General features: G+C 34.9%; 6 protein-coding genes across 11 annotated transcripts; 2 read left to right on the forward strand and 4 right to left on the reverse strand.

Annotated features, from left to right (window-relative positions):
* Nucleotides 1-1004: 1004 nt before the first annotated feature.
* Nucleotides 1005-10909, reverse strand: LOC112792305 (probable helicase MAGATAMA 3). Of its 5 annotated transcripts, none has more exons than XM_025835488.3 (20): nucleotides 10359-10909; nucleotides 10036-10204; nucleotides 9641-9774; nucleotides 9032-9241; nucleotides 8238-8429; nucleotides 7533-7568; nucleotides 6750-6835; nucleotides 6493-6543; nucleotides 5892-6003; nucleotides 5718-5823; nucleotides 4889-4986; nucleotides 4442-4555; nucleotides 4264-4356; nucleotides 3603-3656; nucleotides 3130-3188; nucleotides 2942-3026; nucleotides 2223-2591; nucleotides 1921-2043; nucleotides 1742-1828; nucleotides 1005-1501 (listed from the first exon to the last, which is right to left on the reverse strand). In XM_025835488.3, exons 1-20 carry the CDS (start codon nucleotides 10458-10460, stop codon nucleotides 1295-1297), a joined length of 2487 nt encoding a protein of 828 aa, XP_025691273.1. In that variant the 5' UTR covers nucleotides 10461-10909; the 3' UTR covers nucleotides 1005-1294. The 5 variants fall into 5 exon arrangements, with proteins under 5 accessions (XP_025691273.1, XP_072068967.1, XP_072068968.1 ...); XM_072212866.1 differs by having other exon boundaries at nucleotides 9032-9149; nucleotides 10359-10661; XM_072212867.1 differs by having other exon boundaries at nucleotides 9032-9149; nucleotides 10036-10250; nucleotides 10359-10659.
* A 31315-nt stretch (nucleotides 10910-42224) lies between these two features.
* LOC112792306 (large ribosomal subunit protein uL3) lies at nucleotides 42225-46388 on the forward strand. Of its 2 annotated transcripts, XM_025835491.3 has the most exons (5): nucleotides 42225-42470; nucleotides 42663-42753; nucleotides 44216-44326; nucleotides 44854-45158; nucleotides 45517-46388. In XM_025835491.3, exons 2-5 carry the CDS (start codon nucleotides 42669-42671, stop codon nucleotides 46183-46185), a joined length of 1170 nt encoding a protein of 389 aa, XP_025691276.1. In that variant the 5' UTR covers nucleotides 42225-42470; nucleotides 42663-42668; the 3' UTR covers nucleotides 46186-46388. The 2 variants fall into 2 exon arrangements, with proteins under 2 accessions (XP_025691276.1, XP_025691277.1); XM_025835492.3 differs by lacking the exon at nucleotides 42663-42753 and having other exon boundaries at nucleotides 42250-42470.
* A 5387-nt stretch (nucleotides 46389-51775) lies between these two features.
* On the forward strand, nucleotides 51776-54954 carry LOC112792307 (pentatricopeptide repeat-containing protein At1g62260, mitochondrial-like). The gene is made up of 4 exons (XM_025835494.3): nucleotides 51776-54214; nucleotides 54321-54366; nucleotides 54483-54644; nucleotides 54727-54954. The coding sequence occupies exon 1, from the start codon at nucleotides 52080-52082 to the stop codon at nucleotides 54042-54044; it is 1965 nt and encodes a 654-aa protein (XP_025691279.1). The 5' UTR covers nucleotides 51776-52079; the 3' UTR covers nucleotides 54045-54214; nucleotides 54321-54366; nucleotides 54483-54644; nucleotides 54727-54954.
* A 583-nt stretch (nucleotides 54955-55537) lies between these two features.
* On the reverse strand, nucleotides 55538-58103 carry LOC112792308 (SEC1 family transport protein SLY1). Its single transcript, XM_025835495.2, has 2 exons — nucleotides 57850-58103; nucleotides 55538-57752 (listed from the first exon to the last, which is right to left on the reverse strand). The coding sequence occupies exons 1-2, from the start codon at nucleotides 57878-57880 to the stop codon at nucleotides 55918-55920; spliced, it is 1866 nt and encodes a 621-aa protein (XP_025691280.1). The 5' UTR covers nucleotides 57881-58103; the 3' UTR covers nucleotides 55538-55917.
* A 3590-nt stretch (nucleotides 58104-61693) lies between these two features.
* LOC112792312 (uncharacterized) lies at nucleotides 61694-63565 on the reverse strand. Its single transcript, XM_025835498.3, has 2 exons — nucleotides 61963-63565; nucleotides 61694-61870 (listed from the first exon to the last, which is right to left on the reverse strand). Exons 1-2 carry the CDS (start codon nucleotides 62623-62625, stop codon nucleotides 61784-61786), a joined length of 750 nt encoding a protein of 249 aa, XP_025691283.1. The 5' UTR covers nucleotides 62626-63565; the 3' UTR covers nucleotides 61694-61783.
* A 538-nt stretch (nucleotides 63566-64103) lies between these two features.
* Nucleotides 64104-67794, reverse strand: LOC112792311 (uncharacterized). Its single transcript, XM_025835497.3, has 10 exons — nucleotides 67493-67794; nucleotides 67314-67394; nucleotides 67124-67189; nucleotides 66855-66995; nucleotides 66649-66762; nucleotides 66423-66494; nucleotides 65851-65934; nucleotides 65641-65741; nucleotides 65220-65304; nucleotides 64104-64690 (listed from the first exon to the last, which is right to left on the reverse strand). Exons 1-10 carry the CDS (start codon nucleotides 67574-67576, stop codon nucleotides 64292-64294), a joined length of 1227 nt encoding a protein of 408 aa, XP_025691282.1. The 5' UTR covers nucleotides 67577-67794; the 3' UTR covers nucleotides 64104-64291.
* Between the last annotated feature and the right edge of the window lie 4295 nt (nucleotides 67795-72089).

Genomic DNA, 72089 nt, shown 5'->3' on the forward strand with positions numbered 1-72089 from the left:
AGCCTCATTTTGATCTTTGAGATTAACGAGTTGTACTGATTTAGTCTCTGATTTTTTAATTGTAATTTGGTCTTTCAGATTAAAAAAAGTACATTAATATAATCCTTCGTGTATTTCTTGTCACCGGAACTCAATGCCATTAATGACGTGATTCAAGCCTTGCCATGCTGGACATATTAAAACGACATTGTACGCATTTTGATACTAAAAAAGGCATTAAACTATATCGTTTGAGGGTTTAAACAATCTTGTCATAACCAAATTCTCTTGATACATGGTCAGACCATTTAATTTTTTTTACTTTTTTCTTTATTCTCTTTCAAAAATGTAATCAAACGCCTTTATTTAAATTTAAGAATTATAAATTTGAAAAAATAAGCTTTTAGCAATTATCAAATCTTCGAAAATGATTGCTGCAACGTATCACATAAATTCTCTATGATGGAACAGGATATCTTTTATCTTTCAAATGTACGGCTAAGCTTTTCAGTAGTACGGAGTTAAATGCTAGAAATTTTATGCATTTACCGCGTTGAACTTGAGGTTTGTTATAATCCTCAAACGACGTCGTTTAATACCTTTTTTAGCGTCAAAACGCGTACGATGTCGTTTTAATATGTCCAGCGTGACAAGACTTGAGTTACGGTCACTAATGGCATTGAGTTCCAGTGATGGAAAATAAACAAAGGATTACATTAGTGTACTTTTTTGAATTTTGGAGACCATATAGTAGCAATTGGAAAGTCAAAAACAAAATTAGTGCAACCCACTAATCTTAGAAACCAAAATAGAGCTTAACTCACATAAATTCACCTGATCATCGATCATGCTGTTATTCCTTCGTTTCTTTCTTTTTCCAACATTAATTTTTCTTTCATCTCAAATATTATATTGATTTCGTATTACTTGTATGAAAATAATTAGAAGCTGCCCCAATATCAATTATCATCATAGAATACAAGTTAGTATTGTCAGAAAAGGGAGAGAAAGCAACAGAAAAAAGGTTTGTGAGTATTCAAGTTGTGTAGAATGATACAATATAAAAAAATATTCATAGGTGCTAAGACATAATATCCTATAATAAATATTCAGATATGTTAAATAATGTAAATTGATCCTAATTATACTCTAACAAGTATAACAAACCAATAGTCGCGGATGGACTTTCTTGCTTTTTGGTGATGAAAGTTACTAACTATCCAGACAAATGCAGGTTGCAAATATTGGAATATACAGAACCAGAAGCCTGTTATGTGTATACTCAACTATACAGCTATGTAACTATTTATTAACTCTAATCATCGTCACCTGGATCATCCATTTCAGCATCGCCATCACCATCTCCATAGTCCTCAGCTTGTGCTTGATCGGCATCTGCTACAGCATTTTCATGCGGCATTTCGACATCCTGCATTTCAGCATTCTGAGATTGTTCCCCTATCTTTGCTTTCATGGATGTAAGATTTTCGTCGCTGAAGAATGAGGAGTAGGGTTTCGAAACCTGAAGACGTAAATTCTTGGGTTAGTCTTCAGCTTAGAAACAATAACTATAAAAAAGTTGTCCAAGTGTGTGAGACTCCTCCTGCATAGTGGAATCATGAACAAAAGAGGAGAGGATTTTTCAAAGAAAAAACTACGATTAGGGAACACAAATTAAATAATTAAAAACCTCGATTTTAATTAATAAATTTCACTTCAATGCTACTGGTATGCATATAAATATAACTTTCAGAGCATTTACTTGGAAGAAACAATCCCTCTTCTCAGCACTTTCCACTAGCTTGTTCCATTGTTTGCTCCTCCTCAATGTTGAGGCAGATCCAACAACCTATAATAGAAAAAACGAAAATTGATCACAGTAAAGCATGTGCACCAAATCAATTCATTGAAAACCTCGCTTTAACCCGAATGATACAGTACCAAAACTGCAGACTTTGCTCTTGTGATCCCAACATTCATTCGCCGGATGTCCTCCACAAACCCTATACCTTTATCTTCGCTTGCCCTCACACATGAAAATATTGCAACATCCTTCTCACGTCCCTAAAAGAAAGAAAAAAAAGAGCATTGTTTAGTACTTTAATCTATGCAAACCATGTGATCTGTGCCCCATGTTGCGAAACCAGAACCATATTCAAATATTTTGTTTATTGGAAATTTCTTCAATACTATTTAGGAGGGGAAAAAATGACTGGTACCATAACTGAATGTAGCTAGTTTACCTGGCAACCATCAACCGTACATGTATCCACTATTTCCTGGGATGACACTCCAAAAGTCTCTTCAAAACGTTTTTGGAAGAGCTTGACTTGTTGTCTATAGGGTGATATGATTGCAACTTGGTTACCCGACTTCAACGTGGGATATCGTGTTATCAGTTTTTGATACAAGAATAGGACAAAATCAACTTCCTCAGTATTTATCCAAGAACCACTCCCTGATGGCCGAGTCTCTTTTCCCTCATGTACATCAAAGAAACAGAATGGACCAAAGCAGCGATACTGATGCCACTCACGTTGTGTCCGCATTTTGACATCATCCCCATCTACCAATGCATCTTCATAAAATTCGCTAGAAGGGAAGCTTCTTATCTATTTGATCACATATGATAAATCCACTTAGAAAAAGTGATAGGATATTTTAATAGATCAAGAGAACACAAGATTTGATAGTAGACAGAAACACAAGGATGAACCTTATTCCCCAAAACAGATGAAGTCTCATGACACTAAATATCCAAATCCTGATAAGTAATGAGTATAATATAATTCTAAATTTTTTTTTTTGGGGGGGGGGGGGGGGGGGCGCAAGGCAGAACAACAAAACCGATAAGTTAATATTATTGGTTGTGTTATGCAATTCAATCTGAGGCTGCCTAGGGAATAAAGGAATCCCAAATGTGAAGCATGACCATAGTATGAACAGGAAAATATGAACCAACCTCAGGATGCATTCGGTATTGGGTCTTTAACATTTTAACTGGATAGCCAGCTTGCATCAATCTTTCAAATAAGCTTGTGCCATATCTTAAAGCATGAAACAGAAAACAGCACAAAAGTAGGGTATTAAGCAGAAGAATAGTTTTATTTAGTTAGAAGATATGCTTATCTCATCAAAAGAATTGTTTACCCATGATTCTTAGCAACATCTGAAATTACAGTTGCTGGAAGCTGTGCAGGATCACCAACCTTAAAACACAAAATGCCAAAAATTAAAGTAGCAGTGGTGATAACACTATACCAAATATGACCCCAACAGTGCTTAGTCCAGAATATTTAAACAAGTTCAATAACTGATGCACAACAACACATCCATTTTGCCAGGCCCTATATAAAATATCAGTAAATTCATATTACTAGAAATCTCATTTCTAAATATCATGCCAAGTCCTTTGGGTTAGGAGTTACAACAAATAAAGAACTTGCTTTCTTTAAAGATGCTGTCTCAATGTATCTATCTTGCTTGAAACTTGCATTACATATATAATCAGTTAGTTGAGTTATAACCTGCAAACTGGGCATTTTAAGACATACTTGCAACTACATATTGTAAAATACAAACAATCCAGGATCCTTTGACGACAGTGGGGTGGTGAACAATACCAGAAATACTTTTTTGCATTGATTGGCTAATGGCACAAGGGTCGCAGGTTCCACCTGTTCATGGGTAGCATGTCGTACAAAAAGATGAAATAAAATTAGCAACATTGGTTTTTTTACATTGAAAAATGAAAATCGTTACATACTGACAATCATTAATCTACTTATTGCAATTGATAACAAGCTAACAACACAACTAACAACTTACTTAGGGAACAAATATAACAACCGAGACACCAGAGCGAATTCATTATGCTGACTAAAATTGACAATATGCCTATTGCATATGCTGACTTGCAGAGAGAAGTATATTAGACATTAAAAAACACAAGCACACAGACAACAGTGAGACTGTTATTCTACTGAAGCCACAATTTTTGAAAATTTAAGAGCAAGACATAAAAGGAACATGTAATGTACTCCCAAGTAAAAGGCCGCAAATTTTTTTTACAAAAAAAGTGATGATTTCTAAAAATATATGATTTTATCTTTATAAAGAAAAGTTTGCACTGAGTTAACATGAAAATTAAATTAAAAAAATTATCTGATTATCAATTATGCTTATCATGAGTTCCACCAGCTTATGCTACTAACCTGCTTAGGCAGCTTAGCCAAATTGATTATACTACAAGCAACCTAACACTGAAAAAGATTTCATACTTACAGCTTGGGCTGCTTCATCTATAATCACAACATCAAAGCTGCGATTTAGTTTACTGAAGATATGCGAACCACTAAAACTGAGAGTCGAGAAAACCTGCCATGCACAAAGAAAATTCTTCGAAAACCACAATGCTAATATTTTCTTATTTTGAATTCAGATTAAATTATGAAATATATACTATTGTGGCTTCATCCAGAAGTGCAGCCCGGACACTATCATCATTATTTCCCCCAGGACCATTGCTCTGCTTATCAGTAGATGATTTGTTGGCACTGACTCGTTTTCCTTTCACCTGCAAATAATACAAATCTAAGTGCCCCAAAGTAGATTTAAAAGTGGAGATGAACCACACAAATAAGAATATATACCATAGATGCCATAACTAAATATGTGGCTTACGATTTCATTATTTATACTGTCTGGTAGCAGGTTAAAACCAGGTTCGAAAAATATGTATTATGTTCAACATTATATTAAAAAACATAATTTCCTCAACAATTTATAAAAGGTCATTCCCATATCTACAGAGCATTATAACCGAATTCCATGGGACTAAAGATACGGAAGACTAAATAAAAACAGTGGCAGCCATTTAAAAGACATGCTAATCTCCTTGTCTACATACAAGTTCATCCAAGGCGACTTGCTTGATTGAATGATGTGCTTTGAGACCAATCCGAACAATGTTAGGTGTGTAAGGTCGATCACATTCATCATGTACCCCTGAGACATCCAAGAACAATAAATAGTGGCCCAGGAAAGGGAAAAAAATAAATAATCATGGTAAAGACAGTACACAGATATCAGAAAAACAAACAAACAAATAAACAATGTAAAGCTAAGGAAAAAAAAAAAAAAAGTTAAGAATATCAAAGTACAAATAGTCTGCTTGTAATATAAAATAGCTAATTACACAGACTAAGAACTGACCCCACGATCATTATGGCAATTGCAACTTCTTCTTCACAGTATGTGCTTAGGAGTCAGGACATCCCAGAAAAACACCTAAACCCCACCCAAGATAATATTCATCATAGGAATAAAAAGAAAAACTAAACAAAAGCATAAAAACAACGATCATAATGCATTCAATATGCCAAACTCTTCATAGAACATTTCTCAAATAGTTTTAGGATTATACTTTATTTCAGAATTTCTATCAGTTGAAAATTTACCAAATAACGCCGATAATAGGACAAGTAGTTCTTGGTACTGGTTCCCTTGAATGCATTATGACTGTTGTTACCTAACATAAATGAAACTAAGATAACTATTCCATTTGTTGCTTCACATATAAGAAGACAACATAAGAAGGCAAACAAATCCCTGGAATCAAATCCAGCCTCCCTGGATCTTTTGCTGTTTCAGCTTTAAGCCATTAAAACTGGTCTACTAGTAAGAGACTCCAAGTAATATGCATGAGGTTAGGAGATAAGGCAAGAGAAACTTCATACCTCCATTAAGAACCCGCAACACAATCTCATCCAGGGCAGAGTTTGATGGAGCGCATACTAGAATTCGTACCCGATACTTACGGCTTGAAGTTACAGCCTCAGGTTTCTGATAGAATACATGGTTAGAATATATTATTTGTCAGTAAAATGAACTAACAAATTAGTAGTACTTACTAATTCATTTCCAGTAGTTGGGAAAAATCCATCATCGCCATCTTTTGGCATCAAACTATCCCTTGGATTAACACTATTCAACCATGGAGAGGCCAGTCCCCAGTGTTTGCGTCTGAAACGCAATAGAAAGCATAATATATCATCTAGATGGGTAAAATATGAGAATACAATCTACAGACAAAGTTACTATAACAGGAATATAGTTCTATTTAGCTAGTCTTGGCAAAGGGATAGTTACCTTCCAAAATGGATTATAAAATTAATAAAACTAAAGACTATATTGGCATAACACAAGCTGACGAAGTGATATATGGAACAAAGTGGGTATACATGACAAAATATCAGTATTGATTATTGAACACTTCTAACTTGATCAAATAAATTAGATATGAACTATGGAAGATACACACTGCCATAAAACTAAAATGCAGACCACAAGAATGGAGAAATCAAGAATGAGAAAATATAAATCTAAAAGTTTCCACAACATGAAATGAAAAGAGAATATCATGTCAATTCAAATCACACACTATATTTTTTCCATATCATTAAGTTTTCTTGAGCATGTAAAGCTCAGATATATTCACAAAGAAAAGCATACTTTTCCTCAATTGGTAACTGCACCTCCCGCTTTAGCTCGAGCATCCCGTTCCTATTGAGCAAATCTGAATTAGTACATGTATGAATAAAGAATAATGTAAGGCAAAAAAATGTGAGCATAAAATTTTCTAAGGCACACTTGGTAGAAGTATAAAACTGTCTCGAGCCATCAGCTCTACTAAGCACAATCTTATATAGAAGTCTTCCTGGATAATAATATAAAAACCTAAAAAAGCATATAAAAAATATTTTACTTACTTCGACTGCACCCTTGTTGGACTTGAATGCAAAATGGTACTTAGAAGCCCAAGTATGGTTTGAGTTTTCCCAGTCCCAGGGGGACCCTGAAATGAGTTTGGTTAGAGTCGACAAGAAGATATTTTACAACTGGAATAGCTGCAATACATTAATAAAAACCTTGAACCATGTCTCAGATACAGACGCTAGAGAGGGACACTTCATGTCAAATGGAAATAAAAAGGTGATGATCCATAAAGGACCTCAGTGACATGACTGCACTAATATTAATATTAATATTAATTATATTCCAGTAACATCAAATTAAAAATTCAGACGCAACAATTGTTTCCCATGTTTGAATGATAAGAATTACAAAATATAAAAGGGCCAATTGATTTACATCGTGCATAAGATCAGAGTACAAGTCTGTTTCTTGAACAAAAGGATAGCTCATTGCACTAAGCTAGCAAGGATTTGAACCCATGACTTGGTCACAAAGTAGCAACCTTAACATTGCATCCAAGGGAAATCTGTTTCTTTGAGCTCTAAAAAGATTGTCTGCTCAGGCTTCTATAAGGTCATAAGGGAAATCCACAGGCAGATTTTAGTTTTTCTTTCATCTTTATAAAACAAGATATTATACCCCGAGATAGATAAGAAGTTGCTTTACAAGAAAATTTTCCAAAGTCCTATATATGAGAAATTAGTCATTATGACGATACAATTCAACATAAATGAGGACATCAAGTATTACATAAAAGAAATTTCAAGCCTGCAAGAATATTTAAAAAAGAGACAAACCTGTATAAGGACAAATGCTTTTGGCGATAGACCTGCCTGCAACAGAAAATACAAGTTTATTGTTTAACAAATAAATAAAAGCTACATGAGACTAATAAGAAAATCTTGCACATCTAAGAAATGTAATATAAGAGTTGCATGTCAAAGAACAAAGGCTAACGATAATAAATTGGAGATAGGGATAACCCTATACAAAAGCAAAACAAAAGATTTATCTATAAAGTATAGCTTTCCATTCTCTCAACATGTCTAAAGAGGGAAAGTCCCCTATAAAGATTATGAGCTTTACACCAAATAAAAGCTAGGCATCTAATCCTATTCCATGAAACATGCTTGTCAAAAAAACTGTCAGTGAAGGAGAGTTTCCTAGCAATACATTGAGGCAACTCATTTGATAAAGGACAAAATGAGTGACAATAAGAAAATGAAAATTTGAATATGTAAGGAAGAAAAGAAAATAAGCAAAAACAAGGTACATGATGAAATATTATATGGAAAAGTTGAAAACAATGAAGCAAGAAAACAGAACTCTAATGGATGTTTTATGCATAAAACCATGAACACAGTCGTGCATCCCATATTTTATGGTTAATATTTTATATTCGATGTCAAACTCAGCTGTAAAACCTAACAGATTAACAAAGGTGAAACCCAGCTATATAGAGGTTTTAAATACTTCATTGAACTTCTAAAGGAGAAACTTACTATTATAGCCTCACGCTGATATTGATTGAAAGTACTTTCAACATATTCCTTCAGAGATATTGAGATTTTCCAACGCTCAGCTTCTGTGCTGGAATTCTCTCCAACAGCATTTAATATCAAATCCTTGTAAGGGAGGAAGCCAATTGTTCGTACAGCCAAATATTCACGAGCAATGGTGGATAAACTGCACATCTGCATGATTTTTCACACTTTCATGCAACCAAAAAAGCCACAGACATAGCATAGCAAACTGCCAAGAATAAAATAAAAGGATGTATGAAAGTCTCAAGATGTTCTCCCCAACCACCCCCCCCCCCCCAAAAAAAACACCCCCCAACATCATTTTTCACAAACCCATTTTAGTACGACTGTACGAGAAACTACAGGCACCCATGGACAGAGAATAAATCAAATATCATTATAGGTAGTACTACTGTAGCCAAGACTGACCTGAACAATATATATGTCAAACCATCTTACATATGTACGTTAAATAACATTTATTATTATTATTATTATTATTATTATTATTATTATTATTTTTTTTTTTTTTTTTTTTTTTTAAATATAAAATAAGAATTTCATTGCGATGAGGATAAGGGATACAAAACATTTTACTGATATAAAATAATAAATAATAAAAAACATACTAACAAAAATTCAAAGGAAGTAAAGTTTGAAAAGTATTCAAATTCATAATTGAGAGGCAATCTCATTTATCACATAGGAACAAAATCAATAAAGGAAACTTTCATGCTTCAGGCAAGAATAAAACAAATGATACAACAAGTTACCTTCATAAAATACAATTGTCTCTCTGACTCACATATATGAGAACGCATGTTAAATAGCCTTGGAGATGATTTTACACTATCTGTATCATAATGAGAGAACTCTCCAGCTAGGTAGAGTCTAGCACGGAGAAGCCTTGTTTCAGAAAATTTTCGTACATTCTCCACCAAAGCAAACGCATATACAGTGGGCAATTTTTTTCCATCCACAAACTGCAGGGTAGCAAGTATATTGATCAACAGAATTCAAATATTTCAGGTTAGGTCTGATTGGATGAACAGGAAGCATATCAACAACAATGTTTTCTGGTTTCCTTAAAAATCAATGCAAGGTAAAGATCTGACTAAAATTAAGAGAACATACATTTGCTTCCCTTCAAGTAACAGACATCGAAAATCTATTTAAAAATCACTTCCAGTAACTATCAGCCGATACTCTATATATCCACAATATGATCAGTAATTAGTAGCGAATTTTCCGCAAAATTCTACAATAATGAAGATTGGGAGAAAAGCAATGCTTCCACTGGGAAACACTACAGCAACAAGACTCATATATCAATGCAACATCCAAGCAAAAAACAAGATGGTAGGAACAGTATACTATAGTACCTTATCTTTGGAGAGCAGTAAAAGATCATTCTGTGATATCGATTCTCCCTCATTTATTTCACACGGAAACTCTATAAAATGAAAGCCATCCCCCTCAGTGTAACTCTTCACCACCCCCAGCTTCCATTCAGTCACTGCATTACACACAAGAGTTCTTCAGCACGATTTTTTTTTTCTCACAATTCAATTTGAAGCATTTAAAACAATAAACATTTCTTAATTTCAAAAAAAAAAAAAGTCTTTTTAACTTGTTCTGTAAGCATATAAAAGCAGAACAACGAAAATCTAAAATAGAAAAATCTTGAGTCTTGAGGCATTGCCATTACCGAGATAATAATGCAGTGAAGAAAAAAATCATCAAATTGGAATGTGCAAAATATGAAAAACAAAGATACCCTCTTCATCTTCTTTCTCCTTAATAATCTGAGACTTGGCTTCTTCAAAAATAAGAGGCTCGTAAGTGGAAATATAGTCATCAACATCTTTGTATCGAGTCTTCACTTTGACCAACGTGGACGAGGATCCAGCAGCAGCAGCTCCTTCTTTCTCACTGTTTTTCTGCTTCTGAAAACAGACCCATATTCGGAACAGTGTAAGAATTTCTACAATGCTGAAAAAGAAACCAAAATATTGAAAATGAAAAAAAATATATATAGATGGAGAGAGAGAGAGAGAGAGAGAGAGAGAGAGAGAGAGAGATGAATGGAGAATCATTTGCCTTGAAATCCTTGAGGAGGCGAAAGTAGTCCCAGCTGAGAACAATCTGGTAGAAGCGGCGGATAACGGATTCTTCTTGTAGCTTTTCCTTGTCCACCGCCATCAAACAGTCTTTCCGAGCCTGCCAATGCGCACAGGTTCCTACACTCAGAACCCACCACCAATAGCCGCCGCCGCCGCAACTTGTCTTGGTTGGCTGCGGCGAAGAAAATGGGCAAATGTGGCGGAGATGAGAGAATTGTCGCAGGGAGATGGAAGTTGAGTTTACACTTTACGGACCGAGCCTTTTCCCGGACAGTTATTTTTTCTTCTTAAAAATTTCAAAACCCACTTAAAACCCCTTGTTCCCCCTTAAATGGGCCCAAGATTTAGGGCTTAGTTACGATTGAGACTTTGAAAGCAAAGATTCTAACATTTGCGTTACTACATAACTGCACCGCGTCACCAATTGTGAAAGACCAAGAACCAATGCATTACCAACTACCAAGTCTAGAGAAAAAGGAAACCCTCAACAGAGTCAAAATGCATTTTAGTGTAATTAACGAAAGTGATGAAAAAAGTTCGCATAACGTAGCCCATTTATAATTTTATATGTTTAACGAGGGCGTAGGTGGGCTTACAATTGACGCTAACAAAGGCGGTTATTATTGGGCTTAAGATCGACGCTAACTAAAGTCTGTGGACTGGCTTACAATTGTCGTTTGGCCCATTTAAAAACTATCCTAGTCGGTATTACAACCAAAAAATATATCCCTGTCCAAAATAAAATACAATATAAATTATCCTAGCAGTATAAAATAATACCAAAAGATAAACAAGAGGGAAAGTGAGAAAAGTAAGAGTTGTGGATAATATTAAAACTGGAAATATAACAGGTATTCTGAAAGCATATGTTAATGTTACTGTTAGTAAAATCTTTTACTTAATAAATATTTATATAAAATATTTTGAAAACTTGAATTTTATAAATTTTCTGTTTAAACATTTTTAATTGGTAATTTTAACAACGACATTTGTAATAAAAAAAAAAAAAACATTATTATGACTTGAAGGCCCCTTAACCTTGAATATCTAATATGGTTGATGGTTAGTTGACGCATTCAACATTATTATTATGCAGAGGTTTTATTTAAGGATTTTTTATTTTTATAAATAAAATAATTATAATAATTACTGAAATAAATAACTTTAAAAAAATTTATCAAAATAAATAACTCAGTTTTATTTCATTTACAGTGTAAATGAGATGACTATGTACGTATCTCGTTTACAGAAGCGAGAGAAGTCGGAAGGATTGGGTATAGGTTGCTAGCACCTATGGGTAATGGAGTTTTTCGATTTTGACTATTTCGATTTTCTGGGGGACGAGCATGTTCGATTCATATTCGACATCCATAGGAGGATCATGGCAAAACAGGTGATGGAGCTTTCCGCCGAGGTTGGAGATATTGGTCTGGTGATTCTGTGCAGTCGACCTATATCCAAGACGACCAACCTCTTGCACCACCACCCATTCATGTTGCCATTCCAGTGGATGAGGCGGAGGAGGGCGATGAGGAATCAGACGAAGAATATGTGGCGGATAGTGCCGATAGTGATTCTTCCCAGGGGGACAATGAGGAGGAGTTTATACCCGAGATGTCCGCCCATACTATGATACGCCATGTCTTGCCTCCACCTCACCCAATTCCGGTGCTTTCAGCAATGCCAAGTCACTATCATAGTTTGGATCTGGACACCATGCATGAGAGGACTCTGTTTTCTGACACGGAAAAAGAAGATTACAACTTGGATGGTGGGGTAGAGTTTCAGGTCGACCACAGGTCCAAATGCCAAGATGAGTACTACAGGGTGTGAAGAACTATAGTATTCGCAGGAGCGCTGAGTGCTGGGTAATCGAATCGGACCGATTAAAGTACCATGTGCAGTGCCGTCAAGCTGTGAATGGGTGTCAATGGAGCCTTCGTGTCCCCCTTCTGCAGAATCTCGAATACTGGTAAGTTCAACTTTAATTGTGCTTTTGAGTACTTTTGTGCAATATATTAAGTAGGTTTGAGATATGGATGAACATATACTATTTTGTTGTGTTAGGGGGTTCGGAGGGTTGGTAGAGCGCATTGTTGTTTAGCACCCACGATGTCTCAAGACCATCGTCAATTAGACAACAGTCTCATCTGCATAGTCATATTGCCATTGATACAGTCCAATCCCTCTATCAGCATTCCGGTGCTGCAAGGTGCTGTCCGGGCGAGTTATCACTTCAAACCTTCCTACAAAAAGGTGTGGATGGCGAAACAGAAGGCAATTGCACAGATCTATGGGATTGGGAAGAGTCATACAACAAGGTGCTGAAGCTGCTTCAGGCACTACAGAGCTGTTTCCCTGGAACCATATGTGACCTACGAGCCGGCCTGTACTACGATGGACACCTTCTCGTCCGCGACTGCATGTTCGACAAAGTCTTCTGGTATTTTCCCTCATGTGTGGAGACATTCAAGCATTGCAAGCCGTTTGTTTCCGTCCATGACACACATCTGTATGGGGGATACGGTGGAGTGTTGCTTATTGTGGTGGCACAAGACGGCAACAGCAACATCCTGCATATTTCTTTTGCCATCGTCGAGTCCGAGAGTACAGAGTCATGGTCGTTCTTCCTTACTAATTTGAGACGCCATGTCATGTCACAAGACGGCCTGCTGGATATATCCGATAGATTGCAGGCCATAAAAGCCGCCCTCAGCTCCGATGATAGTGGGTGGCATCCTCCTATAGCGTTCCATGCTTACTGCATCCGACACATGGCGGCGAATTTTATGGCTCGTTTCAAGTCAGCCGAGAGCAAGAGATACCTCATAAATGCTGCGTATAGTCCTAGCAATGCTGGGTATGACTGGTACATAGATGCATTGAGAGGAGTTTTTCCGGCGATGGCATATTGGGCTGGTCGTTTCAACAAGGAGATATGGTTGTAGCATTACAACAGTGGGCAACAGTTTGGTCATATGATGACAAATCTGTCAGAGTGCATCAATGCAGTTCTGAAGGGGACACGATACTTGCCGATCTACGCCATCTTGCACATCACGTACGAAAGACTTCAGAGGTTGTTTGTGACGAAAGACAGTGAGGCGTATTCACAGATAGCGGCCAGATGCCGCTTCTCCCAGAGGCTCATGGCAGCCACTAAGAAGAATAGAGAAGGTATCCCGAAGATGCGTGTCACTCATTGTGAAGTCACAGAGGCACCCCCAATTGGGGCCCCGTGTGCGCATAGGCCTAGGTGGTACGCCACGTCCTGCAGGGTGATCGTGACCTCATCCAATGGAAGATGAAACGTGTGCGTCTCTGGACGCCACGCTCTACGAATGTCGAAATTAGGGAATTGTCAAAAGTGAACTCCCTGAGGGGCACGGTGTCGCCGAATCCAGCCTCAGTTAGATACAGGACGATGGCATCCGATGGAGGAAGGGTATAACTCACTCGCCGCGGCGGTAGAAGGCAAGACCTCTAAAGAATAAAAAAAATTTAGACTTATAGGAAAATAATTTTAAATTTTTGGTTTATTAAATTCTTAAACGCTTTTCTAACTCATTAGATTAATTTAATATGATATATAAAACATTAAATTTAAATAAATAGTCATTTCTAACTTACAACTAGTTCGACTTAAGAACATATTTTTATGTTTTTAACCTAAATTACATATTACATACTAAATGGAACCTAAGTAGAATGATATAAGTAGTAACAACTTAGAGCAAGTAAAACAGAGTTCCAAACTAATAATTATGTCCTAACAATCTTCCATAAGCAAAAAAGAATTCCAAATTTTTACTAGAGACCTACTGCTAAAACTACAAATTATGTTTTAGTTCTTCGCGACTACTTTAATCATGGCCACATTCAAAAAAAATTTCCATACAGGATTAAACGAGAATTAAACAAAACAAAACTAACCTCAAAGTCGGCAGTCCCAACGTAATGCGATGTCTCATTCAGCCTGTTGATGTCTCCGTCGTTCCCCGCCTGACACGCCATCGCAGTATCAATCGATAATATGGTCAGAAAGGGATAATAGAGAAGAAAAAGTGGGTTGACAAGGTCAAAGTGGAGTGCATAACGCGCTTTGAACAACATATATTTATAGGCGTCAACAGGCCTTATCTCCTTTACACTATAAATAAGATAAGACTAGGGTATTTATTTCGGTAAATATTTTTTAAATTATTTATTTTAATAATTATTATAATTATTTTATTTATAAAAATAAAAAATCCTTTATTTAAAGGTGTAGGTAGCTGAAATCACCAAAAATTTATTTTGATCTTCCAAAAATGGAAATCTTCGGTCTCCACTAACCTACCTTCAAAAGAAAAATACAAATAAGGCAAAACAATAATACAATCTATAAAATAAGAGTACATAAATACAACATAAAGTAATTTAGTATTTATTGTTCTTTATATTTAATAATTTAATAGGTATTTATTTTAAGGTTAACAAAATGTTTCAAAAATTTAATTCCAAAAAATATTGTTGCGTGTGTGTTTTTGTTAGATTATTTAATTCCAAAATACCATCTACGTATCTACATATTTATTTTATCATCATTAATGATTAATTAATTAACTTAATAAAAACTTGATAATTAACATGGGAACATCAACATTCATGAATAAGTTTATGTCAACAATTAGACATGATAAAATTGTAAAATGTTTTAACTATTCATTTAATTAAATTATTTTTTTAATATCATTTAAACAATAAACGTGAAAAATATTTTTTCACTAAAATTGTAATACACAATTGAATATGAGAAAAAAAAATCAATCTTTCTCAACCAATAATTGATTCTTATTTATCTTCTTTTTTTAATTTCTCTTTCATATATCATTAACTTTTGTCTATTCATTATTTTCTAACATTATTAATTAAAGAATTTAATTATTAACAAAATCTATTGAATATATGCAATTTTTGACACAAATAATATTTAAAAATTAAAGATATTTTAGTTAGAGATGAGATTGAAGGTCTAACTTTTACAGGGAAAAAAAATGAAGAAGGTAAAAAATATGGAGAAAAGAAACCGACCTATTGTTTTGAACAGTATAAAAAGTAAAAAGAATGCTCTTCTACTCTGCATCAATAAAATCTTGATCACACAACACAGAGAGATATCTATCGATGATGGCAACAGCGGTTTCTGCATGCGAAAGCAAGATCAACCGCAAACCCGCTTCCCCCTTCTTCTCCAAATCGGAGATCGAAGCAGCGAAGCAACTCATACAACTCAGTAGCAGCGGTGACGAAGAACAACAACAATACGATCATCATCATCAAAGCATGAGCAACAACAGCTGCAGCTACAGCGTGGTTCAGGGGACCAATAATAGCGGCGGTTGCGATGTTGTTTCGTCCGCCGCAGCGGTGGATGAAGAAGAAGATGAAAGCAGGTTGCTTCCGACGAGGAAGAACAAGAGGTACCGGTTCCTTGAGGATTTGTACAGCGTTACAGTTCCTATTGTTAAATCCAAGAAGAAGAAGACATCAATTAAGAGCAGAAAGTGATAATCCATGACTCCATGTTATTAATATTAACATCTTCACATGTGCAGTGTTACAATAATAATAACAATAATAAGCTAACTTTCTATCAAAGTTTGTATATATTACTGTTACTGTTATTATCTATTGAGAATAGGAATATCGTTTCATGTTTTGGTTTCTGGAAGCCTCTAGAATTTTCTCGTTTATTACCATGGAGTATTCAATATTCAATATATGTATACTATAAATCGATCGAGTACAATTAAAAATTAAAGGAGATTCCAACTATAGAATCTCTCTCCCTCGCAGATGGTGAAGATCTAGCGAAACATGGATTCCACTAAGTAGCTATAGTTATTATTCATTGAATATAATAATAATAACACTGCGGCTTTGGAATTGAGGTCTGATTTTGAGAAATCAATTCGGGTTGCGATTTTAGGACAATACAGGGTAATTGGGGTTTTCAAAATTCCAATTTTGAGCACAGAAAATCGAATGGGGGTGGGTGTTATTGTTTCGTAGAAGCAATAGTATTATGATCGTCGCGCGCAAGAGTTCATGGCATTCAGTAAGTAGGACATAAAATGTTAAAAACAAGATATAAAAAACGGAAATATAAAATTTAGTATTTTGTATTTTATTTAATGATAAATTAAAAAATTATAAAAAATTAATTTATTTATATTTTATATTTAATAAATTTAAAAAAAATAAAACAATAAAAAATATAATTATAAAAAATTAATAAAAATAATAATAAATAAGTGATTGTTTTGTTAATATTTTTGTATTTTTTTTTAGAATAAATATAAAATATATTAGTTTAATATATTTAGATATAATGTTTTTGTTTATATTTTATTTATTAAATATAATTTTTTTTTATATTTTTATTTTATTATTTTATTTTTGTAAACAAACACAGCCTAAGTACTTTACATGCCAAATGTAGTGGTTTTGTTTGTCAAGATTTAGTTTAGCTTATTTTGATGGTTAACTAATAGTTAGTTAATAAAATAATCAGTTTGCTACATATTTAAGCAATATTGTTATGTAAGTTTAACCAAGTAGATTTAACATTAACAAAAATTACTTTTATTAAAAAGAGTGTGATTACACATGCACACATCATTTTTTCAACTAAGTTATTTTTCGCATTCTTCCTCTTTCTTTTTCTCATTCTTCTTGTTCTCCTTCTTTTTTTTCATCCCGTATTTTTTTCTCACTGTTATTCTTTTATTATTGCTATTGTTGTTATTGCAGTAAAAAGTGAGGAGAAAGAATTTTGAATTATGCAGGACAACGAGTCCAAATACACTTTAATTCACTCAAAAATGAATCAAAATTATATAATAATTGTGACACAATTAACTTAAAAAAAAGAGAAGTAAAAAATAATGATAAAGAATCTGCAGGTTTGATAAAGAATCTGTAGAAAATAATGGATGTTAATAATAATAGATTTTCCATATAAACTTAAAGTTTTTTGCATGTGAATTTCAAGTTCAACTCAGGAGAATTTAGCTACAACAGACGAAAAGATTTTTAAAAAGGCCTTTTAAAAAAAAGAGTATATATATTCATGGTATCTTATATTAAATTCATAATTCATATCAAAACAATTTGAGAGATTTTATTTTATGGGATTGTGAAGGTTGATCAAATACTTTTTTCTCTGCCTTTGTAGAATATTTGAGAAATATTCATTATATTCATTTTTTCTTGTTATGTTTTTTCTATTCAATTTTACTGGTTTTCTAATACCTTGTCCAAGAGCTAAACTCAAATTTAATATACAAATTGTGTTAAATTTGAGTAAATTAAGAAGAATTTTGAGAAAATGAAATAAGAAGGAGATGGTGAAGAAGAAAAAGATGAAAAAGAAGAAGAAGAAGCAGTAGAAGATGAGGAGAAAGAGTTTTGAATTGTGCAGGACAATGAGTCCAAATGCACCTTAATTCACTCATAAATGAACTGAAATTACATAACAATTGTGACACAATTAACTAAAAAATGAGTATAAATTTACCATAATAATTGCGACACATAAACTCAGTTTAAAAACAAGCACATATAACACCCCGATTTTCCATATAATTATTCTCAAAAATTCTGTGACGAGAAATTTGATAAATATCTGAGAATCACCTCATCATAAAATAATAAGGCAGATTTAGACTTGATAAGCGAAAAGAATAGATATATCATGTGAGATAAAAACGTATCCTAAGCTAAAAATCGTACCAAACAAACTCCACCCTTTCATAATCAAACCGATTTTTCACCATTATAAAGTCACAGTTTTCTTTTTCCTTTCTCCACATACTTCTATCAAACATCACAAACACTATGTCTTTAATTATTCATTATGAATTAATTAAAGGAAAGTATAAATATATCATTAAGATTATTCAATTATGAACCAACACACATTAAATAATTTTTTTTCGGTTCAACCAAACCATAGACATACCCATCATCAGGAACCTAAGCATGATTAAAGCCCTAATCTTCTTCATCCTTCTTATGGAAAATGAAACAGAGAGAAACCCCCAACCAAGGTTACACTTTTTGGTTTTCTCATGTGATGATGGACCCTGGTTAGGTGTTTTCTGGAGGAGGAACCACACAACTCTCTTCATCACCTCATTTCACTTCTTCTTCTCTTATTTATATGTCCACCACTTCTTTCGGGTCTTCTTTTTCAAATGCAAAAATAGAATCAGGAATGAGAAAGCAGGAGAACAACACTGGGAGTAGGAGTGACGCCAAAAGGAAGTTAAGGAGGAGTGTTTCCAATTTTTCTGGTTCTCCATCAATTAGAGTAGCAAAAGGAGCAGAGTGATGGCATGAGATGGGGCTGACCGAAGCTGAAAGGGATGACCGAAGCTGAGGAGGCACACCCATCTATTTTTTATTTTTCTCTATTGATTCTGTTAGAATGGTTCCAAATCACAAGCAAGGAAGGAGTCTTGTTAAGAGCAACAAGCAAGCAAAATTCCCATATTTATGTTCATCAAAGAAGGTAAGGGATAGGATAGATAGAATATTATGTTTTCTATTGTGTGTGCTTGTGATGATTGATGGTTCATTATGTGCTTGATTGATGAGGAGTGCATATTGAATTTTTGTTATGATACAATGCAGAAAAGTGAACGTTTAATTATATATGTGCACTTGTAAAAAGGTGAATTGAAGAGTCTGAACTCTTGGGGCTGTGCTAATCACTCTAACAACTTTGATTAGTTAAAAGAAAGATAGAATTATGGTTTTAGAGGAATTTTAGGCTTAGATATAAAATTTGGTATGTGAGGTTCTTAAATTACTTAAGGCAGAATTTTTTCATATTTGGCAGCGACTTAAAATGAATTCTGGGAGTAGTCCAGACCACCATTTTAGATGAAATTATTTTTTTGTAAAACCTTGGTGTGTCTTGAATGTTTCATAAAAATTTAAAGAAATTTGTCCAAGTGATTTGGGATATATGAATTTTTGAATCTTGGTAGTTGCTGTTGAATTTTTTGATTTTTCAGTTCTACAATGTCATCTTCTAACTACTAGAACTTTCGATTTACTCAACATATTAAGTTGCTATAAAAAATATTTTGTTCTGTAAGTCTATTTTAGTTGAGTATAAGTTTCATGTTCATAGCTATTTTGTAGACTTGATTAAGTCTTTTGGAAGCTGGGTTGCTTGCTAGGAATTCTGAACTGATTTATGAAAACAGGCCATCACTTTCAATTAATAATTAATTAATCAAATAAAGTGATATGAATCTGAAACTTATTTGATCTAAAACTTAGGGTTGTTGAGTATAATCTCACCAAAATTTAGAAGCAACGGATTAGAATTGAAATTATTGTGGATTTTATAAAAACATTGATGCTTGTTGTTTTTCTGAATCCTTATGAGTGCAGTAGCAGAATTTTAAAACTTTGTATGAAATTCAATTCTAATATAAATGCAGTAAAACTAATTCAAATTAAATATTAGGATCTCTAGAATGACCTTACCAAAAGAGATAGTTCGTGCGTAAGCTTTCACAACATAAAAACCACATAACAAGACAACAATGTGCTATTCCAAAAATCTAGAATAATAGTCTCAATTTTTCTTCAATAGCTAGCATTAGACTGTCCAGAAAAATATGATTCTTAGTTCTTTAGAAACTTGTGTTCGATACAAATGCGTGGACATAAAGATTGTGTGAATTTGAGTCCGTTTGTTATATCGATTATTAAATAAAAGACTGGTCACTAGGGAGGTATTAGGCTAAACAAGTGAGGAAATGGATAAGAATGTAAGTTGTCCCTATAAATGTTTAAAGTTAAAAGGTGATGCGGATGTATGTTTAGTAATATGGTGATGCGGAGGTATGCATATCTATAAGGTGATACGGAGGTATGATGAAAAGAAAGGAAATGAGAAATAATGAATCAAAGAGATAATTGAAAATTGTAATTATTCATGAGAATTGTATGTTTGAATGTGCCTTTGTGCCAAACTGCTAATGCGAAAGTACCTGCTTAACTGATAGTCTAAGGTTGCTAATGCGAAATGTCCGCCTAACTGATAGCCATAATGAAAAAGATAATTGAGAATTGTTTGTTTTGTTGGGCCTTTATGCCAAATTGCTAATACAGAAGTGTCCGCCTAACTGATAGCCCTACTTTGCTAATGCGGAAATGTTCGCCTAACTAATATTCCATTTCTTACTGTGATGCAGATAGAAATGTTGTTGTAAAGTGACCTAACTAAGACAGGTAATCGTGATGCTAAGACATCCTAACTGACATGGATTCGCCAATGATGATACCAATGTGCCTGACTGACACAGTAGAGAAACCATATTCAGGGTTCGTTCCGAGTAACGTCGGGTTGCGGGTAGACAACTGACGCATGAGCTCATGACTTGCGCTGGGAATATGCATGCATCATAAATTCTTTGCGCATTTTATTGTAATTGTTTATTGTTCATTCTTTCTACTATGTGCTATCTTCTTCTTGTTAAATTTTTATTCTCTAATTCTTGTCTGTATTTTTAAAATTATATAATTTACAATTTCTCCAAAGTTTATAATAAGATAGTAAAATTAGGAATAACAGTTATAGAGAATAGCATAAAAAGCGACGTCGATCCCAAAGGAAGACACCACGAAAGAGTTATGTCAGAGCCTGCAATACGGGAATAGTCGAGAGACTTAGTAAGCGAGTCATTACGTTAGATTTATAACCCTAGGTCTTACGAGAGGGGTAGGTTTTCCGCGCTACACCTTATTGAGAACCATATAGGTTCTCATCCCTTCCTTTTTCCTTTTCCCCACAGATGGAGGATTTTGACTTGACTGCTGCCACCGGAGTTCTATCCAGAGAGGTACCAGAGGAGCATGTATTTTCGAACCCTACAGGAGATGCTTGAGACTAGTCCCGAGACGATGTCTGCTTACTTGTTCCCCAATGGTGGAAAGAACGTAGGATAGATAGTCTTTGTTCCTTAGACGTTGCCTTCCCTCACCTTTGTAGCATTTTTGAGGGGTAGGACTTGATACTTTCTTTTCTTTTGTTAGTCCGGGTACCAGCTTAAGGGTTTTCTATATGAACCAGGTATCTGGAAAGTTGTCAGTTGTTTATACGTATATATATATATAATGTATATCTAAGTATGTCAAGTTTGTGTGAACTAACTTGAGATATATATATGTATGAGAGTTTTCTGTAATCTTGTTACTAATTTAATTTTGCTATTAGTTTGGTATTTATTTTATATTGTATATCTTTGATGATATTTTTTTATTGCTGCTAATGGGTTTGTCAAGAAGAGCATATGATAAAAATAAGCTAACATACACGATTCCGTTAGTACGAAAGGCTCATATGTAGTAAATAGCATCGAGTCTAGAGTTTTATAGGGCTACTGAGAAGTAACACCTGACGACTGGCAGTGATCCAGACCTGCTAGAAATTGGATTGTTACAACTTAAAATCAGAGCAGTTCGTTCCTAATAGAGCCTGGGAATGGACTGACTATGCTTCGTTACATACTCAGCTTTTTGTTTTCTCATGCTGTTAGGGTATCTTCGTTGATACATTTAGCATGATCGTCTACGAGCGCTTGTTCAAAAATTATTCACACTTGACCTGATATGTTAAGACTGATCACCTTGATGTAGATTGTTGGGAATGAATAAGACCTCAATGACTGTGAGTAGACGAACTTATCAATATAGGATTTCTTGCAACACATGCGATTAGCAGATATACTGCCATCATAAAACTTTTAAACGCTGATGACCACATTTGTGTGGGACGCATATGCTGTACTTAGAAGTACGGTTGACTGTTAAATGCTGGGATAGGAATAGTATGAGAATGGTAACGATGAATCCAAGACAGCTCGATGTGAGTGATGCACAGTGGAAGCGTGGTGACACGAGATACGAACGTGAAGAGTTTCCATCGACTTCGCTTATGGATGACCTTAGGATCGAACTCCTTTCCGTGTAACATGAGTAATGCCTTAATATAGTACCATAGTTAGGACATGTTCTTCTTAAGAATTTTCAATCCTTAGGTATACTCGAAGTTTCGAGGGTAAAACTTTTTGTAATGTGGATAGGATATAACACCCCAATTCTCCACATAATTATTCTTAGAAATTCTGGGATGAGAAATTTGATAAATATCTGAGAATCACCTCATCATAAAATAATAAGACGGATTTAGACTTGATAAGCGAAAAGAATAGATATACCATATGAGATAAAAATGTATCCTAAGCTAAAAATCATACCAAACAAACTTAACCCTTTCATAATCAAACCGGTTTTTCTCCATTATAAAGTCACAGTTTTCTTTTTTCTTTCTCCACATTTTTTTATCAAACATCACAAACACTATGTCTTTAATTATTCATTATGAATTAATTAAAGAAAAGTATAAATATATCATTAAGATTATTCAAATATGAACCAACACATATTAAACAATTTTTTTCGATTCAACCGAACCATAGGCATACCTATCATCAAGAACCTAATCATGATTAAAGCCCTAATCTTCTTCATCCTTTCTTTGAAAAAATGAAAAGAGAAACCCCCAACCAAGGTTATACCTCTTAGTTTCCTCGTGTGATGATGGGCCCTGGTTAGGTGTTCTCTGGAGGAGGAACCACGCAACTCTCTTCACCACCTCATCCCACTTCTTCTTCTCCTATTTATATGTCCACCGCTTCTTATGGGTCTTCTTCTTCAAATGCAAAAATAGAATCAGGAACGAGAGAGCAGGAGAACAACAGAGGAAGTAGGAGTGATGCCAAAAGAAAGTTAAGGAGGAGTCTTTCCAATTCTTCTTGTTCTCCAGCAATCAGAGCAACAAGAAGAGCAGAGTGATGGCATGAGATGGAGCTGACCGAAGCTAAGGAGGCACACCCATCTATTTTTTATTTTTCTCTGCTGATTTTGTTATAACGGTTGCAAATCACAAGCAGGGAAGGAGTCTTGTTCAAAGCAACAAGCGAGCAAAATTTCCGTATTTGTGTTCATCAAAGAAAGTAAGGGATAGGATAGATAGAATATTATGTTTGCTGCTACGTGTACTTGTGATGATTTATGGTTCATTATGTGCTTGATTGATGAGTAGTGCATATTGAATTTCTATTATGATACGATGCAGAAAGTCAACGTTTAATTATGTATGTGCACTTGTAAAAATGTGAATTGATGAGTCTGAGCTCTTAGGACTGTGCTAATCACTCTAGTAACTTTGATTAGTCAAAAGAAAGATAGAATTATGATTTTAGATGAATTTTAGGCTTAGATATAAAATTTGGTATGTGAGGTTGTTAAATTACTTAATGCAGAATTTCTGCATATTTGGCAACGACTTAAAATAAATAATGGGAGCAGTCTAGACTACTTTTTTGAATGAAATTGTTTTTTGTAGTTGCTGTTGAATTTTCTGGTTTTTCGGTTCTGCAGTGTCATCTTCTAACCAATAGAAATTTCGATTTAATTAACATATTAAGTTGCTACTAAAGAAATTTTGAAGGTCTGTAAGTCTATTTTGATTGAGTACAAATTTCATGTTCATAGCTATTTTGTAGACTTAATTAAGTCTCTTGAAAGTTGGGTTGCTTGCTGGGAATTCTGAATTGATTTATGAAAATAGGGAATCACTTCCAATTGACAATTAATTAATCAAATAAAGTAATATAAATCTGAAACTTATTTGATCTGAAACTTAGGGGTGTTGAGTGTAATCTCACCAAAATTTAGAAGCAACAGATTAGAATTGTAATTATTATGAATTTTATAAAACACTGTTCCTTGTTATTTTTCTGAATCCTTATGAGTGTAGTAGCAGAATTTTAAAACTTTGTATAAATATCAATTCTAATCTAAATAAAGTAAAACCTAATTCAAATTAAAGATTAGGATCTCTAGAATGACATTACTAAGAGAGATAGTCCGTGCGTAAGCTTTCGCAACATAAAAATCACATAACAAGACAGCAAGGTGCTGTTCCAAAAATCTAGAAAGGAAATGAGAATCAATGTTGAGTAATATGGTGATGTGGAGGTATGCTTAGTTATGTGGTGATGCGGAGGTATACATATTTATAAGGTGATGTGGAGGTATGATGAAAAGAAAGGAAATGAGAATCAATGAATCAAATATATAATTAAAAATGGATAATTATTCCTGAGAATTATATGTTTGAATGAGTCTTTGGGCCAAACTGCTAATGCAGAAGTGCTTGCCTAACTGATAGGCTAAGGTTGCTAATGCGGGAATATCCGCCTAACTGAGAGCTATAATGAAGAAGATAATTGAGAATTGTTTGTTTTACTGGGCCTTTATGCCAAATTGTTAATGCGGAAGTACCCGCGTAATTGATAGCCTAAGGTTGCTAATGCGGGAATGTTCGGCTAACTGATAGCCCGTTTCTTACTGTGATGCACATAGAAATGTTATTATAAAGAAGCTTAACTCACACGGGTAACTGTGATGCCAATGTATCCTAACTAACATGGGTTCGCCCATGATGATACCAATGTGCTTGACTTATGTAACACCCTAATATTCAAATCCTTATGCTCAAGTCATAAGTGAATGATATTACGGTGGTACGACTCTCAGGCGGATTTTTAATATATAAATATAGGTAAATTCGAAAGGAGTATTAATCGAGAAGCCTGAAAAGAGTAGAAATAAAATCGCGAAGACGTATCACTCACGTTTCGATAACAAAAAAATAAAACGTGAAGCCGAAAGCGATATACGGACAAGGCATAAAGGAGATTAAGAGATAGATAACAGATAGATATATATAACATAAGTAAATAGCCACTAGTCGCGACCCACGAAGTTTAGGCCGGCTAGGGTACAGTATGAAAGTAGTTGACAACAGTATATCCTAATCTCTCCCAAAGGAAACATGAGAGCCTCTATAGGCAACTTCAAAAGAGTTCAATACATAATATAATCTTTTCAAAACAAAGGTGGGGAGATTCTAAGCAAAACACAAAGTAGATAAAATAAAGATCTTCGCCGTCTCTCAGACGAACCACATCTCACTTCTGAGCACCTGGACCTGTATCTGAAAAACAAGAGATATATACGGAATGAGAACCCCGGGCCCATGGGTTCCCAGTACGATAAAAGTGCCAAATAAATACAATGCAGTGCAATAAAAACTCGTTAAGCATCCTAAACTCCTTTTCACCAAATATCCAGCCTAGATTCTCACTAATCCATGAATAGGCAACTGTCGTAAGGGGATACTAAATCTAGTTCATGTTACACATGTTTCCCAACTTGCTGACTCTTCCACGAATCAGACTCAGAATCATAAGCAAAACCATCACCAGTTGTTCTGCCTCAGCAATTCTATATCAATACATCATACCCTCACATGGAGCTAGTGAAACCACATCACAGCGTCTACCCAAGGAGCTCAAATTATCTCATCAAGAACAGCCCTCAACATCCACCGACACCAACATGAGGGATCTCTTAGTTGTACAAACACAAGAAATACAGGCAAGTAATACACAAATAAGGTAGAAGTAGAACAAGTAGCACATAATAAGGTAACATAGCATATATGATGTAGAAATCCAAAACAAATAGGCAAACCCAAACAATTCAAACATATGCAAATGATGTATGCCTGTCCTATGGCTGATGATATCATCTGTCGGTTATATAGCCAACCCGACATGTCCTGGTAGCTAACCATTGGACAGAAATACCCCTTGCGGAGCATTGCGAAGCAAGTAGGTTTGAGCTACAACCCCCTTGCTACTACCTGCTCAACCCAGAGCCAATGGAACAACCACTACTGCGGCTACTACCCAGGCGGGTGTTTAAAAGCTCAACTTGGAGCGAGTGGATTCACCACTACTACCGCTACTACCCAGGCGTCACAATCTCTAACCTGGAGCAAGTGGGATGAACCACAACCCTTGCTACTGCCCAGGATCTCAGAATATACATACGTTCAGTTTAAAAGCAATCCTCATTGTTATCAAATCTCAAACATTAACCTGGAGTAAGCGGGACGAACCACCACCCCTTACTACTACCCAGGTATCACAAATACGTTCATTCAAAACTCCATAATTAAACTCATTTATCATAAACATTCTCATACCCCGAGCAAGTGGACAACGCCACTGCCTACTACCCAGTTTCACACATCACATTTCAACATTTTTCATTATTATCCATTTTAACACATTCATTCATAATCATATATGCATTTATACTCAGCCATAATCAATAATGGCTTTGCCATAACCCGGCAATAACTCAGCCATTCGGCTCATGGTTCAATCAAGAACCAGCCATTTATCAATAAATATAGCCCTTCGGCTCATGGCATACACGGTACTTCCACCGTCATCCTCCATATCTCATATAATCATTTTTGATCATCATTGATCACAACTTTTCCTCTTGCTTCATTCGTAAGTTACCACATCCACTAGCTCCTTCCTCATTGCTAGGCATATCATAAAGATTTAATACATAAGGGGTGAGATCGGAGGCTTAGAAGTATGAGATTTGGATTTTAAAACTCAAAAATCAACTTTGGCATGAAAACAGGGCCACGCGCACGCGTACTTCACGCGCACGCATGGATGGCCATAGAGCTCATTGACGCGTATGCGTCATACACGTGGACGCGCGGATTGAAACACAGCCAGACGACACGTACGCGTCAGCCACGCATACGCGTGGGTGCATTTGAGCCCCAGGCACAAAACTGGCACAACTCTGGCACAACTCTCGGAAAAATGGATGGGCATTGGGTGCAGCGCATCGACGTGCACGCGCACACCACGCGCACGCGTGGATGGTGCCTTCTTGAAGAACGACGCGTACGCGTCAAGTGCGCTTACGTGTGGAGGGTCATTCTGCTAAAAATTTTTCTAAGTTAAAAGCTGCAGAATTTACAGATTCAACCCCCAATCTTCCGACGGACATAACTTTCTCATTTTAAATCGTTTTTCACCCAATCTTCGAACGACTTGGACATCCTTGATCCAATTTCACTTCTAAATAAGTTTGGCACAAAACAGAAATCCGCAGTTCAAGTTATGTCTCGTCAAAGTATGTCCAAAAATCTTGTTTTCACTCAAAACTGCAAAGTGCCATTTTCAAAACAAGTCATTTCCAACTCTTTTCAAAATCAACCAAAACATGCCAATTTCATCCCTTTTCTTTGAAATTAATCAAAGTATATCAAAATCGACATTAAGCCTCCTCAACTCATACACTAACACATTACCACAATTCACAAAACCGCCATATAACCATTTTTACCCATTTCAAACAAATGGCTAAATTACAAATACATTAACATGTCATACATCCTTCCTCATCCCAATTTCCAACAATACTATTTCCAATCAATCATCATTATATATAATCAATATCATACTCACTATCACATGGTTTCACCCACAAAGCAACCTTAATCATTTCTCAAGCATATATCACAACATACATATCTCTCATGCATCATCATACCATCAAGGCATCAATAATCATGATCACATATATGACCACATAACATACCTCAACCAAAACCAAACATACCTCATCTATACAACTTCTCCCAAAATTACCAAATTCCACACTTCAACTCCTCAAACCTTATTATTCAATAACCAACCCAATCATTCATATATTCATTATCTGAAATTCATCCAATCACTTGTGTCATCATACAATGCACACATCAACTTACCTTCCTTACCTCTTTCCGGCCTCCGGCCCAAGATTCATGGCCTCCGGCCCAAGTTCACAATTTAAATACATAAACCACAAATCAATACTCATTACCAATACATCAAATTCTCAATACACCAAGCATACAAGACCACACAATTTTCAACCAAATCATTAATTCACATTACATACCAACTATGCATATTAGCACCAACCATTTACATAATCTAAACTTAATCCTAGGGGCATCTAGCCTAGGAATTCTCATCACACCACACAGTACTTAAATGAAACTTAAACCGTACCTCTTGTAGCCAAACCAATTGAGCCTCTTCTATGGAAGTCTCCACCAACCCTTAGCTCCAAGCCTCACCAAAGCTCCACAAGCAACACCAACTTCCCAATTGTGCATCAAAATCACCAAATACACTAACATAACCAATTTCACATACATACATCAACCTAAGGCTCATAAAAATGACGGTTTGAGCACTTCTTACCTCAGCCCATATGAAGTAGGGATAGAACCCACTTAGAATCTATGTTGGAGTATCCCTAAATACCCAAAATCACAAGATTTCAATACTAACTACCCAAAAATGTGTAACAGTGGGGAATTTCGAAAACTGAGCATAGATGAATGGAATACTCACCACAAAACTTAGATAGAATTGTAGAGGATGAGAAGAGCGATGCGTGGCCGTAAATGGCTCGTCAATCGGAGCTCCGTAGCTCAAGTTATGGTGGTTTGAAGATCAAAGAGAGTTAGGTTTTCTCTCTTCTCTTCTCTCTTCTCAATTCAGCGCCCAACACCCCTTCTTTAGCGCAAAATGAGCTGAAATGCTCATAACTAATGTTTATATATGTTGGGTCTTAGGCCCATATAGGCCCGGTTCACTTATTTTTGTCCGTTGGCCCAATTTTGGACCAAAACCTTTAAGATTAGCGCTCTAAATCGCACTTCTAACATTTCTACCTCCCCTAATTATAATTCCTCATTTCTTAATCCTATTTACTCATAATCAATTTTCTCAGCTGCAGTACCAGACAGGTCTCAGCCGGTACTACCGGTCAAAATTTCACTGCGCGCTTTTACGCAGAAAACTATGTTTTCCGACTCGGAAAAATTCACTGAATCCAAATATCATATTTAAATCATCAAATTCCAATTGCCAAATCTTCCAACCATATTCGCTCCTATTTAACTTATTATTTAATTAATTTTGGTTAGACCGGGTATTACATTCTACCCCCCTAACAGAAATTTTTGCCCTCGAAAATCTCATCCATCACTGCAAGTACGCGAGCGTAGTCTGCCTTTATATCCAACGCATAACAGTTCCAATGTCTTTTTACTCTGCGCGCTTCCGCTGCCGCGCTCTGATTTCTCTATCTCTGAGGGTCTCGGTCATTCGTTCAACGCCGACCAACAGCCTCGTTCCTTACTTTTATCGTCTCATCAACTCACACCTTATTAAATCTTAAATCATGTCATCAATAATATTGCCATCATCGTTAATCATAGCCATCAGCCCACATCACTATAATCAATCAAAGCTTTCTTTGTTTTTAGAATTCAATGAGTTTGGACTAACAAGCTAACAAACTCTTAAGAATCCTCTCTCCTTAATAATCTATAAAAGCTTTCGAGACACATCTCTTTTGTTGAAGTTACTCAGATCAAAAATCATTTTCAAAAACATAACCAACACTCCTTCAAATTTTTGGGAAAAATTTCAACAACACCTCCCCAAAAATTGGAGTTTACCACCCGTCACGGGTTCCCTCAAACCAATCTCAGTACCGCATCAGCATTGCAATTTAAAGGTTTCCAAACTATTCCTCTGAAACTGATCATTATAAATCTTGATCTAAATCCAAGGTCACCATGACCAAACATCATAGCACTCATCTCGCGAACACGACAACTTGCACTCAATCATCATCTAAATTCGATTACGCATCAATGATAATTTCCTTATCTGTTTCAGAACCATCAAGGCTCACAGCCGCAATTAATTCCAATTATCTAGAATCATTATCTGCATAAGCTCACTAAACTTTTAAGTACTCAAAGCATAAAGCATTCCTAATCATACCCCACTTTTCCTTATTATTACCATACTATGCTAACGCTTTAGCAAGCTTCTGCTATGCCACTTTGATTTCTCGTCAAGTATTAGTTCCATCACTTATTTCTTCAAGTACTAAACCACAACTTAACTTGACTGACAATTCAAATCAACGTTTCCAAATCCATCATTTAGGACCATCCCTTATCTATTTAAATCAAAGGAACTAAAAGTCACGGGTTCAATCCATTTTACCAAAAGTCCAGAAATCAACCAACTACATAACAAACACAACACATCATTCTCAACAGAAAATTATTTACATCACAGGCATTTATCCATTGTATTAAGGCAAATCCTTACTCGGACCATTCGGTTTGCTTCTCAGTCTAATATTAAGCTCGACATTGCCAGTTTTACTGTACATGCGGTATTATAAAATCACGCACTATCCTTTAAGCTTGATCATTGCAATTACCTCAATCTTACTGTCGCAATCAGCCCGCATCCTGACCCTCTCCTTGTTGGCAATTTCTTGATACATGCCCTGGTAACCCGCACTTGTAACATACATCGAACCCCAATTGGCACGGCCTATTTGGGTGATGACTTCCACATCTCTGACAGCTCGAAACATCAGAAGCAGTCACTGCCCGTTTTCCCTTACCGTTTCTTTGGGACTCCTCACTCGTCACAAAGTTATTCCGTCCTTGGGGAAAGTGTTGTATGTATCCTCTCCCCTTAAACTCTCGACCCCTTGGTGCGAATCCTTGGTTGTGCTCTCTATGACTTCCTTTCTCTGCAACCATCCTCTTCACACACTCTTCAGCAATTCTGCTCTTATTCACCAACTCTGAAAAAGTTCGGATCTCCATTGGTCCCACTGAACTTAAGATGTCGCTCCGGAGTCCTCCTTCATACTTAATGCATTTCCATTCCTCGAAGTCTCCCGGAGCTCCCTGACACATGCGGGAGAACCTAAATAGCTCCTCAAATTTGTCTGTATACTCAGATACGGACATAGCACCTTGCTTCAGCTACAGTAACTCCAATTCCTTGGCAGTCCTGGCAGAAATCGGAAAGTACTTCTTATAGAATTTCACCTGGAAGGCATCCCAAGTGATAGTATCATCCCCCTGCTGCAGGAGGTGTCGGGCCCCTTGCCACCAATGCGATGCTTCCCAAGTAAGCAGATAGGTATCAAATTCAACACACTGCTCCTCGGGTACCAACTGCGCTTGCAACGCTCGCTCCATAGCCTGAAACCAAGTGTCAGCTTCAGTCAAATTGGTGGTTCCCTTGAACTTAGGTGGGTTAACCTTTAAGAAGGTTGCCAGTGTCATTGGGCCCTGAGCTTCACTTCCGCCATTGCCATTATTATTTATCTGCTGCCTAAGAGCCTTCGCAGTGGCCTGCATAGCAGCAACCATATTATTTTACGCCGCCATAAGGTTTACTGGATTATTCGGGTTGATTTCCGGTTCCTGCGTACTAGTACGATCTCTCTCACGTATCCGACCGGGTCCACGAGGCGCCATCTGGTTCCTATACACACCAAACAATTGATATCAAGTTGATCAGTCTCAATATCGGAAGTATAGTGCTTCAAAGTACCAAAGGTACACTCATGGACTTCATGCTAGATGTATCAGTTAGATACCCTAACTAGCACAGGCACAGACTCAGAGTATGCATTGAAGCATAAGCAGTTTCCTCCCTCAGGCTCACGAGGACGAACTGCTCTGATACCATAATGTAACACCCTAATATTCAAATCCTTATGCTCAAGTCATAAGTCAATGATATTACGGTGGTACGACTCTCAGGTGGATTTTTAATATATAAATATAGGTAAATTCAAAAGGAATATTAATCGAGAAGCCTGAAAAGAGTAGAAATAAAATCGTGAAGACGTATCACTCACGTTTCGATAACAAAAAAGATAAAACGTGAAGCCGAAAGCGATATACATACAATGCATAAAAGAGATTAAGAGATAGATAACAGATAGATATATATAACATAAGTAAATAGCCACTAGTCGCGACCCGCGAAGATTAGGCCGGCTAGGGTACAGTATGAAAGTAGTTGACAACAGTATATCCTAATATCTCCCAAAGGAAACATGAGAGCCTCTATAGGCAACTTCAAAAGAGTTCAATACATAATATAATCTTTTCAAAACAAAGGTGGGGAGATTCTAAGCAAAACACAAAGTAGATAAAATAAAGATCTTCGCCGTCTCTCAGACGAACCACATCTCACTTCTGAGCACCTGGACCTGTATCTGAAAAACAAGAGATATATACGGAATGAGAACCCCGGGCCCATGGGTTCCCAGTACGATAAAAGTGCCAAATAAATACAATGCAGTGCAATAAAAACTCGTTAAGCATCCTAAACTCCTTTTCACCAAATATCCAGCCTAGATTCTCACTAATCCATGAATAGGCAACTGTCGTAAGGGGATACTAAATCTAGTTCATGTTACACATGTTTCCCAACTAGCTGACTCTTCCACGAATCAAACTCAGAATCATAAGCAAAACCATCACCAGTTGTTCTGCCTCAGCAATTCTATATCAATACATCATACCCTCACATGGAGCTAGTGAATCCACATCACTGCGTCTACCCAGGGAGCTCAAATTATCTCATCAAGAACAGCCCTCAACATCCACCAACACCAACATGAGGGATCTCTCAGTTGTACAAACACAAGCAATACAGGCAAGTAATACACAAATAAGGTACAAGTAGAACAAGTAGCACATAATCAGGTAACATAGCATATATGATGTAGAAATCCAAAACAAATAGGCAAACCCAAACAATTCAAACATATGCAAATGATGTATGCCTGCCCTATGGCTGATGATATTATCTGTCGGTTATATAGCCAACCCGACATGTCCTGGTAGCTAACCATTAGACAGAAACACCCCTTGCAGAGCAAGTAGGCTTGAGCTACAACCCCCTTACTACTACCCGCTCAATTCAAAGCCAGTGGAACAACCACTACTGCGGCTACTACCCAGGCAGGTGTTTAAAAGCTCAACCTGGAGCGAGTGGATTCACCACTACTATCGCTACTACCCAGGCGTCACAATCTTTTACCTGGAGCAAGTGGGACAAACCACAACCCTTGCTACTGCCCAGGATCTCAGAATATACATTCGTTCAATTTAAAAGCAATCCTCATTGTTATCAAATCTCAAACATTAACCTGGAGTAAGCGGAACGAACCACCACCCCTTACTACTACCTAGGTATCACAAATACGTTCATTCAAAACTCCATAATTAAACTCATTTATCATAAACATTCTCATACATGGAGCAAGTGGACAACGCCATTGCCTACTACCCGGTTTCACACATCACATTTCAACATTTTTCATTATTATCCATTTAACACATTCATTCATTAATCATATATGCATTTATACTCAGCCATAATCAATAATGGCTTTGCCGTAACCCGGCAATAACTCAGCCATCCGGCTCATGGTTCAATCAAGAACCAGCCATTTATCAATAAATATAGCCCTTTGGCTCATGGCATACACGGTACTTCCACCGTCATCCTCCATATCTCATATAATCATCTTTGATCATCATTGATCACTACTTTTCCCCTTGCTTCATTCGTAAGTTACCATATCCCCTAGCTCCTTCCACATTGCTAAGCATATCATAAATATTTAATACATAAGGGGTGAGATCGGAGGCTTAGAAGTATGAGATTTGACTTTTAAAACTCAAAAATCAACTTTGGCATGAAAACAGGGCCACGCGCACGCGCACACCACGCGCACGCGTGGATGGTGCCTTCTTGAAGAACGACGCGTACGCGCCAAGTGCGCCTACGCGTGGAGGGTCATTCTGCTAAAAAATTTTCTAAGTTAAAAGCTGCAGAATTCACAGATTCAACCCTCAATCTTCCGACGGACATAACTTTCTCATTTTAAATCGTTTTTTGCGCGTTCTTCGAACGACATGGACATCCTGGATCCAATTTCACTTCTAAACAAATTTGGCACAAAACAGAAATCTGCAGTCCAAGTTATGTCCCCTCAAAGTATGCCCAAAAATCATGTTTTCACTCAAAACCGCAAAGTGCCATTTTCAAAACAAGCCATTTCCAACTCTTTTCAAAATCAACCAAAACATGCCAATTTCATCCCTTTTCTTTGAAATTAATCAAAGTATATCAAAATCGACATTAAGCTTCCTCAACTCATACACTAACACATTATCACAATTCACAAAACCGCCATATAACTATTTTTACGCATTCCAAACAAATGGCTAAATTACAAACACATTAACATGTCATACATCCTTCCTCATCCCAATTTCCAACAATACTATTTCCAATCAATCATCATTATACATAATCAATATCATACTCACTATCACATGGTTTCACCCACAAATCAACCTTAATCATTTCTCAAGCATATATCACAACATACATATCTCTCATGCATCATCATACCATCAAGGCATCAATAATTATTATGATCACATATATGACCACATAACATACCTCAACCAAAACCAAACATACCTCATCTATACAACTTCACCCAAAATTACCAAATTCCATACTTCAACTCCTCAAACCTTATTATTCAATAACCAATCCAATCATTCATATATTTATTATCTGAAATTCATCCAATCACTTATGTCATCATACATTGCACACATCAACTTACCTTCCTTACCTCTTTCCGGTCTCCGGCCCAAGTTCACAATTTAAATGCATAAACCACAAATCAATACTCATTACCCAATACATCAAATTCTCAATACACCAAGCATACAAGGCCACACAATTTTCAACCCAACCATTAATTCACATTACATACCAACTATGCATATTAGCACCAACCATTTACATAATCCAAACTTAATCCTAGGGACATCTAGCCTAGGAATTCTCATCACACCACACAGTACTTAAATGAAACTTAAACCGTACCTCTTGTAACCAAATCAATTGAGCCTCTTCTATGGAAGTCTCAACCAACCCTTAGCTCCAAGCCTCACCAAAGCTCCACAAGCAACACCAACCTCCCATTTGTGCATCAAAATCAATAAATACACTAACATAACCAATTTCACATACATACATCAACCTAAGGCTCATAAAAATGACAAATCACAAGGGTTTGAGCACTTCTTACCTCAGCCCATATGAAGTAGGGATAGAACCCACTTAGAATCCATGTTGGAGTATCCCTAAACACCCAAAATCACAAGATTTCAATACTAACTACCCAAAAATGTGTAACAATAGGAAATTTCAAAAACTGGGCAGAGATGAATGGAATACTCACCACAAAACTTAGATAGAATTGTAGAGGATGAGAAGAGTGACGCATGGCCGTAAACGGCTCGTCAATCGGAGCTCCGTAGCTTAAGTTATGGTGGTTTGAAGATCAAAGAGAGTTAGGTTTTCTCTCTTCTCTTCTCTCTTCTCATTTCAGCGCCCAACACCCCTTCTTTAGGGCAAAATGAGCTGAAATGCTCATAACTAATGTTTATATATGTTGGGTCTTGGGCCCATCTAGGCTCGGTTCACTTATTTTTGTCCGTTGGCCCAATTTTGGACCAAAACCTTTAAGATTAGCGCTCTAAATCGCACTTCAAATATTTCTACCTCCCCTAATTGTAATTCCTCATTTCTTAATCTTATTTACTCATAATCAATTTTCTCAGCTGCAGTACCAGACAGGTCTCAGCCGGTACTATCGGTCAAAATTCCACTGCGCGCTTTTACGCAAAAAACTATGTTTTTCGACTCGAAAAAATTTACTGAATCCAAATATCATATTTAAATCATCAAATTCCAATTGCCAAATCTTCCAACTATATTCGCTCCTATTTAACTTATTATTTAATTAATTTTGGTTAGACCGGGTATTACAACTTACACAGTAGAGAAACCATATTCGAGGTTCGCTCCGAGTAAAGTCGGGTTGCGGGTAGACAACCGACGCATGAGCTCATGGCCTGGGCTAGGAATAGGCATGCATCATAAATTCTTTGCGCATTTGATTGTGATTGTTTACTGTTCATTCTTCCTGCTATGTGCTATCTGCTTCTTGTTAAATTTTTATTCTCTAATTCTTGTCTGTATTTTTTAAATTATATGATTTCTAATTTCTCCAAAGCTTAGAATAAGATAGTAAAACTCGGAATAACAGTTATAGAGAGTTGCATAAAAAACGACGTCGACCCCAAAGGAAGACGCCACGAAAGAGTTATATCAGAGCCTGCAATACGGGAATAGCTGAGAGACTTAGTAAGCGAGTCATTACGTTAGAATCAGAACCCTAGGTCTTACAAGAGGGATAGGATTTCCGCGCTACACCTTACTGGGAACCATATAGGTTCTCACCCCTTCCTTTTCGCGTTTTCCCACAGATGGAAAATTTTGACTTGGCTGCCGCCACCAGAGTTCTATTTAGAGAGGTATCAAAGAAGCATGTGTTTCGGACCCTACAGAAGATGCTCGAGACTAGTTCTGAGATGATGTCTGCCGACTTGTGCCCTAATGGTGGAAAGAACGTAGGATAGATGGTCTTTGTTCCTTAGACGTTGCCTTCCCTCACTTTTGTAGCATTTTTTAGGGGTAGGACTTGATACTTTCTTTTCATTTGTTTGTCCGGGTACCAGTTTAGGGGTTTTCTATATGAACCAGGTATATGGAAAGTTGTCAGTTGTATATACGTCTATATATATACGTATATCTAAGTACGTCAAGTTTGTGTGAACTAACTTTAGATGTATATATGCATGAGAAATTTCTGTAATCTTGTTGCTAATTTAATTTTGCTGTTAATTTGGTATTTATTTTATATTGTATATCTCTGATGATGTTTTTGGTTGCTGCTAACAGGTTTGTCAAGAAAAACATATGATAAAAATAAGCTAACATATGCAATTCCGTTAGTACGAAAGGCTCATGTAGTAAATAGCATCGAGTATAGAGTTATATAGAGCTACTGAGAAGTAACTCCTAATGACTGGCAGTGATCCGGACTTGCAAAAAATTGGGTCGTTACAGCACACAAACAAGACTGAATCATGAACAAAAACATATCCACAATCAATTTTAGATCACACAACGTCGTTAATATGTTTCTTCTTCTTTGTTGTTTGATATTTTCTCCTCTTTTTTTTGGTTTTATTCCTTTCAAAAGAATAAATAAAAAATAATTTTGAGAAAATGAAATAAGAAGGTGAATATGAAGAAGAAAAAGATGAAAAGAAGAAGAAGACGCAGTAGAAGATGAGGAGAAATAGTTTTGAATTGTGTAGGACAACAAGTCTAAATGCACCTTAATTCACTCAAAAAAGAATCAAAATTACATAATGAATTGCGAAACAATTAACTCAGAAATGAACCAAAATTACATAACAATTGCGACACATTGGTTATATAGAAAGATTTTAGAAAATTTTAAAAAATTCTAAAAGGTGATAGACTATTTTATAAGAATATAGATGTATTTAGAAATATGAAGAGTAGTATATAATAATTTAAAAATATTTTAAAAAATATGATAAGTTATATATTTTTAATGAAATTTTTGAACACACGATCTAGACCGACCGTTGATTAGATTTAATCATAGCCGTCTATTAAAGAGATGGATGACTAATTGATTATAAACAGGAGTGAGAGTTTGAGCTGTAGGTGTGATTTATTTATAACAAATACTTGAGTAATAAAGTATTTTTTCACTAAAAATATCTTTTTTTAATTTTTATCTTTTTTACTAAATATTGAGAATTAAATTAACTTTGTCTTAGTTTAAAATATTAAGTAAGTTCAAATAACAGTACAATAATATTAGAGTGTGTATAAAACTGTAATAATATGATGTACAAATATAATTATTAATTATAAAAAGAATTATTTTGCTTTTTAAATTGTATTGCAATTTAGTCAATATATATTTTTAATAAATATTTTATATTTTACATAAAATAATCGAATTAATAACTTTTATTGTATATCTAAAAAAGAAAAAACAAACATTTTTCTTGGCAAGGGAGGTGTTGGGAAGAATCATCACATTCCAATGTCATTAGACTAACTGTATGTCACTATCACTATTGGTTCAAACTTTCAATTATATATCAGTAATAAAGGTAGCGTTTATTTTTGGAGCAAAATACAGAGAAACATGGACAACTAATATTTAAAATATATTTAGAAGCAGAGATATAAATATAAAACACATTGTTTTTAGAATACTATTTTATATTTTTGTATTCACTTTTTTACGAATAATAATAATAGATATGAAATTTGAGAAGGTGGACACAGACTCTTTTATCAAAATTTTTTCCTTTTTTATTCATAGATATTTTTTTAGAGAAGTGCTAGGAGGCCAGCAGAATTTATAATGTGTAGCCATCAATTAGCCATCATCAATATTTTTAATGGTGTAAGATGACATCTAATGGTGTAGGATTACTTAATTCTATTTTGATAGTTAAGTGCTGACCAAATTTCAATAAAAGTGCTAGCCTCTAGATTTTTCTATTTTTTTATTATTCTACTATTATTTCTTCTTATTTTTTCTAATTTTAACTTCTTCTTTTTATCGTTCATTCAATGGAGACTTAATTAACTCTTCTACTTTATGTTACTCTATTTATTTTTAATTTTGTTACTTTAATAACGTTTTTATCTAATTGGTATATAGACAAATTTTTCTTATAATTTTCTGTACTCCTACATACTCTTATTTTTTATTAAATTAATTTGTACTTGATGTAAAAGATTTAGAATTACATAGCTATTTTAGCCATTTTACATAATATCTTAGTTTTATCTATGTTTATCCATACATAATACAGAACATTACATTATTGTCTTGTTCATCGTATTGTCTCTGTCTTGTCATATCTTATCTTGTCTCAAAAAATAAATGCAGTCTAGAGCTTAGAGTTTAATTTCCAAATTTTAATTAGGTAGAAAGCCAGAAATTGCATTCTAATTCCTAAGGTTTGTTTGAAATGGAAAAGTTCAGATTGGGATATTTGATAAAGATAGGGAACAACACTGTCTTCATAGTGGGCAAGTCCTCGTGATTCTCAATGCCAATGCGAAATATTCATTAGTTAAAGAGCTTTACATAACAAAATGCAAAATGATATGTGTAGTCCAACTTAATTATATCAAGACATCAGTGTATGGAATACTATAAAAATAGACTTTTAAGAATATGTACAGAAAGAAAGAAGACTACTCTTATTTGCCACTCAATAAACTTGTTTCCGGTGTTATAAATATTAAAGTATGTTTAGTTTACGTTTTTATTTTCTATTTTTATTTTTAGTATTTTTTATTTTGTAAAAAAAGTAACAACAATAAAAATAATAAAATTCTATTTTTTTAATTTTTTATAAAATTTAAAAAATAAAAAATACTAAAAATAAAAATATAAACCAAACATAATCCTTTAACCTTTTTTTTTTTAAAAATAATGTATGAGTAGAGTTATTAGTTATGCAGATCGATGATATCTTGCCATGATATAATGTCGTTACAATGAGAACATAAGAATTAGAGAGACAAGAGGTCACTTCTTAGTTATTGATTTAAAATTTAAATGATCGATAAGGTGAGTTTCATAAATCATTAGGTCGTGAATAATGATCGCATTTTCATTTTTCTTTGAGCAGCATTTTTTTTATCAAACACTTCAGCCTATAAATATAAAAAATAGAAATAAGGGTAAAAAATAGAAATAAGTTATTGGAAAAAAATGGTTACATGATTAAACCAAATTGAAGATTGATTCACGAATGAGTCAAAGTATATTTTTATGTAATTCGAACCTATTTGGTTCGAACTAGGTTTCCATATAAATCGAATCTATTTGGTTCGAACTGCTAAGACATAATTCGAACCTATTTGGTTCGAATTACTCACAAATTGGTCCCATCACATAATTCGAACCTAATTGGTTCGAATTACTCATGATTTAGTGCGTCCACTAATTCAAACTGGTTTGAATTACGTTCAATTGGGCTATATAAGGAGTTCGAATCAAGCAAATTCGAACCACTTCTCACTTCCCCTATCCCACAAAATTCCAGAGAAAACGACCCAGATTCGATCCGAGAAATAGTTGAACCGAAGACTCAGCTGATGGGGGACGATCCTGCAAGGCTGTACCGGTTGGACGGGGTTGCTCATATAGCCGGGGTCATCAACGACGAGGTTAGTAGATAGAAAATTTTATACACACGATTTATTTGAGTAAGTGGTTTTGCATGTGGTTTTAGTGGCAGTTTATGTTAGTGGTTTATTGTGATGGTATTGCAAATGGTTTATTTAAGATGTTTTTCATGCGGTTTAGTTGGTGGTTTAGGGTAAGGGGTTTTATGTAAGTGGTTTTATATGCGGTTGTGTTAATGGTTTATGTAAGTGGTTTATGTTAGGTGGTATAGTTAGTGGTTTATTGTAGTGGTATTGCAAATGGTTTACTTTAGTGGTTTTGCATGCGGTTTAGTTGGTGGTTTAGGATAAGTGGTTTTTTGTAAGTGGTTTTATATGCGGTTGTGTTGATGGTTTATGTAAGTGGTTTTATATGTGGTTGTGTTGATGGTTTATGTAAGTGGTATATTGTGTTAGTTTTTTTTTTGTTACCGGTATTGTATGTGGTTCTAATAATGCGGTCAATTTAATGCGCAGCCACAGCGATGCATCAGGAGCATGCGGCAGCAACAAGGCATGCCACTCGATGAGTGTTATGTTCCCTACTTGCAGATGGCCGGGTTGTACCATCTGGCTAGGCTGAACGATAGATGGTTCAGGTTAGATGAGCCCCTTGTCAGCGCCTTCGTCGAGCGGTGGCGTCCTGAGACGCACACCTTCCATATGCCCTTCGGAGAGTGCACGATCACGCTTCAGGACGTGGCGTACTAGTTGGGGTTGGCAGTGGACGGGCGTTATGTCAGCGATTGCCTTACAGATTTCCATATGTATATCGAGGGTGGACGTCCAGCTTAGGTTTGGTTCGAGGAGTTGCTTGGAGTGATTCCTCCTCCGAGCTAGGTTCAGAAGTATGCAGTAAACTGCACCTGGTTCCAGGAGACTTTCGGAGAGTGCCCCGAGGGAGCCGATGAGGAGACTGTATGCCGATTTGCTCGTGCCTATATCATGATGTTGTTAGGCACTCAGCTGTTTGCCGACAAGTCCGGCAACCGCATTCAGGTCTGTTCCTTAGTAATTCGAACCACCTTGGTTCGATTTACAACTTTAAGTAATTCGAACCAATTAGGTTCGAATTATGTGATGCAAACAATTTGTGTGTAATTCGAACCAATAGGGTTCGAATTATGATGTTGAAGTTCGAACCAAATAGGTTCGATTTACGTGGAAATATAGTTCGAACCAAATAGGTTCGAATTACATATAAGTGTGCTTTGGCTCATTTGTGAATCAATCTTTCATTTGGCTTATTCATGTAACAACTTTCCTCTCATGGTTTATTTGTGTTTTTTACCCCAGAAATAATGAACGAGGAATGTTAGGATGCTAGTATTTATAGTGAAAAAAAAAAGTTGATTTGTATTAATTTAAATACAAAGTAAATATAAAAAAAATTAAGGTGTGGTTAGTATTTTTTATTTTCGAAAATTTGTTAAAAAAGAAAGAGACAATACGAGATAAAAATAAAATCTAAAATTTTATTGTTTTCACTAATTTTTTTTTGTAAAATTTTAAAAACAAAAATATTAAGAAAAAATACAAACCAATCACACGCTAACATTTTTAGTTTAATGTTATGGATTTTGTTTTTGGTATAATATCATCATCATCGTCAATTCATAATACTATATAGAATTTAATCTTTTCTAGGTTATCAAAAAATTATTTTTTATTTTATAGAAGAGTTGATTTTTTTTAATTAAAGATCGATAAATACAATTGATATATAGTAGATATTAATTTTCATGGATTTTAGGGCCTGATGGTCATGGTTTGGTTATTTGGGGCCTAACTAGTTGGATCTCTTAGAAAAAGTTTTGATCCGAAAGCACGTTTCATTTTTAGGGCACAACACAGTTGGAAGCGCGGCGGCGTTACAGCACGATAGCACTCTATATATAAACGCAGTGTCTCATCTGAGAAACTTACCTCACTCACTTTGCTGAGAGCTGCGCATCTGATAATCGACATCGAAATCTGCTCCTTCTCGCTCTCTTTAGGTGCGTTATCAATTTTCGTCAATTAAATTTATGCTCTGATCTGCGTGCATTTGACATTGTGGATCTTAATTAATCTACTACGGAGGATATTACAATTCACGTTGCCTTTCTTGTTACTTTGATGGATCTGTTACACTTATGTCATGTTAGATATGCGTTTACGGATTAATTCTTCTTCTATGGTTGAGTTAGGTTAAGATGTCTCACAGGAAATTCGAGCACCCGAGACACGGTTCTCTTGGCTTTCTTCCAAGGAAGCGAGCTTCTCGTCACCGTGGAAAAGGTTATATGCGTCTTTGTGTTTGGTTTTTTTGTTTGAGCTAGTTAGTGAAATTAGCTGAAGTATTTAACCGGTATGTGTGAAAGAGATTTTCGGAAATGATATAACCTTCTACAGTTACATGATTTTGAACGGTTCCTATTTTTTATTTTAAAAGTTAAAAGGTTTATGGCATGTGCATTTGTTGATGCATAATCATTGAATTGCCATTTCATGTTGATGAGTGAAATTGCTTCCAGAAAGAACTGATTAGTTTATCAAGGCTGGAGTCTTTGAAACGGCCCTTCTATCCAAATTCCTCTGTGGGGATTTTTTGGAACGGAACACATAAAGGAGCCAGAGAATTGGCATAGATTTTGCCATAGGCCTTTGGTATGGAAGCATTTCTTCGTCATTGCATGGAGTTGCTGATATGATTATTGTGTTGCAATGTGTAGTTGGAAACACTTTTTTCTTTTATCATATTTGAGGTTATATCTCCTGTGAACTATATACATTTGCACATGTATATTTTCTATTTTTATTTCTAAAATATATTTTTTTCCAATGTTCAAATTTAATATGATTTTCTAATTTCTAATATTGATATTTATAGGAGGGAATATGCTGCATTACTGTGAGTTCATGTTTATTTATATGCATTTGTAGCAAATATCAAATATATTTGACCAACTTTTTATTTGAGCTGGCTAAAAGTAAGCTTTTATAGTTACATAGTTACAGTAGTAACCATGAACTTTATATCAGTCATCAAGCTAAATTTATTTTTTAATGAATTACTTAGATTCCAACCTTAAGAGCTGGTATATATTTCCAGGACTTAACTGTATGGGTTCATTTTTTTCTTCTCTCCAAGCATTTGATATGTGTGGATATTTAATTCTCCATGCTAATATATTTTGCAGGCTTTCAGTTCTGTGATATTTGTTCTTTGTGTACATTAGAAATTTTTATTGCTCCTATTATTGAAAAAGCATTTGGTAGTTAATATAAACGAGTCAAAATCAAATAATTTTTTTCTACTAAGACTGTGATTCATGTATGCTTCTAGGGTTTTAAACAATTTTTATACGTTATTATTTATAATTAATATTTAAGCATTAGTAGAATATGTTGATTACCTTGTTCACTTAAAACATCTTGCAATGGATTGTTAGCTCTCTTGCCCAAGGTAAGTAACTAATGGTACTTCCACCTCACTCTTTTGAGCAAAGGTGTTCCAGGCTATGTTTATTTTGTCTCTTTCTTGCTTCACCTTTACATGAACCTCTTTGCAATCAGAGAGGACTTTTAGTTCAAATATGTATCTGTAATTTTTAATGTCTGAATGTTTTATATCCGAAATTTCTGTAGTTTTTCCTGAAGTGCACTAATCTATGTAATTTTTCACCTGGTTGATGTGGATTGGGTTTCAATGTGTGTTTTATTCGATCCCCCTTACCTAATTTTCTTTTTGCTACTGCAGTGAAGGCTTTCCCAAAAGATGATCCTACTAAACCTTGCAGACTTACTGCCTTCCTGGGTTACAAGGCTGGAATGACCCACATTGTTAGAGAAGTTGAAAAGCCTGGATCAAGTAAGCATGTTATTTTGTTGATGTCTGTAAGTGGTCTCATGATAGCTTCTAGTTAATAATTTTGATAACATGATACTATAGCGAGTGCTCTTGTTAACTATATTGATCAGCTATGGTATTTTGCAGTTATGTAACTTAACATAATTTTCCCAGTCAATATAAAATCTTTATAGTCCACAACCTATTTTTTGTTTAAATAATTTGTTTGAACTTAAATACCATGAACAACTATTTATGAGCTATATCATTTTAGAACAATATGTTGGTTTTCTTTCCTGGCACTTGTAAACATGAATTAAATTTCAATAATATCGCCTTGTTTGATTATGTTTAATTACTAGGTATCTGTATCTGGTGTGGAAAATATTTGGGATGCCTTTTATAATCTTGTTATCCCTGCTTTTATAATCTACTCTTAATTATCACGATATGATCATTTTATGTGGATCTATTATTTTGTTTACCTACTGTGCTTTATCTCTCTCTCTCTCTCTCTGTATTATGGATCGTATTCTATGTAATTACAGAGCTTCATAAGAAGGAGACATGTGAGGCTGTTACCATCATTGAGACCCCTCCATTGGTGGTTGTTGGAGTTGTAGGATATGTGAAGACACCCCGCGGTCTTCGCACTTTGAATACTGTTTGGGCTCAGCATTTAAGTGAGGAAGTCAAGAGGCGATTTTACAAGAACTGGTGCAAATCCAAAAAGAAAGCATTTAACAAGTATTCAAAAAAGTATGAGACTGAGGAGGGGAAGAAAGATATTGAATCCCAACTTGAGAAATTGAAAAAATATGCAACTGTCATTCGCATTCTGGCTCATACACAGGTAAGTCAATTAATTCTATTTGTCTGATATCTTGCATCTTCTCATGTAAACGTTTGATACATTTGGGAAATTTGTGAGAGGTGTCCAGTAAAGTTGAGCGAGTCATACATATACAATGCCTTTGTGGCACTATTCAACCATGACTCGGTAACCCATACATCTTTCTTACATAGCTTACTTTTGATGGTGTCTTTGCCATATGGTGAATAACTCTTCTTAATTAAATAAGTAGTATTTGTTTATGATGTCAGGTTTGTTTGTGTTATCTAAAGGATCTCTCTTTTTTCTTAAATGATTTACAAGCCTCTCCTTCTATGCTCTGACGTGATGTGTTTATGTATTTTTTGGTTTAATGAAGATAAGGAAGTTGAAGGGTCTTAAGCAGAAGAAGGCACATTTGATGGAGATCCAAGTCAATGGTGGGACTATTGCACAGAAAGTGGACTATGCTTATGGCTTCTTTGAGAAGCAAATCCCAGTTGATGCTGTTTTCCAAAAAGATGAGATGATAGACATCATCGGTGTGACCAAGGGTAAAGGTTATGAAGGTGTTGTAACTAGATGGGGTGTCACTCGCCTTCCACGCAAGACACACAGGGGTCTAAGGAAGGTTGCTTGTATTGGTGCTTGGCACCCTGCTCGTGTTTCTTTCACAGTTGCTAGGGCTGGGCAGAATGGATATCATCACCGAACTGAGTTGAATAAAAAGATCTACAAGCTTGGCAAGTCAGGTCAAGAATCACATACTGCCATCACCGAATTTGACAGGACGGAGAAGGAGATTACCCCCATGGGTGGTTTTCCTCATTATGGTGTGGTAAAGGATGATTACATTATGGTCAGGGGATGCTGTGTTGGACCTAAAAAGCGGGTTCTGACTCTTCGTCAGTCACTATTGAAGCAGACCTCTCGTGTGGCTCTTGAGGACATCAAGCTCAAGTTCATCGACACCTCTTCCAAGTTTGGACATGGGCGTTTCCAGACCACTCAAGAGAAGCAGAAGTTTTTCGGTCGCTTGAAGGCCTGATTCGTTGCTGTTGTAGTATTTTTGCTGTTTGTTATATTTATATGATCTATCAGAACATTGGTAGTCCAAAATTAAAATACTAAAAAGGGGGCACTTTTTACAGTGATGTCTTGGCTTGGAACACTAGTTTTTTTTTTTTAAGTTTTGTCTGAATTAATTCGGGTTTTGCATGGATTATAATTAAAATATTAAATTATTTCGAATTACTCGTTCTATTTTATCTTTATTTGGAGAAGTTTTTGTTTATTTTATAAGCTCTGAAGAAGTTTCAAAAATAATTACGGTTAATTTGGTTTAATTTTTTTTGTTTAAAATAAGTATCTTCTTGTTAATGATTTGGTAATTAAAAGATGATCAATTCTTAAATTTCCTATTTTTAAAGTGGGACATGTCGCACATTTATCATCCAGAAACTTCCAACAGTTCCTCAACCATCAATGTTAGTGACTGTTTCGACCCTGTGACCGGTTGCCAACAGGTTGCCCTGATGATGTGTCAGGTAGAGGCTGAGTTGTCAACTCCCCCTCCCTGCAACTGAAACGGCGTCGTTGCCTTGGATTCAAAATCCCCCTCAACATCGTGGTACATTTACTGTAATCTCTTTCTTCTTTTCACTCATTCACTAAAAAGTCCTAACACTTCATCTCCCACCATTGTTTTCCTCCAGAACCATTGCACGAAGCTAGAACGGAACTTTGGCATATTGAAATCTGCGACGAACGTGTGGTGGAGTTAGTTGTTAACTATGTGAGACGGCAGTGAAAGGTTAGTTACTACGTGTGGTGGAGTTAGTTGTTGACTGTGTGAGGCGACAGTGAAATATTAGTTACTTTTTTCGATTTTGACGTTGTTAGTTGAAGAATGTAATTGTTTTCCATGCATGTCTATGAGGGGTGTGAACTGCTTTACGTTCGTATTGATCAGTATGATTAATGGATAAAGTGGTTTTAGAATAAACTCTATTTTTAATTATGGTTTGGTAATGGTAGGGGTTGATAAACGTAGTGAGTATTCTGGACAATAAAATATGTTTGTAATGTTTTTAGTGATGATAATGTTGTTGGCATTATTGTGCATTACGGTAAAACATTAATGATCTGGATTATAAATGTGGCAGATGTCTGTGTTTGTGATCCTTGTATTTAACCATGGCGGAAAGCTTCTAAGAGCTAATGGTAAGCTACATTACTTAGGCGGGAAGGTAGACAAGTTTCCTCTAATGGATATTGATTTCGTAAATAAGAAGGACTTGGAAGAACTTTTCAAAGGTTTGGGGTACTTGACATACAAAGAAATCTACTGACATGACCCAACTGCTATTGAGTTCGAGGATGGTCTGCATGTGCTTTATGGTGACAAGGAGATCAACGATATGTGCGACTTCACCATGAGAAATAATCTGAAGGAGTTCCACCTTTACTTTGAGCATGGAGTGGATATTCCTGTTGTAACTGATGATGAGCCTGTGGTGGAGGAAGTGGATTCTGAAGATGAGGATGTATTGGTGGTGACAGGTTCTGAAAAATCTTCTTCCTTCTCCTATGATTTATACGAGAGTGCTGAAGATGAAGCCTACAAGCCTCCTCCTTCTGGGTATGAGACTGAGAGTTCTGATGACTCTGTTCATGTACAAAGAAAAAAGAAGAAAAATTCAAAGTCTGGCTCACCTAAGACTATGGCCAAGAGAAGGGCCTCCAGGAGATATACTGGTAAGAGGAGGAGGAAACATGTTCTGAATAGGGAAATGGAAATTGGGCCTAGCAGTGGAGATTCAGTGTTAGGCCAAGGCCCGGGTAGTGGAGGCTGTCTTGGGCCGGATCTGGGTAATATGGATGGCCCAGATAGTGTTGGAAATGCGGGGCAAAAGGGGGCTGCAACTGAGGGTGGTGAGGAAGGTGTTGATGGTGCTGACATTGTATATGAATATGAATCTGAGGGTTTTGTGACTCCCGTTTCATCTGATGATGAGAGGGGTCCTAGTGGTCCAGATTTTACTGAGGGGAAAAGATTTGGAGAGGTGCAGTTTAGGCTAGGTATGCATTTTGCAACTATGGAGCAATTTAAAAGAGCACTTAAGGATGTGTTTGTGCAAGATGGAAGGGATTGCATGTACCTGAAGAATGAGCCGGGGAGAGTTAGAGCAGCTTGTGCAGAGGAAGATTGTCCTTGGTTGATTTTTGTGTCCAAGAACTCGGTGACCATGTCTTTTGAGGTCAAGACCTTTCACAGTAAGCACACATGTGGAAGGGACTATGGAAGAAATCTTGTTGATAAAAATTGGGTGGCTAAGAAATTGGGATTGCGACTCAAGACACAACCAAAGTTGACACCTAAGGAGGCCATGCAACATATGAAAGAAGACTATAATGTTCAACTGAATCGGAAGATGATTACAAGAGCAATAAAGCAAGCTAGGGAGACTGTGTTGGGCAGTGAAGGGGCACAGTTTGAAAAACTGAGAGACTACCTGAATGAGATACACAAGAGCAATCCAGGAAGCACAGCACATATGAACACGTTACCCCATCCACAAGGGCCAAACTTGTTTCAGAGGTTGTATATCAGTTTTGATGCTTGCAAAAGAGGGTTCAGGAATGGGTGCAGGCCACTCATTGGGCTCGATGGGTGTTTCTTGAAGGGTTACTACGGAGGCCAACTTCTTTCTGCTGTGACACAAGATGCGAATAATCATGTTTTTGTCATCGCATTTGGGGTAACCAGAGTTGAGAACACTGATAATTGGAAATGGTTTTTGACTTGCCTTCAGGAAGACTTTGGGGGAAGCATGCTATTTGGATGGCATCTGATGTCTGATCAACAGAAGGTGAGTTACGTAGCTACTAGAATAGCCTTTACTATTGTTAGTTTCTGATATGTTAACTGTGTGAGGTACTATTCTGCAAGGTCTTGTGAGGGCAGTCCAAGAGGTGATGCCAAATGCATTTCATAGGAACTGTGTGCTGCATATGTGGAAAAATTGTGAAAAGAGGTTTAGGGACAAACAGGTTAAAGGTTGTGTTTGGGAATTCGCTAGGAGCACAACTCCAGTTCAGTTCAAGGCTGCAATGGATAGGTTGAAAACTGTGAGTAATGGAGCTTGGGAGTACATGAGTAAGTTTGATACTAATGTATGGTGTAGGGCATTTTTCAGTCACTATCCTAAGAATGCTGCTGTGACAAACAATATGTGTGAGTCTTGGAATGCAGTCATTGTGGAGGCTAGGTAGAAACCAATTCTGACACTGTGTGAGGAGCTACGGGTTCATGTTATGAACAAAACGGCTAGACACAAGAGAATTCTAGGGGCATATAAAGGAAGGCTGGCGTGCAACAAATGAAATTGGACAAATGGATTAAGCCACAAAGTCACAAGTGGAATGCTCAATAGTGTGGTGACAATGACAGGGTTGTATTTGAGGTATCCAGGAATACACAGAAGCTTGGTGTTAACCTGAAAAATCAAACCTGCACATGCAACTTATGGCAGCTCACAGGTTAGGTGTATGAATGTCATTCCACTCAATTTTCTGGTAATGCTGTTGTGCTATGGATGATGTTATATTTATGAAATTTTATGAAATTATGTATTGTAGGTGTACCTTGTGTTCATGCTGTTGCAGCAATATCCAGGGTGAAGGTGAAATCCGCTGAGGACTTCGTGTCTCCATTTCTCACTATGGAGACCATAAGGAAGACATATGATATTTGTATCAACCCTGTTCCCAGTGAAGAGTTTTGGGAACCAACTGACCAACTTAAGGCAGATCCACCAAAAATTGTGAGACCTATTGGTAGACCGGTTAAGAGGAGAAAGGAATTAGCTACACTTCCAGCTCCAACTAATGGCAACAAGGTCAGAAGGACCTTCCAGGTTACCTGTAGCAAATGCGAGAAAAGTGGCCACTATTTCAAAACATGTAAGGGAGCACCTAAAAACCCTAACTGGCAACCAAAAATCAGGAGAAATAACAAGGTATGGAATGATTTTAAAGAACATTTGCTTTTCTATCTTTCTTCCAGGGAATATTATAACTTAATTGTAATCTCACATCATTGTTCAGGATGGAACATCTGCCCACACTCACACCAAACCCATGCCTCAGAGACCGAAGCCTACTTTACAGGAAATTAGGGTTAGAACTACCATATTTTACTTTACTATGCTATGGGTGTTTAGACTTACTGATGTTCTTGGCTGTGAAATGCAAAAAAATACTCATAGCTGAGTAAACAATGTCTATTAATCCATAGCCATAGTTGATTACAATTTCATATTGTTTTCTTTCACTACATCCAGAAATTGTATCCATTACAGAACACTGAATTTACAAGTACAAAGTAATATTAATATTATACAGCAGTAACTAGACTACATCCCTTTCCTATTACAATGCCCAGCAAAATCAACCCAAACGCTTTTCATCTGCTAAGAGCACCACTGTTCTTCTCCTCGTTTTTGACCTCATCCATTTTCTTTTCTATCTCTGCAATTCTTTCTTCCATCTTTTTTGTTGGGTCTGCTACTCCATCTTGTAGCACTTCATCAATACAAAAAGATGCAACATACTCATCTAGCCAAACAAAGTATTTGCAATGTCCTGTGTTGTTCTACATCAAACATGTCTTCTGTTAAACTCCAACTAGTTACCAAAATAACGCAACAACCCAAATATTCACGATTTCAAAAAATTTACCTTGAAATAAGAACAACCAAAGAAAAGCCTCCTAGGATTTTTTGAAGTGTCAGATTCGAACAAAATGGCGTATGATCCGCAATTGCACACTGGAGGAACAAATTTCTTCTTTATCCTTCTTTCTGCTCCTTCCAGAATGCTTCTATCGGCACTCATTCCACTGCCCCAACTTTCCTCACCCACACCGCATCTTTTCTTGCGACTGAATGAAGCAACAGAATTTGCAGTCGCCATGTCCACTGTTGCAGGTGCTCTCACATAGCAACAAGATGCAAACCCTAAGCCCTTTCAATCATTCAAAAAGGGGGGATTTTGAATCGAAGGCAACGACGCCGTTTCAGTTGCAGGGAGGGGGTTTTCAGTCCCTTCAACAACTTATACTTACACGTGGCACCAGGGGTTGACAATTCAGCCTCCACCTGACACATCATCTGGGCAACCTGTTGGCAACCGGTCACAGGGGTCAAAACGATCACTAACGTTGATGGTTGAGGAGCTGTTAGAGGTTTTTGGATGATAAAAGTGCGACATGTCCCACTTTAAAATGCTCAGGGGCCGGAAAGGGTATTTACCCTTAATTCTTCTCGTTAATAAAAAAGAATCATTTATTATTATTATTATTATTATTATTATTATTATTGTTATGGTGTTTCATTTTTTTTTTGTTACAAAAAGTTGAGGTGAGATTGAAATCAATTAGCAGTGAGTCAATTAGAGTTAATTAGTTTAAAACAAAATTATTATTCTAATCTTTTGAATTTTAAAACTACAAATGATGTCTGTTATTAAAAAAAAAAATTATTATCCAAATCTTTGGAATTTCAAAACTAAAAATGAAATTTGATATGTCGGAGTTGGCTCTTTTCAATAAATAGCTTTCTCATGTTATTATTCGTAAAAACACACTAGTAATACAAAAGCAAAGCCAAAACGATAAACTTCATATGCTGTATCATTTTAAAATGGATGAATCCATTAATGCATGATCATCCCTTGAAATTGGAAGTACAAACATGATCACTACATCCATGTCCAACATGTAAAGTTGTTGTTACCTCAGTACCTCTCCCGTTGCGGGTACCACTGCCTCCGCCTCCGCCCACACGTACTGTAAGGTTCTAACTTTGTCGTTCACTTGTTAACTAACAGAAACCAAATAACAATTTCGGCAACCAATTGTCTAATTTTCTCGTTTCGAGAATGGCGCCGTTGTACGGTGCTCTAAGGAAACTAAGAAGCAGAAACATACTCCAATTCCCTTGCATCTCATGCTGTCGCACCTTAGCTTCTCTCACCAAATCCCACAAAACGCCACCTTTGCTATACCACGCAAACAAGAAGATTTCACATTTGATTCGAATCGGTAGATTAAGCGAAGCGAGAGCACTCTTTGATTCCATGAACCAGCGAAACACCGTTACTTGGAACTCGATGATGAGTGGTTATGTGCATCGCAGAGAGATTGCCAAGGCACGGCAACTGTTCGATGAAATGCCCCAAAGGGATATCGTGTCTTGGAACCTCATCATTTCGGGTTACTTTTCATGCCGCGGAAGTAGGTACATTGAGGAGGGTAGGAAGCTGTTTGACGAAATGCAGGAACGTGATTGTGTTTCTTGGAACACAGTTATCAGTGGGTATGCCAAGAATGGGAGGATGAAGGAGGCTTTGAAGCTATTTGATGCCATGCCTGAGCCAAATGTGGTGTCCTCCAATGCTTTGATCACTGGGTTTTTGTTGAATGGCGATGTGGATTCAGCTGTTGAATCTTTTAGGAGGATTCCGGTGCGTGATTCAGCTTCTTTCAATGCACTTATATCAGGGCTTGTGAGAAATGGTGAGTTGAATGTTGCTGCTAAGATTTTGCATGAATGTGGGGAGGGAGATAATGGGAAGGATGATTTGGTTGCAGCTTACAACACCTTGATCGCAGGATATGGCCAAAAAGGTATGGTGGAAGAAGCTCGGTGCCTTTTTGATGAGATTCCAGATTATCAAGGTGAAGATGGAAATAAGAGTGAAAGGAGATTCAGGAGAAATGTGGTCTCATGGAATTCAATGATGATGTGCTATGTGAAAACAGGAGACATTGTTTCTGCTAGGGAGCTCTTTGACAGGATGACTGAACGAGATACTTGTACTTGGAACACCATGATCAGTGGCTATGTTCAGGTGTCAGATATGGAAGAAGCTTCAAAGCTTTTCCTTGAAATGCCAAGTCCTGATGCACTTTCATGGAATTCAATAATAACCGGGTATTCACAAAATGGTGATTTAGGACTTGCAAAAGATTTCTTCTTGAGGATGCCCAACAAAAACCTGATTTCATGGAACTCTGTAATAGCTGGCTATGAAAAAAATGAAGATTATAATGGTGCTATTGAGCTCTTTTCTCAGATGCAACTTGAGGGAGAGAGACCAGATAGACACACTTTATCATCAGTTCTCAGTGTGTGTGCTGGATTGGTGGATCTCTACCTTGGTAAACAGATCCATCAGTTTATCACAAAGATTGTTCTTCCTGACATGCCAATAAATAATTCCCTCATTACCATGTACTCTAGATGTGGGGCAATAGCTGATGCATGCATTGTGTTTAATGAGATGAAACTTTATAAAGATGTGATCACTTGGAATGCCATGATTGGAGGCTATGCATTTCATGGACTAGGTTCTGAGGCTCTGGAACTTTTTAAAGTGATGCAGAGGCTTAAAATTCACCCTACCTATATAACCTTTATTTCGGTCTTGAATGCATGCGCTCATGCAGGATTAGTTGAAGAGGGGAGGAGGCAATTCAGTTCCATGATTAAGGACTATGGTATCAAGCCAAGAATTGAGCACTTTGCCTCTCTCGTGGACATCTTGGCACGGCAGGGGCAGCTTCAGGAAGCTCTGGATGTGATAAAAAGCATGCCATTCAAACCTGATAAGGCTGTGTGGGGTGCATTACTTGGTGGTTGTAGAGTGCATAACAAGGTAGAATTTGCACAAGTAGCAGCTGAAGCTTTGATCCGTCTTGAACCAGAAAGTTCAGCTCCTTATGTGTTGTTATATAATATGTATGCTAATTTAGGGCAGTGGGATGATGCTGAGCGAGTGAGAGTGTTGATGGAAAAAAATAATGTCAAGAAGCAGACAGGGTATAGTTGGGTAGATTCTTAATCATGCTACTGATAGAGATAATCACATTCAACTTAAAACATTGTTATTATTGCAAGGCAGGATAAACGAGTTTCTCTGCCTCTGGAAAGTAGATATTCATCTAAATATTAGTTTGATTGACTTGAAAGACAAATAGCTTGGCTTCTGGCAAATTTTCAGAGGTAACTGAGGTAAGTTTGTATAGTATTTCTTTGATTCTTGGTTAACCTGTGAAATTCTAGCATTTACATGCTGCTCTCATAGATCACATAAATAATGTTGCATTTCTTTTGGCAGAGATATTTTCCAAAATAGCAATAACTGGTCTCAACTCAGAAGATCGGTAAATTGTTACGATTTTTCAACTGCATTTAAATTTTCTTTTGTGAGCTAAGCAGAAACTCAGTGATTATGAAATTGATGTGCAAATATCATCATGATTGCATGTCTACTTGGCAGCTGGCAGCTTCTGGCATCCGCCTGCACTCGGATGTGTGTAGTACGGTTACAAGTGGATGTGGCGCTGGCAAATTAATTTGAAGTCATGAATAATGGCAGTAGGAAACTATTGCCTATATAATAACAGAAATAGCTGCAGTCTTCCCTTGCAAAGTTGAAAAGGTACTATCATGTTTTGTTATGACTATACCAAATAATTTGCAGTTGTCAAGAGATTTAAGCTTCTCAAAAATCTCGTGTGCAGCTAGCTAGGCAATACGTAGAATCTGGATTGAAAATAAAGCATCAAGCTCTGATGGAAATTGACCTCAAGAACCCATTTTGTACCTTATGTTCATATAGAACCAATGTTAATATTAGGCTTAAACATACCTCAACAATTTCTTTGTCAAATGAAAAATTCTATGATTGTTCATTTTGATAGATGTAACGTGTTACCAGATTTTGTTAATGTAAATTTGCATTATGTTAATGCTTGATGGCAAATTTACCATACTTTTGCATTCAATTTAGAGGGTCATTGGAGAAATTTCTGAATAAATTTAACGTTAAATGTACAATAGGCGAACTTTCATCCTCCCACCACCAAGAGTCACTGCCTCACTGGTGGGTCATTTTGGTTTAACAGTGAAATGGAAAGGAAGAATCAATAACTTATATTGGTAAAACCGGATTCAAATTCAAATTTAATACATTATACATCAACCCTTTTTACTACCATCTATTTATCCCCACCCCAAGTGTTGTAGGCTGTGAGTATAGCGCCCAAACTACCGCTACTTAACAAGGCCAGGAATGTTGGAGTGACAGCCATATAAATTATAATACAACCATCTCATCGTCCAATGTCCATTCCACGTATTACTCAGACTCAGTTAGCAACAAACTTATCACCTTTTTCTTAGCTAGTGTAGAGAAACATTAAGAAAGAGCCACAACAGAAACAACCAGCCTAATAAATATAAATAACTCTACAACCGAAGGATTGGTTTGGATACAAGTGATTGAGGAGGTAGGACTCGCTAAATCTGTCGACAAAAATTTAAACAAGAACGTTTAAAAGAATGATAAGATTCAAATTACATAAACTCATAATAGTTGTACATCAATAATATTCAATGACCGAGCCTTTTCAATCATCACTACACAGGAAATGAAAGCATTGAGGATTGTGTTATAGGCAAGATATCATGCTTTTAAATGAAAACCTTTTAATACAATGAACAAAAACTTAAACGGCTACACTACAGGAAACTATAAGAGATCAGCAGCTCCCTTTGATTTATAATCTATGAAGCAATATATAAGCACAAAACTCTTTATCCTTTCTAGACGTTGATCATCAAAAGCATATTGAATTTCCCTATCTCACTACAATGTTTGTGTACCAAAGAATAAATTGGCAAACCGAAATGTGAATACGGTCATGTCTGAACTACTGGGCTGAGGAGGTAGAAGCAACGTTACCCAAACCCATCTTTTGTCCCAACACTGTAAGCTGCTCTACGAAGTCCACTCCAGTCAGGAGTTCTGTTGCCCCGTATATAATGTGCTTAGGAGGCTGCTGTTGTTGTGAAAGCTCTTGCAGACTGCAATATTCAACATAATTACCTCCACCGATCATGAATACAATTGCTTCCTTAAAGGGCCCCTTCAAATGGCTGCTACTTGTTCCTGAACCAGACTTAGGAGCACGTGGATCAAATATAAGATATGAATCTATTTCGGGATTTGGCCTTCCTTCAATCAAGGCTTCAACTGCCCTTGCCAATGCAAGCTGCTTGTCACCAGATAACAGATTTTTAACACCAGCTGTGACTGCACTAATTGACTGTCCATAGAGCTTCTCAGCCCAGTCAACAATGTTACTTCTGCTGGCAGAGTTTGCCGATGCAAAGGACGCGTTTAATGCCTTGATCTTTTTCACATACTGAAAAGCAGCAGTATCAACCTCTGACTCTCTTAGTGCTGCCTCCACAGTGTCCACTTCTGATTGATTAATGGTTTCAGAGGAAATAAGATACAGGATGGCAAAACGAAGCTTATCCATCTTGGTGCCCGGTCCCTTAAGCACGCCAAGAAGGTCTTTCCATTCAAGGGTCCCTCTCATCATTGCATTCTCTGTCTTCACATAATTATTGAGCGCTCTCTGTTTAATCTCACTCAACAATGTGGTGGCAATGTTGGTATGCTTATCAATAACCTGCTTCCTTTCTGTCAGCTCAGGAAGCGAGTTCACTGCGTTCATCAAATGCTTTGTGTTACCAATCAAGTCTGTCCCATCGAACTCAGCACCATGTGTCCCACCAGTCCTCTTGTTCACCTCATCCACATCCTTCTTATACTTATTCAGCTGAGTCTCAATTTCCTCTGCAACCGCTGGAAACTCCAGCGACCCATTTGCAGCCCAAAAGGGGTCAGAACTATCCAACTCATAAGACCTCATCCCACCCTTCTCCCCCTGGACATTCAACCTATTCAACCTCAACCCAAGCACATCATGAACCAGTGGCCGGTACCTAAAATCATGCTGAATTGCCACCGCCAACTCAAAGTTCCTATCGAAGATACACAACACTGGCCTCTGAAACGAGCTAACAAAATTCCCAGCCTCACTAAACAAATTGTTCTTGGATAACAAATGATCCCTTAGCCTCTGATCCAATGCAGATGCAACCATCTCAGCTGGTCCACCCCTAGGGCACCTAATAATTGGAACAACAGCCAAAGTGGCGAGAACACAGAAGAGCCCATTAACAACCTTCTCCACAATCCCCTCAATCTCCCTGTCCCCAGCAGAAGGATCATTAAGCTGAACAAAACAAGACTTATCTGCCAAGGAAAACAAATTGTCCTCAAGAGTGATGAATTCCAAGTACTGATCGTGGACCTTGGAGATCCGCTGGATGGAATCGGAGGCAAGGGTGCCGGATGCGAGGTTTTCGAGGAGGGGGCGGGGGATGGAGGTTGAGAAGTTGAGGTGGAAGGAGTGGTAGAGGGTGCGGGATGCGTCGGAGAGGATGCGGTTGATGTTGTTGGGAGTTGGTTGGACGAAATAGACGGCGGGGACGTCGTGGACAGGGTTGCGGTCCTTGTCGATGAGGAAGTAGAGGGTGACGCCGTGCTTGCGAAGGTCCTTGACGTGGATCAATGGAGAGAGGATGTTCTGGCAGAACCTATCGTAGATCAGGATCTTGTAAACCTCCTCGTTCGCCGTCGTCGATGACGCGTTTATCGGCTGGTTCAGGTTCAGCATCCTCGCGATGCATTCTGGATCCGATTCAATCAAGCAACATCAAACACAATGCATTGAATTGAAAATGGAGTAATCATTCATTTGAATTGAGAGCGAAAGAGGAATTATTACCGGTTTGCTTCTGGCGGAGATTGAGAGACATGGTTGGCTGGTCAGTTGTGCTCTATGAATCTGAAATTGGATGGTGCAGTGTAGAACAGTGAAGATGATAAAATCGAATTAAACGGAGGGTTTTGGTTTGGGATCTGTGAGAGCGTTTACGAGATCCACACCTATAGATCCTAAGTGGTTTGCTCCATTTTGCTCAGGACTTGAAAAGACTCGACTCGAGTATGCTAACAGTACCATAGAAAAACTTAATCTATTATTATATCGCTATATTTTATTATTATTTATCTATTTTTCACTTATTATTATTATTATTATTATTATTATTATTATTATTATTATTATTATTATTATTATTATTATTATTATTATTATTATTATTATTATTATTATCTAATTTATTAAAAATTTGTTTATTATGATATAAAATAAAGACTTTTTTATCTCACTATTTTAAAAATTCCTGTATAATTTTCTTTACAAGACTAAAATAATTTATTAAGTACTTTAACTACAAACAATTTTAATTATTGATCACTACTTATTTACCATTATTAAAGATTTACTAAATTATAACAATTAAATATTATTTAATTTAAATTAATATGAAAAATTCTAAATATAAATAATTGAAGCATCATAATTAATAATTATAAATGTATTTAAATTCTAAATGTCAGTTCTTTTAATTTGTTAACTAATTTTATTTTAAAAATTTCATTAAATTTAAATGATTGACTAAAAAAATTAGAATTTAAATGAATCATGATTAGTTGTAACTATTAATACAATAAAACTTTTAAATTTTATAAAAATATTTATAATAATTATAAATACGCAACAAAATCTTAATTATTAATAAAATTAAAATAATAATTACAACTAAAATGTATTAATTTGTTTATAAAGTTCAAAAAATTTTCTTGTACTTGTTAGTTATTTTCAATCTTATTTGTTATTCTAGTTGTATCCATTGCAAAATATAATAAATGCAATACAAATTTTCAAACTTTATACAAATAAGTACAATAGTTAAAAAAATTCTTATTGTAAAAAATTTTAAATTTTATAAAAATATTTATAATGATCATTGTTTACAATTTTTTCAATTCGTTTTAACTTAAACAAATTTTCATTCATCTATGATATTAAATTAGACTAAATCTAACACCATCTACTTAAAATTTATCATACATATAGGGCCAAATTTTTAATTACCATAGTTATGGTATGGGCTCATATAAGCAACTAATATAGAATCTGAAACATTATTAGTTTATAAGGGTTCATTTTCTACTTTTTCTACCAAAGATAAAACCAATTTTAAAATTATTACATAAAGGATATTTTGGTATTTTTATATTTAATGTGAAAAAATATTTACCTTTTAAAAATAAATTTGGAGTTTCAATATTTTAAAATTAAAAAACAAATTTTAATTTGTAATACAATTAAATAATTTTACAGGTAAAAGGGCCTTTTTTATATTTTATAATATCAAATATTATTTATTTATGATTAACAAAATAAATTACTAACTGATTAATTTATTTAAGTTATATAAAAAAAATAAATTACTAACTTAATGACACTGAGTATTTGTATATAAAAGAGGAAATTTTAAATTTAAATCTTTATTTTTTATTATATGTATGTGTATTTTTACGAAAATACAAGTTTATAACTATGAGTGTAGATTTTGCTAATATATTATTTTTTATTAATTTTGAAAGAATTAAAATCAGACCGTAATCAATATATGTGTAACCTTTTTGTCTTTAATTACTATATTAATGTAAAATCAAAGAAAGATTGAAAATTTTCATTTTAAATATATAAAAAAACAATTAAAAGATTTACTATATTTACTTAATTAATAGAATTATATGAATAATAAATTAAATAATATCATCGTATTATTAATAATTTTATTACTCATGATATATGTAATTACCAATATTTATCTACAAATTAGTTTGAATATATACAAATTACATAGTTTGTAAATAACAATTTCAAATTTGATATTTACTTTCAGTGATAATTTTGTTAAAATATATGAATTAATTATATATTTTTTTGGTAGCATTAAAACAAAATAAACAAAATTGATACCATTTTTTTTCTTTTTATCAATATAAAAAATAAAGAGATAACTGATTTTTTTATTTAGAATTGATACTTATATATATATATAATAAATTAATTTTATTAAATACGTATTTATCACAAATAAATTTATATTTTTTATATTAAATTTATATTTACAATTACTAATATAATTAGACTATCTTCCAATTCATTCATTATAATTTTATCAATTTAGAGACCATTTATATAATATTAAAAATTAATATAAAAAAATCATTATAACCACAAAAATAACATATTTCCTTTGGTCCTTAAAGAACCAATTTATACTTACATATGATTAATAGAATGCCTTTTTTATATTTTTTCGCTATTAGGGCCTTTGCCAAAAATTTGTAGCCAACACTTTAAATTGGGCGATGATGCGGATTACTTGTAAACTAGTTTTCTGTTTTAGTTTTTGGTCACGGTTAACAATTTTCAAGACACTTAGAATTTATTTTCAGGCATTTTTTGCTGAACAGAAAAGAGAAGATATATCCAAAAAGAAACCTAATTTATTAGTTTCCTTAAGATAAATCTTATAATAAGGTTCTATACATACATATATATATATATATATATATATATATATATAAAATAAGGTTAATATCTAACATATACATGTGTATATGCGAAGATATGGATAGTCATTTTACAAAAATTATATGTCTAATTACGTTATTTTTATGATATTTTTATTGAGCATATATTTTCTATATCTTGTATCGATAATTTAAATTTATAAAAATAATTTATTTGTTTGGTTGTCTAATTTATCATGGTATAACATGATATAAAGTTTAAATATTAATTTGTAGTATATATCTTTTTAAAATAATCATAATTTTTAATTTAAAATAACTAGTAGAATAATAATATTGTCACTATTATTTTTGATAATGTCACTTTATATATACTTTTTTATATTATATATTTACATGAATTTATAAAAATGAATGGTCTTTTCAAAATAAAAATGATGATATCTATTTTTTAACTGTTGTATTCTAATTATTGTCTAAAGAATATCACTCTATTTTTTATAAAATACACTAACATTAGTCATTGTTATAGTACAATAATATGCATAAAAATAAAATTAATAAAAGGTAAATAAAGGTTTAGTGTTGATAACTAAAAGTCCGTTAGAAAAACGCATAAGCTAAAAATAATTGCTTCTTGTAAATGTGATTTTGAAGTTTGAACGTGCTTCTTTTCTTCCAACAAACACACCCCTAATTAATCAAGTAAACTATCCAAATTCAAAATGTTCATCTATTTCTCTACTTCGCCAATCATGTTTTAAGTTTTACCAATTGAGAATATTATATTTATATTTCAAAAAAAAAAGAATATTCTTGAGGGGAAAAAATAATGAAGACAGTTTGAGTTCACTTCCACACACTTTCAAAAGATATAGAGTTGGCGAAGGGAGCACAAGAAATGAAGCAAGGTACTCATTTTTTTCTCTGCTTTACATTTGTCTTACAAGTGAAGTAACAATTTAGAAAAGTAAAAGTAATTTGGAAAAAAAAATCTACAAATATCCTTTGACAAAATGTTGAATAATATATTATCACTAATAAGTTAGATGTCTCTTTTGAGAAGTAGTCTTCCAAACTCGTATGATTTCATGACATGAATATCTTTTAAAGTGAAAATTCACGTTGTCTTCATTGTCTTCAAGGTAAATTTATAGTTAAAAATTGTTAAATGATAATATAATAAACCGTTAAATAATAACTCAGTTAAATATTTCAAATAATCAATTCTCAACTATCTACTACCCAGTCTTCATCTTCCTTTAAACATTCAATGCATCGATTCCACACTGCTTGTAACTCAGAGACTGCTTTCGTGGACTAATCACTATAACACAATCCACAGAGACCTGCCCAGTGCAGATCAAAGCAAAAGATTAGAGATTAAAAATGAGTTCATGATAACTACTATTACTCTAAGGAAGAAAGAAGATGGAGGAACCTGAACACGAGGAGAATCGAAGAGACGAAGGACACGAATCCTAGCAGCAACGTTACCAAGAACCCGAAACTCGACCCTGTCATTGATGACTGCGTCACTGATCAACTCAGCGGCATCAGCCTGAAGCAAGTTAAGACGATCAACAGCCACGGCGGTGACGACGTCCTTCACGCAGTGCGGATCCTGGTAGAAACCAGGCACCAGAACCCTAGCTAAAGGTATTCCGCGGTACATGACTGTGAACCTGGAATCGCCGTACCTGATCCCAACCCTGTTGGGATTCACCACCGCGAAAAGTAACCGAATGGCGAGGGACAGCGTGGCAGTAGTTGCAGTTGTTGCGGGGTCGTTAGAGGTGATGGAAACGTACTGTACGTCCACTTGAATGAGGTCTACCTGTGGCTTCTTGGGTTTGATGGATAGAACCAATGCCAAGAGGATTACAAGGAGAACGAGGGACAAGAAGGAGACCAGCAGGAACATGCAGCAGCAGCAGGCCTTGCACGACGACGACTTCGAAGATGAAGAGGGGGGCCGCGACGGCGGCGGGGCGTAGTGCTGGCGGTTTTGAGGCCGGTAGGAATGCGATGGTGGTGGTGGTAGCCTTGATATCTGGTACTCCCCGTTTGGCTGAAATGGTGGGTTCCCTCCTCTTGTCATCATTATTTTTGTTCTTTTTTATTACTCTCTAAATGCTGTTTTTGTTATGTTTAGTTTGAATTTTTGAATGGAGTGTTATTAGTGAGTGGCGAGTGAGAAGGAATATAGCTTTTTAATTTGATGATTATGGATCGGACTGGCTTGTTGGTTATATTCAAATGGATAAAGATTACACACGGGACTTTCTAAAGTATGCATGTTAGTTCCCAGTTAATAAATTTACTCTCAGAAGGAACAAGTGTTTTTAGTTGAATTTAATAATTGATTTAATAACGTGTGTGTATGTATTGTTACTTTACACAAAGGGAGATTCTGTCATTCTGCTTTAATTTGCTGGCCGGTTTTCACATGTGGACATGGGAGATTATGCAGAGATTATGCAATAACTCGATATGCAGAAAGTGAGGAAATGTTCATTGTGATTTGTGAATGAGGTAGTAACTAAAGTCTAAAAAAAGACTCAAGATGTTCTGTTGGTTATTGTTTCAACTTCAATCTGATAATTATGCTAATGTCACAATGCAGCGGATTTTCCATAAATTGCCTCGGGATTAGGAAAGCTATCGTTGATTAGGCCTGTCACTAATGGCTGTATATAAAATGATGACTCAAGATCGAAACAAAGTGAAGTTGGACACTTGAAAAGAAAAGAAAAACAGTGTGTTACAGGCTGGGCTGGCTCATCTGAAACCACACCGTTGGAAGCTTCCTTTCAGTTCCCCTTTTGTGTCATCTCGTTGGAAAGGCTTCCTTTCCTTCCTGAGCTCTAAAAGCTACACTGGCCACCACTTTCTTTTGGGGGAGGAATCTGTTGTGTTTCTATAGCTCTAGCTGATCTCGTCATTGCATGTGGAGAAGGGTTATTTTTTAATATAGTAATAAATACCTTGCTTATTAAGGAACTGGTTTTCTTATACATGACTTGACTCCTGAAAAAAAAAAAAAAAAACACTCGTATCTGAATTGCTTTCTAGATGCTATGTATGTCTTCCTGTGTTCCTCTTCAACCTTCTCTCTCCCATTTCAATAATAAAAAACGATTCCTACACAACCTCCTGCTTTTGTTTGAAGTCTTGATGACAGATATTAGGAAATCTAGCCCTTTTTTTTAGGTTTTTTGGGGGGTGGTGGGGGGAGGGGTTGAGGGGGAGGGGCTCCTAAGAAATTAATAGAATTTATGAGTCACTTTACCACTTTGGAATAGTACTGGAAGAGACAAGTACCCCATTCCAAGGTGAATGAACAAAAGCTACATGAACAGGTACCATGTGGTGTTGATGTGGTGCAGAACCAGATGCCCTGCCGCCTTAACTAAGCTAAGCGTGAGCAGGAGACTAGGTACGTCCAACAGAACTTTCGAGGAATTCTTACTCCTTAGCCAAAAACTTAAAGCAAGTTCAAAATGTGCAAACTAAAAATGATCCTAAACTGGGTTGGCTGGTGAGTCTTAAAGGCACAAACAAACACGTGCATCACTATGATTATTCAAAAGACAATAATATATAAAAGAACAAGTGAAAAGGGTTCATTTTAATGTTATAATCTCAAGGTAATAAGATGGAAGGCTTAAAAGAAAAGTATATCTAATTATCTATAGTAGCCTAGAAAAAGCATGGAATAGGCAACAAAACATTAAAAATCATTGAAAACTACATGACCTGGTTGGCCATCACTTCTGGTCTACATTATCAGAATCAACTGCAGGATCATAACTAGGGTTACTTGCTTCTGCGGTGGTTGTTTCATCAACTCTTCTACCAGCATCATCCTCTAAAACATCCTCCATCAAGTCTTCCTCTCCAATATTGATGTCTTCCACATCTTCATCATCTTCATTGTTGCTTCCACCAGGTATTTTCCTTTTCTTTGGACCATGCTCAAGCCTATGTGTATCCAATTCTTTGTCCATAGTTTCCTGTAAATCCTGGTTGTTATTTACTTTCCGAGCTTTTCTTGCATTCTGCCATCTTTCCATATCTTTCTCAACGTTTGCAAGGTACTGCTCCCCAATTTGTTTCTGATACTCAGACACTTCCTCTCTCCTTGCATTCTTCCATTCTAGAAAAGCCTACAAATTGACAATACAAATTTCTTATACAAACAAAACCATAGGTACTACATATTAAAGGCAATATCAAACCAATTTGTTTGCATTATGCAAGCTATAAAATTGAAAAAACTTGACAGGAAGTTTGATAATTATAATAAGTAATAATCATAAAATTCTATTGAAAAAACAAGACCACAATTCAGCTCTGGTTGGCCAAAATTTCCACCTATTTGCAAGTATGCCCTCTGTATATTTGAGACCAAAATATATATATATATATATATATATATATATATATATATATATATATATATATATATATATATATATATATATAAGATTTGACAAGGGTCACTACTTTGACTCAATTGCTGCCCTATTTGCTAGTAAGAACTCTTATTTATCCATAAAGCAACATAAGAGAATAGAGAAATGCTTGAGAATCGACCAGGGCAGCTAATGCTGGACGACTGCCCATGGTGGTCTAGTATAACAAATGGCAAGTCTGCAGTCTCATCTTTTAGTTTTCAGGTTCCAAGAATCAAACCTCTTCTTTCTGCTTCTCAAATATCGCAGCATCTTCATGTAATGGCTTCTTAGGTAAATAATATATGGGAGGCTCTGTCTTAGTCCTGGGGGGAGAAAAATGGACAGCATATTCAATCAAACAAGGGTCCAATAAGATCAATGGAAAACTTTCATATTTCTACCTAAAATCCTGCAATTAGCAGAACACATCCAGTCATCAAGTTGCTTCAACACTACAATGCACATGAGCTGAAACTTATCTTTGTCTCAATAAAATGTGAATATGGACACTTTTGGACCAAAATTAAAAATAACCTGCACAGGAATAAACCATTTCATGACGTTAGAAACTAAAGATTCCTAGTTGTTGATATGACAGGCAAGGAAATCGTCTTGAATAGAATCATGCTTCTTCAAGTTCACATTTGAAGAACACAAACCTTATAAAATTTCCAAGTTTTTTATGATGTTCACTCCACTTAAGAAACAACAATTCCAGCTTCTTTTCTTCAGTTTTAGCAGCCACACGTGCCCGAAGTGTCTGATGAAAAATTGGAAAACAAATAGAAAAAGTATGAGTTAAGTGAGATCATATGAAATTTTGGTTCTCTATTATGAAGAGCAAAGTATTGTATCATTTGAAAGCCCACCAAGTCTCTCCTGCGTTTTTCAGCAATTTGTTCACGCTCCTCTTTCCTTAGCCTTTCGCTTTCTTCACGTGCTCTTTGCTCAGCCTAGGAAACATTTCAAAGTATTTGAAACTATCAGGAAGAATTTTAACTGTTATCACACAAAAAGAGAGGAAGTAAAATATAAAAAAAAAAAAACTCGATTTTTGAAATCGAGGTGATCATATCATCCAAACAAATCTCATGTTACTCTAACTGCACTTTGCCACTTTATAAATATTAGGAAGGAAAGAGCACAACTATCAGTTGAAAAGATGGATTAGGAAAATTGCAATGTATTTTTATGCTCCTACAATCAGCTAGTGATAAAAAAGAAGTCCTGAATCTTGATTTAAAATCTATACCTATTGTATAGTAATACCTAGGTATAGGAACATGCCAAACGGATATTTATGCATAAGTATGAACCCAGATAATGTATTAATCCTAAATTCAATATGCTTCAGTGAGTCGTCTATAAAAGTATGCATATTCACAAAACAGTTCTTAGTCGGGATAAACTTCATATAAATTACAGGATTAAACAAACTTACCCTTTGCAAAGAAGTAGATCTCCGCATGTATGCCTCTGTTCCTGAGAGTTTCATGTCTTCCTTTCTAAATTTCTGTAAAAAAGCATAAAATAAAACATATAAAAATTGAGAAATAATAACAATGAGTCAATGACTGCTTATGTAAGGAGAAGCAGTTTTGCTCCACTAAGTTGAGCTTATTATACAACAATTCTGTTGAAAGAATTAGGTAACCGATGCAAGGTACCTCCAAAGTTCCAAGAAGCTGTCCAAGCATTCTCTTGTTCCTGTTAACCAAGCGAGGATCATCATTCTTTGGCAATACCCTTGGAACGGGTTCTGCAGCAGGAGTGTCTGAGTCCTAGATAACAGCACATATCAATAGCATTAGAAATATAAAATTCTGAAGCAACACTTGTTCGTCACGACAAAAACAAATACGCCGAGAATTACCATGTTGGAATTTCTGTCTCTCCTAGACCACCCAGTCTGGTGTTGAGAATTAGATTGATTAGTAGCACTGGCCCCATTAGTGTTAACACTCTTCGGTGCATGAGCAAGATCATCGTGAATCAATTCTCCCTCCTCATCTACCTTTATCAATTAATAAGCCAGAATCAACTTAAACCATATCTTATGCTTCCTCCTATGATCTATTCTAATCCTCTAATGTACAAAAAGAACCAAATTACATGAAAGTGAGAAGATTATAATGTTATTACCCTGACAACAGCAGAAGAAAGTCGGCGTTTAGCAGGAGGTTGACCTTCCGGTTCATTCCTGTCTCCCTGTATGTCAAATTACACTCTTTAACCAAATCCCTAAACTCAGATTACAAGAAAGATAATATTTTCTGCTTTAGAAAAGAGAAAGGGGAGGGGGGGGGGGGGGGGGGGAGGGGGTGAGACTGACATGGGGAGGAAAGGGTTGTCGGCGAGGAGCTGAGAAGGGACCCCTTCGAAGGCCTCGAGGATCACGAAGCCGCTCCATAATCTGAGAAAATTGAACAAAAAAGAAACAGAATCGATTGAATAAATTGGAGAGAGTGGAAGTAGAGTGGTGTGGTAATTGGCGAGAGAGTAATGCGTGACCTCGCGCTGTTGGCGGAGAAGCTCATCGATCTCATTGCGGAGCTGCTCCTCCGACTTCTCCACCGCCGTGCCGCTGCTGCCCATCCGCACTTATCAGTTTTTCCAATGAATCAGACAATCTCACACGCTCTCTCGTTCTTTCGAATCGAACTAAACCCTTCTTGGGTTCTTTACGTCTTTTTAAGATTTCCCCTTTTTTTTTTCCAAAAAAAGTTTATTTTTTCTGCAACTTTGGTTAGGTGAAAAGAATTTGGGAACTTATCATTACAAATTTTATAACAAACTATTAAAATGGTAATCCCAAGTAACAATACAAAAATAATTTTAATGATATGGTCGCTATAACTCATCTTTAATGTTATAACTTGGCAGTCTACATTATAAATTAGTTATGTGATATGGTCGTTATAACTTGTCCTTAATATTATAATTCAACAGTATATGTTATAAATCATTTATCAATAACAAGCACCAAAAAAATATTGTAACACCCTTATATGCTATTACTTTCCATTAATGTAAATTATTGAGAGTATAATTGTCGATGTTTCATCCTAAAATATAAACCGGAGGTAAAATGTTTATTTGGCACATTACATTCTACAAAGTTTATTATTTACTTACTGATTTGAGCGTTGGAGTGCCTTTTGCAGGTACCCACTTACTTGTTCTCTCATTGCCGATGTATACTTCATCCTGATGGAAAGCTTACAAGCATTCACTGGCAGACGAGCTATACACCGGTCAATCTCTACAAAAATAATTGGCGCTCACCGTAGGGCCTCGAAATAAAAACTCTTCTTTCTATAGGCCACATTTCCAACTTTTCGAGTGGCTTCAAGTTTACCTGCACCTTTATAAACAAACGTTATATAATAAATCATTATCGCCCGAAAAAGGCCGATTTATATCTGTTATCTCTGTTTTTTTATTTAGATCTACTATCTCTGTCTTTCGATCTATATCTGTTATCTCTGTTTTTCGATTTATATCTCTTTTCTCTGTTTTTTTATCTATATATATTATCTCTATTTTCTTATCTATATCTATTATCTATTTTTTTCGATTTATATCAATTATCTATGTTTTCTAATCTATATCTATTATTTCTGTTTTCTTATTTATATCTATTATCTTTGTTTTTTCGATCTATATCTATTATCTATGTTTTTTATCTATATCTATCATTTCTGTTTTTTTTTTATCTATATCCATTATCTCTATTTTTCAATCTATATCTATTATCTCTGTTTTCATATCTATATCTATTATTTTTATTTTTCGATCTATATCTCTTATCTCTATTTTTCGATCTATATCTATTATCTCTGTTTTTTTATCTACATCTCTTAATTCTATTTTTCGATCTATATCTGTTATCTCTATTTTTTATCTATATCTATTATCTCTGTTTTTTTATCTATATCTACTGCCTCTATTTTCTTATCTATATTTATCATCTCTATTTTTTTATCTATATCCCTTATCTATATTTTTCAATCTAAATCTATTATCTCTGTTTTCTAATCTATATCTATTATCTCTATTTTCTTATTTATATCTGTTATTTTTGTTTTTCAATCTATATCTGATATCTCTATTTTCTAATTTATATATGTTATCTCTGTTTTTCAATCTATGTCTATTGTCTCTGTTTTCTTATCTATATTTATTATTTCTATTTTTCGATCTATATCTTATATTTCTGTTTTTCGATCTATATATGTTATCTCTATTTTTCGATCTATATCTGTTATCTCTATTTTTTATCTATATCTGTTATTTTTGTTTTCTGATCTATATTTTTATTTCTATTTTCTGATCTGTATATGTTATCTCTATTTTCTTATTTATATCTGTTATCTATGTTCTCTGATCTGTATCTATTATCTCTGTTTTTTTATCTATATCGATTATCTATGTTTTTCATCTATATCTATTATCTCTATTTTTCGATATATATCTATTATCTCTATTTTTTAATCTATATCTCTTATCTCTATTTTTCAATCTATATCTATTATTTCTGTTTTCTTATCAATATTTTTTATATCTGTTTCCTGACCTATATCTATTATCTCTATTTTCTTATTTATATCTATTATCTATGTTTTCTGATCTATATCTGTTATTTCTATTTTTTATCTATATCTGTTATCTCTATTTTTTATTTATATCTGTTATTTCTGTTTTTTTATCTATATCTATTATCTCTATTTTCTTATCTATATATTATCTATATTTTTCGATCTATATCTATTTTCTCCATTTTTTCATCCATATCTATTTTCTCTATTTTTTTTTATCTATATCTATTATATCTGTTTTCTTATTTATATATGTTATTTATATTTTTTTATCTATATCTGTTATCTCTATTTTTTGATATATATCTATTATCTCTATTTTCCAATCTATATCTATTATTTATGTTTTCGAATATATGTCTATTATCTCTATTTATCTATCTATATCTCATATCTCTATTTTTCGATCTATATCTGTTATCTCTATTTTTTTTATCTATATCTGTTATCTCTATTTTTCGATCTATATCTGTTATCTCTATTTTATGATCTATATCAATTATCTTTGTTTTTTGATCTATATCTGTTATCTCTATTTTTCGATATATATTTGTTATCTCTATTTTTTCATCTATATCTGTTATCTTTATTTTTCGATCTATATCTATTATCTCTGTTTTCTTATTTATAACTGTCATCTTTATATTTTGACCTATATCTTTTATCTTTATTTTCTAATCTATATCTGCTATCAATATTTTTTGTTCTATATCCGTTATTTCTGTTTTCCAATCTATATTTCAAATTTCTGCTTTTCGATCTATATCTATTATCTCTATTTTCTAATATATATATATATATATATATATATATATATATATATATATATATATATATTATCTCTGTTTATCGATCTATATTTGTTATCTCTGATTTTCGATTTATATCAATTATCTATGTTTTCTTATCTATATCTATTATCACTGCTTTCTTATTTATATGTTATATCTGTTTTTCAAAACATATTTCTTTCTGATCTATAGCTATTATATCTGTTTTACAATTTATATCAATTATATCTATTTTTTGATCTATTTCTATTATCTCTGTTTTTTATCTATATCTGTTATCTCTATTTTCTGATTTATATATGTTATCTCTATTTTTTATCTATATCTGTTATTTCTATTTTTCGATCTATATCTGTTATCTCTATTTTTTATCTATATCTATTATTTATGCTTTTTGATCTTATCTCTTATCTCTGTTTTTTTATCTATATCTGTTATTTCTATTTTCTGATTTATATCTGTTATCTATGTTTTTTAATCTGTATCTATTATCTCTATTTTCTGATCTATATCTATTATCTCTGTTTGATCTATATCTATTTTCTCTATTTTTCGATCTATATCTACTATCTCTGTTTTCGATCTATATCTATTATATGTGTTTTCTTATCTATATCTATTATATCTTTTTTTCGATCTATATCTATTATTTATATTTTTTAATCTATGTCTATTATTTCTATTTTTTATCTATATATGTTATCTCTATTTTTTATCCATATCTGTTATTTTTGTTTTTTTATTTATATCTATTATCTCTGTTTTTTATCTATATCTATTATCTCTGTTTTTCGATCTATATATATTATCTCTATTTTCTAATCTATATATATATCATCTCTATTTTCTTATTTATATTTGTTATCTCTGTCTTTTGATCTATATATGTCATATCTATTTTTCAATCTATATCTGTTATCTCTGTTTTTCGATCTATATCTATTATATATATTTTCCGATCTATATCTATGATTTTGTTTTTGAATATATATCTATTTTCTCTATTTTTTGATCTATATCTGTTATTTCTGTTTTCTGATCTATATCTGCTATCTCTATTTTTGATTTATATCTATTATCTCTGTTTTTCGATCTATATCTATTATCTCTATTTTTCAATCTATATCTGTTATATCTATTTTTCGATCTGTATCTACTATCTCTGTTTTCTTATCTATATCTATAATCTTTGTTTTTCGATATATATTTATTATCTCTATTTTTTAATCTATATATCATATCTCTGTTTTTCGATCTATATCTGTTATCTCTATTTTCCAATCTATATCTATTATCTCTGTTTTTCGATCTATATCTATTATCTCTGTTTTTTTATCTATATCTATTATCTCTGTTTTCTGATCTATATCTATTATCTTTGTTTTTCGATCTATATCTCTTATCTCTATTTTTCGATCTATATCTATTATCTATGTTTCTCTGTTTTCTAATCTATATTGATTTATATCAATCATTATCAGGTCTATTCATATTTATATCAATCATTATTAGATCTATATCAATCATTGTCACAGCTGTATCAACTATCATCAGATTTATATCAACGATCTTCCAAACTATGACTATCAATAGTCAACAAATTCAATCAAATATCAAACAAGCACAAACACTTATCCATTCGCGATAACTGTTCAATTCAAAGTCACATCGTTTACACATGCACAATCAAACTTAATCATCAATCAAATCACCAAACAA

The sequence above is a fragment of the Arachis hypogaea genome, chromosome 13 (genome assembly GCF_003086295.3).
Source record: "Arachis hypogaea cultivar Tifrunner chromosome 13, arahy.Tifrunner.gnm2.J5K5, whole genome shotgun sequence".
NCBI lineage: Eukaryota > Viridiplantae > Streptophyta > Magnoliopsida > Fabales > Fabaceae > Arachis > Arachis hypogaea.

Bases quoted from the DNA above. Each gene is read 5' to 3' on its own strand.
- LOC112792305 (XM_025835488.3), bottom strand. From the start codon at position 10,460: ATGGCGGTGGACAAGGAAAAGCTACAAGAAGAATCCGTTATCCGCCGC. The intron at 6,004-6,492 runs GTATGCTTTTCT...ATTGCGTTTCAG, and splicing joins CAGTTACCAATTGAGGAAAA to ACGCAAACACTGGGGACTGG. The intron at 3,027-3,129 runs GTAAACAATTCT...TCATGCTTTAAG, and splicing joins GATGTTGCTAAGAATCATGG to ATATGGCACAAGCTTATTTG.
- LOC112792311 (XM_025835497.3), bottom strand. From the start codon at position 67,576: ATGGGCAGCAGCGGCACGGCGGTGGAGAAGTCGGAGGAGCAGCTCCGC. The intron at 66,763-66,854 runs GTAATTCTCGGC...GCTGTTATCTAG, and splicing joins GAGACAGAAATTCCAACATG to GACTCAGACACTCCTGCTGC. The intron at 65,742-65,850 runs GTGGGCTTTCAA...ATTTTTCATCAG, and splicing joins AAAAACGCAGGAGAGACTTG to ACACTTCGGGCACGTGTGGC.
- LOC112792308 (XM_025835495.2), bottom strand. From the start codon at position 57,880: ATGTCTCTCAATCTCCGCCAGAAGCAAACCG. The intron at 57,753-57,849 runs GTAATAATTCCT...AATCGGATCCAG, and splicing joins TCTCCGCCAGAAGCAAACCG to AATGCATCGCGAGGATGCTG.
- LOC112792307 (XM_025835494.3), top strand. From the start codon at position 52,080: ATGGCGCCGTTGTACGGTGCTCTAAGGAAACTAAGAAGCAGAAACATA.
- LOC112792306 (XM_025835491.3), top strand. From the start codon at position 42,669: ATGTCTCACAGGAAATTCGAGCACCCGAGACACGGTTCTCTTGGCTTT. The intron at 42,754-44,215 runs GTTATATGCGTC...TTGCTACTGCAG, and splicing joins TTCTCGTCACCGTGGAAAAG to TGAAGGCTTTCCCAAAAGAT. The intron at 44,327-44,853 runs GTAAGCATGTTA...ATGTAATTACAG, and splicing joins AGTTGAAAAGCCTGGATCAA to AGCTTCATAAGAAGGAGACA.
- LOC112792312 (XM_025835498.3), bottom strand. From the start codon at position 62,625: ATGATGACAAGAGGAGGGAACCCACCATTTCAGCCAAACGGGGAGTAC. The intron at 61,871-61,962 runs GTTCCTCCATCT...TGCACTGGGCAG, and splicing joins TCGATTCTCCTCGTGTTCAG to GTCTCTGTGGATTGTGTTAT.